Source organism: Solanum verrucosum, unplaced genomic scaffold, assembly GCF_900185275.1.
Source record: "Solanum verrucosum unplaced genomic scaffold, falcon-dt-bn FXZP01000139.1, whole genome shotgun sequence".
Classification (NCBI taxonomy): Eukaryota; Viridiplantae; Streptophyta; class Magnoliopsida; order Solanales; family Solanaceae; genus Solanum; species Solanum verrucosum.
In genome coordinates this window covers 261,814-333,902 of record NW_026020364.1, presented here as the reverse complement: position 1 = coordinate 333,902, position 72,089 = coordinate 261,814, and the positions used below count along the sequence as shown (strand labels likewise).

Genomic DNA, 72,089 nt, shown 5'->3' with positions numbered 1-72,089 from the left:
GGTATGTAACTAGCTCCACTCGCTCAACATCAACAACATGCATAACCTCAAATATCTTCTACAACTCCTCCACAAAGTTCTTCGGATCCTTAGTGACATTTGACCCAGTGAATTCCCATGGATTCATCCTCAAGAACTCACGTATCCTGGATGTATCAGCCACATCCTATCGAACTGCTTTTTGTTGACCAGCTTGATTGGCTACAACTTGACTCAATATTCGGATAGCATCCCGAAACTCAGCATTAGTGACCTCTCATTGGGGTTTGCATTTCTGGTGCATTGGGGACCCCTTGATCCTAGGGATCAAATTTCCTCTTGGAAGGATGACCTTAAATAGATCTTCGTAGAGGCACGATCCAAAAGATACGTACAAACATGAATTAGAAGAAACTTTTATAGAGTTTAACTCTATCACATGTAAAGAGTAGGAAGGAAGTGAGATGTTTCCTAAATGTTGTAGCCTCCTGATTATAGATGTGGCGCTCTTCACACTGATAACTAAGACTATACTGACACGATTTCATAGATACCCTAGGACTTTTGAACTCTGTGCTCTAATACCAAGTTTGTCAAGACTCGAGCCTACACCCTAGACTTGGCCGACACTTGAGAACTATTACTGGTCCCCCCAAGCAAACCTTTGGCTTGACTCCTTACTCATCATAAATGATAATTGTTTGAATTAGAAATACTCAAAAGAATGCAAGTGTTCAACTCAATGTCTTTAAAACATAAATAAGGGAAATGAAAGAAAGACTCCTCAAATACTAATGTCTATCTATGAAGCATCTAACAACTATGATGGAAGTCGGGAAAAGAGCCACGACATCCTAATACGATTGAAAGTAAATAGGAAACCCTCTGAAGCAAGGAGGCTCACCAAAGCAACTCAAGAATTACAAGTGGTATCAGCTGAGCGCCTGTTGATGACCCTTGTTACCTGTATCTACATCATGAAAGATGTAGGCCAAATGGCGTCAGTACAAGGAATGTACGAGAATGTAAGGGAAACTTTAATGCACAGATATAAGCTTGAACTGATAAAAAGGAAGAACATACTCACCTCATCTCAACTCAACTCAACTCAAGGATACTCAAAGATAATCAAACGCTGAAATACTCAAACTCAGTTTAATATAAAAGAAACAATGAAGATTCATTATAAAGAAAGCTTTTAAAATAGTAGATAATAAATCAATGTATTTAAAAATACAATAATAACTCGTTTACTCTTATTTGGGAGATTCTCTAACCGGCAACCATCACTATGATCTATGTCATGATACAACGTCTTGCTCACGCTGCCCGAATTGTCATATACCATGCAGGAGTATAAGAAATCCTCAACTAAGTGAAACCACTAATTTATGCTTAAAATCAATAAGGAATCATCTAAAAAGTATGATCATTTACCCAAGTTAGCATATATGGTTTATGAGGACTTTGAGTTGTCTAAACTCGTCCCTATATCGGTGCTCAATACTACTCCCAATAAAATAACTCATGCTCATATGTTTAAAAACATTTCCTCATCCTCAAACTTTGAGATTATTACTCACAAGGTTCTCTTAAAAGAGATTATGCTCAAAACTCCTCATGAACTCATTTGGAAATCAAAATTTCCTCTTGTTTTAAATATAAAACATTTAATCTTAGGAATACTTAGTTCCCTTATATTAATTTTGAAACCATGAACTCAACTCTCCTCATCCTCATGCTCAAGTACTCAAGTCTTAAAACAAATTTTAAAAGATTGTAAAAGATTCTCAAAGTGACTCAAAGAATTTACTCGAACTTTACTCTTAATCTTTTCTTGAATTTGAGATGTGAATTCAAGAGTTATTCGTTGTATTAATAGGATTTCTCAAAGATTGATGAAGGTTTTAAGTGTGTAAATCAAGAAGAGAACATAGGTGCGATTTGATGGAACTCTCACGGATATAAGGACGAATGGGTAGGGCGCACTAAGTGGCGCAGGGCACAAGCCCCAACACTTTAGAGCAGTAGTTGGGGACTACAGAGTGGTGCACCACGCCTGACCCCAAACTATTGGGAAGAAGTTCAGGCGCAGTGGTGGTGCGCAGCCCCACCCCCATGCCCAGATTATTGACGAATTATTCTTCTCAAGCCTAACTGGTCTAAATTGGAGTGATTTCCTTCAAACTCCATTGGGATTATAAACCCAACAGAATCACAATAAGAATCCACACAAAACCCACTAACAACAACACTCATTCGCAACACCCTCACCACAAGAACTCAACAAGACTCAATTGTTAAAGAATGAAGCTAAAACCTCAAAAATTCTCAAGAATTCAAATCAACCAACCTCATGAACGAAATTATGGATGAAAACCACATGATTTGTGTGAGGGTGAACAAACTTATCCCTATGAAAGCTTACATACCTCGAAGAACACTTGTTCTTGGTGAAATCTTGCTTTTCTTGAACGAACGCTTGAATCCTTTATCTTTTCTCTTCTGGAACACCGCTCAAAAATCCTATGCTTCTTTTGAAGGGCTAAAAACGATTCGTTTTAGACCCCTAAAAGGGTGAGAAAAACGTTTAGGCTAGGTGGGGGGGGGTAAGAAATAGACCAAAATACCCCTCCTTAATTCGGATAAATTTCCTTAACTAGACAGGCTGAATTCAAATGGGCATATATCCCACATCTGAACTTAAAATTTAGCAAAATCAGTGGCGTTGGAAAAAGGACTCAAAGATCTTTCATTTGATATCTTATGGGCCACCTAACTCATCTTGTACTGAAATTTACGGTCGTTTGAATTTGACCCAAAACTCACAATTGAAGACTAACTTGCACAAATCTCAAATTCGCTATTTCTAATTTAGTTTCTTTTTAAAATTAGCCCTTTCTAGGACCGATGTGTTACAATTTGCTAAGAGATTGTCTGGAAGCTAGTAAACAAGCAACTTATTCATGTATTAGACTCACATGGTTTTTAAAATTTCTATTGTTATCTTATTGAGTAATCCAATTCACAAAATTCTCAATTTCTCACCTGCATCCATGTGAAGGATCAGAAAATAACATTACTCCAAAGATAATAAATTATTTGCATAGAATATTTACTTGCATCTGATGAATATAAAATGTGTATTTCAATATAACTTAGTAAAGTTATTATATATTTTAGTTATTTTAAAGTTAAAAGATCGGTATTTAGATACACCACTATCAACCTTTTTTTGCATCATTGTTTCCTCCATAAAAAGTATGACTTTTTTTTAAGTTGCTTTGCATAGAGCAATCAATCTGTCATCTCCTCCTTTTTTGTGTAACTCACCTTATCTACAGATTTAGGACACTTTATTTATAGTTGAACTATTTCTCAAGTAGTATGTAATAAATTGGCTGACTTGGAAATTAATATTAATGCAATAATTGAATTTATTATCATAGGTGAATCTATGCATATCTGGACATAGTTATCATAGTCAAATCATGTGAAAACAAACAAATAGTGTCATATTAATTGAATGCAAACAATAAATATGGTGCTAGGATATTGATTTGTCATTATCTTCTTTTGATAATTTTTTTAATTTTATACTTATTCTAATGGTGGACAACAAAGATCTTTTTTTAACTTTCTCTTTATTGGAGATCGTGAGGAATTTTAATTACTTTGAATGAAAATGGACTGCAGGCAAGTTATGCACGATGTACTATTTGAATTAAAATTAGCCAATGAGCTATGATTTCTTTAATAGCATACCTCGACTTATAACTACATGGGTTATTATTTCCACTATCTTTATTCCAAACCCTCTCTTACTTGAAGCATTTATCTTCTTCTTTTTTATAGATAAAAAGATTTATTTAGCATATATAGAATATTTTGGATATTTTTTTAGCAAATAAAGAGGCTTTACAAATAAGATACCTAGGTAAAATATGAGGTTTTTGGTTAAAAACAATTTGGTCTAATACTTTTTTTTGTTTAAAACCAAGTGTTGCATCATTAATAATACAATAATTTAATACTTCTTCTATTTTAAAAAGAATGACCTAGTTTGACTTGGCACAGAGTTTAAAACAACATAGAGACTTCGATCTTGTGATCCTAAATTAAAGTTATGTCAAATGTACCAAAACGTCTTTTAATCTTTTGACCTTAAACAATTCATGTGGGAAACTGAAATTAAAGTGTTGCCAAAAAATAAAAGAGATCATTCTTTTTTAAACAAACTACAAAGGAAAATAGGGGATTCTTTTTTAAACGGCAGGAGTATATAAATAATATTACTTTCCATCTTTGATAAACCTTTTGACTAAAATAATAAAAGATAAGTAATTTCTTGGATATAAAAGAAAAAATGATCTTTTTAATGAAATAACAAATACTAAGTGACTTTCCTAATGTGAAAGAAAAACACATAGTGTTGTTGTCAAACATGCTATTGTATTTAATTGTTTATTAACATTCTCAATTTTTTTTTAAGAAGTCGAGATAATTCATTAGACTTACAAGCCGTTGTGTAATGGTCATCACATATATCATACCTCTAATCAATTTTAAAAGAAATTTCTGAAGTTGAAGGTTGCTGCAACCATCATCCATGTTCTCTCTCCTTTCCCTAAATTAAAAGTGAATGTCAAATGATCAGTGAAACACCTATTGATGATCCAGAACACATGTATTTTCATCATTATAAGATGCAGGTCGAATGACATCAGTACATTGAATGTACGAGCATGCAATCAGAAATGAAAGCATAGATAACTGACTGACAAGACCGGGAGAAATACTCACCTCAACTCAACTTCAAAACAAAAGCAATAACAGTAAATGCAATTTTTAAAGCTTTATAAAAAAAATATAAACTCAATGATGATGCACCACACTTATAATCATGAGGCTATGAAGCATATAGGAGTGGTTACTCTTTCTTCTCATTCCAAATTGTGCACAAGGTTAAGTCTTAGGAGCTATGGGATTGAGTTCACGTTTGTTATATTTGTGCAGAGATGCATGTGACTCGAAGAACAAAAATCAGCCATATGTTAGATGAAGTTGCAGGTGAGAGAACGAGTAGGGTGTGGCCAAATTGTCGTAACCAGGGATCAGATTGATAAAAATGAGACCGCCCAAATTGTCGTAACCAGGGATCAGATTGATAAAAATGAGACCGCCCAAATTGTCGTAACCAGGCTGGGCTGGAACGCTCTTCTCGCATATTTTATTGCGAGTAATGACCACTCATCACATCCCATTAAAACTTGCATCATGTTTTTTCAAAGCCCACAGCCTACATTATTTATTCAAGCCACCAACCCTACAACTCTCTTTATTCTCCAGTGTGGGATATTTACTTCCAAAGGCTTGTTTTTTTTTGGATAAAATATTAGATGGCTGTTGGTTCAGCATTTGGTAGCCCTCACCTTGCTAAAATTGTTGTAATTTTCTGTGAATGTTTGGTAGGGCTTTGGCCATTATTTCACTGAAGATTGAAAAAATGTATAGACAGATATGAATCTTGCTAAAATTTTTTGCAATATTGAAGATGATAATGGATACAAGAAAGGAAAATCAAACGACAACTTGATTCTTAATGAATGGTGCTGAAGAAGAAGATGACGATAGAGTATAGTACTGACGATGATGAGCAAAAGGAAGCCAAGAGAAGGGTGGACTTTCATGTCAATATTGTATATGTGAAGTTTATCAGATCATGACTGGAATAATGGAGTTGAGATTTTGCAAATGGTGATGTATGTTATGCTTGAAGGGTCAGATACTCAATATTGCGTTGTTACTGCTTCTACAGATACTAGACCCCCGGTTCCTCCTCCTATTGTGACAGATCAGGATATAAGAAATGCGGTACATCTCTTGACTGAGTTGGTGACTACACAAAGAGCGCAGAGGATGCGTGGTGGTGCTGAGAAGGCCGAGGAACCCGAGAGTTCTAGGATTCATGAGTTTCTTGCCTTGAACCCCGCAGAGTTTACAGGGATAGATCAAAGGGAAGACCCACAACATTTCATTGATTAGCTTGGCCGAATCTTTAGGGTTATGCATGCTACAGGGGTTTACACAGTAGAGTTTGCATCATTTTAGGCTTCGATACATAACTGTTCTATGGTACAAAGGATGGGAAAGATTCAGAGGAAGAAATTCACCTCCAGTTAGATGGACAGACTTCTCGGGTGCTTTCTTGGATAATTTCTTGCCACTTGAGATGCAAGAGTCTCGTGTTGACCAGTTCTTGGCTCTCCATCAAGGGGACATGACAGTTCTGGAGTACAGCCTGAAGTTTGACTCTTTGGCTAGGTATGCACCATCCTATGTAGGTACTGTACGAGCTAGGATTCATCGGTTTATAGCAAGGCTGGAACCTGAGTATGCAGGAGCTTGCACCATAGACACTATACAGGATAATATGGATCCTTCCCGCATTCACCCTCTTGCACAAAATTTAGAAGAGCTACATTGACAGAAGCAGGATAGAAGAACTGAAAAAGAACAACGTAAAAGGTTAAGACCAACATAATTTTTAAAGGGATCTAAGGGTGGCACTAGGCCAAGATATAAGGGGCGACCACCTAGGCCTCCACCGTTTCAGCTGCGGGATGATCAAGCTGATCTATACAACTCTCTAGGACGGGGGAGGGGAGAGTTTCAGGGAATCAGTATCTCAACAACAAAGGGATCAGGCGGGGCATAACCTACCATATTGTGGATATTGTCATAGAATACACCATGGTAGATGTCGGGAGAGTCTGGTGTCCTATTTTTCATGTTGACTAGAGGGCCACAAGATGAGGGACTATCCAACTCAGAGGCAGAGTGGTATGGCACATCCTACTGGTTCAGTGGCAGGGTCATCATCACCGGTTAGTTTCGATAGAGAAGGGATCACAGTCTTGTAGTGGTCAGGGTCGGGGCAGAGGTGGAGCAGTGATTTCAAGTGGGAGTCCGAATTGGATATTCGTGTTGACAAGTCAGCAAAATCTAGAGAATTCATCTAGAGGCGTACCAGGTATTTATTTTTATTGTTTGCTTGGTCATGCCTACGCCTTGGTAGGTCCAGGGTTGTTTCGATTAAGTTAGCTCGTCGGTTGCGAAGAAGTTGGGTAGAGAGTACAAGTGTTTGTTGTTCAGGGATTTTAGCCTCACTTGTGCTTTATATTTCACATTCAAGGACGAATGATCTTAAGGGGTAAGGCTATAACACCCCGAGTGTTTAAGGTTGTCCTTCTTCTTGTATCGAATTTTTACTAGCCTTAGTTCGAGAATTTTACAGTAACATCGGACGTGATTCGATAGTGTTGAACTTACCTATATAGTTTCATGGTTCTTAAATGTCTCAAATATTTATGGAAATAAATTTATGTATTAGTTACAATATATTTGCTTATGTATTTTTTTCATATAAATTTTGCAATTTATTAGTATTTATTTTAATAGAGATAGTAAGTCAAGTTATGTAAAAAATTAGTATTATATTAGATAGACCTTATTCAAAATAATTTCCCATTAATTGCAGTGTATGCAAAAGGTATATGTATTTTACCATGAATTTACGCAATACCTAAGTACATATACAATGGGATAAATATTAACTAATGACCCATATGTACACCTGTGACTTTCGGGAAAAAGTATCAGGTGAGTTATCACAAATTAATTAATTAAAATGGAAGTTATCCATTGCTTTTGTTGTTTTACGTTTTAAATGTAATTTGTGGGCCCACTGTTTTTTTTTTTTTTTTTTTCTCACTTTCTATAATAAAGGAGTTTTAAATTATTGAAAGCTCAGATAATCTGTAGGTTGGATGGATAAGGAATTAAGATTACAAAGAAGACACCCTCCTGCTATATATATATATATATATATATATATATTTGAGCTTGAATTGAAGGTATATTAAGGCTATTTTTTTCTTATTCTTTTTTTGGCATGATTCCATGGGATTTGTGATTTTCATAATCCAGCGTACTGTCGAAGAATCGAGCATACCATGCATATTTAAATAGCCTAGGTCAAATGGAAGACATGAAGATTATTTGAGTTTCAGTTTTAGGTGGTATCTCTATTACCCTTTTACATCAGCTACTTATGATTCTACTTTGTGCCTTACATTCCAGTACGTTTTTATTCGTATTGACTTTCCATTGCATGGGGGCGTTATTCTTTTGTTTCGTGCGAGCAGGTTCAGGCAGGGATTCTGATCAACCTGCCCGCTAAGATTTTGGTTCAGGTGTGAGTTGGTAAGCCCCATCTTATCCTAGGGCTATCAGAGGACATTTACTTTTGTTGTACAGTTTGGGTATAGTCGGGACCTTGTCCCTACAGTGCCTATGTCACTTGTAAACGCAATTGTGGACACAATATTCAGGGTTTTCTTTTGAAGTTTTCAGTCTCCAACCCATAGGCTTGGCATGTATATATATGTGTGTAAGTAGGTATGTCTTTAGTTGCGGCCTCATTGGCTAGCTAGTACATCTTTATTTTTGGCTTGTCTACCATTGTTTTTATGGTTTATTGTTATTCAGGTCATGACCTTCATTGTCCAGGCTTCACTTTTCAGAGGTTGTGATGACCGATCTTTTTGTCTCACAGTTTAGTTAGCTAGTATGTTCCAGTGGCTAGCTCGATCAAATAGGGTATCAGGCGTCAGTTACGCCCCCTATTTTGGGGCGTGACAATTTCTTTTTTTGGCATGATTCCACGGGATTTGTGATATGCCGAATCCAGCGTGTTATCAAAGAATCGATAATAAATTTCTAAATTATTTGTACTGTTGTTCTTGCTAAGAAGGAACTATATCCGGGTAATGTCTATTTCGTGTGAAGTATATAGTAGAACGAGGTCTGTATATTGTTGCGATAATCGAATTATAATGATTGTCAGGCTGATCATGGGTTATGGTTATGAATTATGATTATGAGGTACGGTATAGTAACTGAAAAGAATTTAAACTTGAGATACTTGTTGTGTTTCAGTGTAGAGGTTTGTTAATGATAAATTCACAAAAGACTTCTTGTTATTAAAATGGTACTCGCTCTGTTCCTAATCACTTGTCCACTTTTAAATTGACATACTTATTAAGAAAACAATAATTGATATAGTGAGTTTACCTTTTTACCCCTATTAATTATGAAGTGGATGAATTAAAAACTTAAGATTTTCAAGAAGTTCTACATTTTTCAAAGTAATAAATTGAGGGTATAATAGGGAAAATTTCTTTGTCATTTCTTGATTTGTCAAAATGGACAAGTAATTAGGGACAAGTAAAAAAGGAAAAACTGACAAGTAATTAGGGACAGAGGAAATATTATTTAATTACTGGAAAAGTTTTACCAGTAGCTACTACAAATTCAAATTTATATACTGCATGGTTAAAATTAGAGAGAAAATAGTACTACAAGTCATGATAAAGTGTGCGTTTAAAGAAACTAATGCCATTAACACTTTGTTGACCTTGATAACATGAACAGATCCAATCAAACGGCATAATATCTTTTTGTATACGTCTGGAGTTTCAGTTAGACGTACATTACTCATGATATTTCCATTTCTTACACCACATGCATGAGATCGGGGTGTTTGCCAACACAACATGTATTGGATCGGGGTGTTTGTCTACATCACATATATTGGATGAGGGCTTTTGCCTACACCACATGCATTGGATTGTGGTGTTCGCCTACACCACATCACATCGCATTGTGTTTCATATTGGTATGTACTATGGTTTGAATTATTGTGGTAATCTGAAAACAAAACATTTGGGGCTTGACATGTTATTAACGTTATTAAAACGTAAAATGAGTCAGGGAAGGTAGGCAAGCTACTAGTTCCTAGCATCTTAGGATTCTTTATTTCAATTCAATTATGTTGTTTTTGTTCATGTGTTGCCTTAAATATTCGATACATTATTTCGTACTAATGCCCAGAGCCTAGGGCACTGCAATCATGCCTGCAGGTATTGGTCGACAAGTAGACCAGGAGTTTTGCTAGTTGTTTGAAGTTCAACTTGGTTTGTAAGATCCACATCCTCCGGAGTTACCAGATTTTGGGATGCGTACATATACTATTGACGAGTACGTCGGGGCCCTGTCCCGATCCTTTGACTGCTATCCAACTCGTAGAGGCTTGTACATTGTTGTAACAAGTCGTGGATTTTGTAAGGCCTTAACGACCTAGCTATCAGATGTTTTTTTTTAAAAGTTTTAGGCGTTGTCAGCCTTGTCTATATATTGTCTGTTCAGTTTGCTTTTGTGTAGATTATAGCTTTAAGTGACCTTGTCGGTTGCTATATTATCCCTCTTACTTATATATTATGAATATTTTGTGTTGTTTCTGCCTTGATGGCCCTAGCTTGTCGTAGGTTGTGTTGTTTTGTTAGGATTTAGTTGGTCCACTCAGTCAAGGAAGGCACTAGGTGTCCGTCATGCCTCTCAACATTTGGTGTGTAGCATTAAGGTTGCAAATTTAATCCTAGATTAGATCTCCGGTTGATGCTTGAAAGAGATTGATTGAAGTGGGTAATTAGTCCAATGCAGGCAATCAAGGTTTGATGTCAATGATTTGCTTGAAAGAGAAGTTATGAGTCAGATCTATTTTACCCCAAATCTGCTTGAAAGAGAGATTCCGTAAGGTAGTGGGTTGAATCATAATTCACATAGTTGAGACCGAAAGGAGATTCTATGAATTGATACTATGAGATCGAAAGAAGTTTGGTGTAATTGAAGATGAACCAGCCTATCCATGACTGTTTAGTACTATTTAGCAACACAATTACCCCTATATGACAAAAATAATTGTCGGATGGTTCCTACAATGTGGACTTACAGTTTGTAGAACTTTCTACAATCCGTACTGGTCAACCGTGGAACCAACTGCAAAAACCCAAATTTTACGTTACTTCCCATGAGACCTTTCTACAATCCATCTAATTCTTATGGTTCGTAGACCCTATCTGTAGAACTCAACTTTTAATCCAAAATTTCACCAAGTTTGAAGCCTTTCTACACGAGCATCATAGGACCTGTAGAACCAACTATGACCCATCAGTTCCTTTTGTGGAAGTGAGATCCCTAACCATATCTCTAAATCCATCCTACGACTTCACTTTACGGCTCATGAAAATTCCTATGGTTCGTCCTGTCGAGTCGTGGGTTCAACATCAGAAACTTCAAATTCCAAAACTCAACTTAGCTTCCTATGATTGCCTTTTTGCGACCCACGTGACTTCTTATGGTCCATATGTTGAAGTGTGTGACCATCTTATCTAAAAGCTTAAGCTATTTGAGAGAGCACACTTTTATTATTTAATTATATTCTCAACACGCCCTCTTACGTGCGGGCCTAATTTTTTTTCATGGGCCAAGCACGTGGAATTTTTTTTTGATTTGGGTGGCAGTGAGATTCGATCTCACAACCTCTGCTTGCTCTGATACCATGTTGAATTAGATCTTAGGCCTAACTCACACCCCAAAAGCTAGCTCAAAGGGAGGAGGATTGCCCAAGCCTTATAAGGAGTCCATCCATCTCATTAACCACCGATGTGAGACTTTTGTCATTCTTTAACACCCCACCTCACGCCTAGTGCTTAGCATCTGGTGCGTGGGCAATTTTGATTTTGGGGGCCCCAACATCGGGTGAGACGGGCCCGCTCTGATACCTTGTTAAATTAAGTCTTATGCCTAACTCACCCCAAAAGCTAGCTCAAAAGGAGGAGGATTGCCCAAATCTTATAAGGAGTCCACCCATCTCATTAACTACCGTTGTGAGACTTTTGTCATCCTTTAACACCATAGATAGGACTCATAGTTCACTGCTTCAGAAATATTTTGTATCTTTTCTTTCCAAATCGGCTTTCTAATTTCCAAGGTTTTACAGAAGGGGACAGAATCCTGAGTAAAAAATGAAGGCTAAAAGAGTAAACAAGGTGGTAATCAACGATCCTCTGAATGCGAAAGGCTGATTCGAACGAGTTCACCAACTGAGGTTTAAACACCTAAAGCCTGAAGCAAAAGAAGGGCAAGCTAAGAGGCAATCAGTGAACTATCGAATCAGAAATGCGAGCCTGACTAATGTCACCGAACAGATCAAAACTGAAATTTTGGGAAAATTTTGGAGAAACTATAAATAGCCAAGGGAGTGAGAAAATGTATTGTATTTTGTATTAATAATTTATAATAGATTTTGAGACTTGAAATTGTATTCTTTTTACCCTCTGAGAAGTATTCTTTGTGTTTAAGGTTTTTGAACAGCCTTGTAATTGACATTTAATGGTTCTAATAAAAGTGGGTGTTGAATATTATTTCTTAATTTAATTTCAACTCTCTAATGACTGAAAACATAATTGGTAAACTTTCTTTTCCTTTTATGATGCTGAGATAAAACCCCAACTCTAGGGGAATGATTATGGGGTTGTGTGTTGATTTAATTTAGCAGGTCTTGTGTCTTGCTCTATTTTATTGATATCCCATGGATTTGGGTTTATTTAGCATAAATATAATTTATAGGTTTCAAACTTAATCCTAGTCTAGATCTTCTATTGATGATTGTAAGAGATTAATTGAAGTGGATAAATAACTTGATGTATGTAATTTAGGTTTGATTTCTATAGTTTGCTCGAAAAAAAATTGTGGTTCAATTCTATTTGACAAATCTACTCAAAAGAGAGATTGTAGTAAGGTATTGGGTTGATTTATGATTCACATAGATGATACCGAAACAAGATTCTATGATATGATGCTTTGAGATCGAAAGAAATAGTGTCATTGAAGATTACCAACCTATCCATTATTGTTTAGAATTATTGAGCAAGCACATGTACCTCTATTTGACATCGATACATATCCACACACCCCTAGATCGTCTCTTACTTGTTTGAATCCCCAATTTTAATTTAATTTTGATAATTGATACCAAAACCCTTTTCGTGAATTTGGTGGAATCATCCACCCACTTGTTCTAATTACTACAGTGAATTTGTTTGCACTCTTAATTTCCATGTACTATATCACTCCTTGTGAGATTCGACCTCGACTCTCTAGGTTGTTATTTTTATTGCTAATGACCGCCTACTCTTTTAATTGTTTTTGAGTGTAGTTTGAGCATTATCATAAATCTGTAATCCACCTCCGACACTTGACTGTCAAATTTGATATATACAAAACTCGTCATGATCAAAATGTCAAACAACACCTTAGGGTGATGTCAAACATGATAGCTCAACTCAAGAGTGTTAGCCATGTCCTTCTAGATGAGCAACAACTTCAGGCAGTGTTTCGATCTCTCCAATAATTAGGAACATTTGAAGCTTAACTTGAACCATAATGATAGTATCAAAATCTTTTCTAATGTTTCCCTCCATGTTGAATTTGAAGTTGAGCGACTTGGTGCTACTAAAGTTGCTTCTAATTCCTTCATGGCAGAGTCAAGTGGCAAAAAGTCTTCAAGCTTCAAGTGCAATAAGAATTGGAAAAGGAATGTCAAAGACAAAAAGACAAGAGAAGGACCCTCTAAGAAAAAGAAGAAGCCAACTTTCAAGAAGTGAAATAGTTTTTCAAGAATAGAGAAAAGAGCAAAATAAAGTGCTATAATTGCCAAGTGCTGGAGAGTTTTGCTCGTGGCTTTACTGAGCCAAAATAAGGTAGCATTTCTGAATACATCTCTAAGTGCTACATATGTTTCTAGCACTTTTTATTAACTGAATCTTACCCTATATGGATTGTAAACTCGGGATCCACCGACCACGTGAGTCGAGATCGAGAACCGTTTGTGAAATTTCATCGAGTTTCATCTAAATCAAGGTTGATCTATGTAGGAAATAATGCTAGACTAGAAGCCAAAGGGATTATCACTTTCAAAGTGGACTTGTGCGGTGACCATTCTTTTATGTTGCATGATGTCCTATATGCTCTAGATATTTGAAGAAACATAGTGGTTGTGTCTGTTCTTTTAGACAATGGTTTTGATTTGTTTTTTAGTTGTAATGGTGTTAGAATATTTTAGATGGTTTTGGACTTTAGTATGATCATTTTATCATTTTAGATTGTAATCCTTCAACTTATGACTATTATGTTGACCGTTGTATGATGACATGTTATTCAAGTAACAATGATATTGATGTTATTACTTGACATGCCAAATTAGGTCATATAGGGAAAGATCGAATGAATAGATTGACAAAGGAAGGACATTCAGGTTCTTTCACCAAATTTGATATGCATACGTGTGAAAATTATCTTGCTGGAAAGATTACACGTAAGCCATTTGGGAAGAATAAAAGAGTTGAGTTCCCGCTTCAACTAATTCATCCCAATATTTGTGGTATGATATATGTGAGGGCAAGGTTTGGTGCAACATATTTCATCACATTTAATGACAATTTCACGTGCTTTGATTATGTCTATTTGATTTCTTATAAAGTTGAAGAACTTGAGTGCTTTAAAAGATATATGAGTGAAGTTAAAAATTAATTAGATAAAAGCGTAAAAGTTTTAAGAACCGACAGATGACGTGAATATTTATCAAAACAATTTGAAAAATTATGTATTGAAAAGGGTATTATCAAGCAGTTAACTACTCCTTATACACCTTAACAAAATGGTGTAGTTGAAAGAAGGAATACAAGATTATTGGACATGATAAGATCAATGATGGCGCAACCAAATTTGCCTATCTCTTTTTTAGGAGCTGCATTATTGACTGCAGTGTATATATTGAACAAAGTGCCTTCAATATCAGTGCTTTCCACTCCTTATGAGCTTTGGACTTGTCGTAAGCCAAACCTAAATGATTTACGACTTTGGGGTTGTGCTGCATATATTAAGGATCGTTTTGGTTAGTTTGGTAAATAAGTTAAAAGGAAGGAAATGTATCTTTATAAGATACTCTAAACACTCCAAAGGATATGTGTTCATTGAAGAATTTGAAGATAGACATATTACTGAAATTGTATGACAAGATGTCCGACTTTTAGAAAATGTATTTCCCAAAAAGGGTGAAATAGATGAATGTAAACCTCTTTATGAAATATTAAATTCAGAAGATTAGATAATATCTTTGTACATAGTTGATAAATCAATTGATCAAGAGATAATTCTTGGTCCAAGTGAGAGTTTTGAATCCCAAAATCCTATAGAGGAATCTTAACTTCAATTACGTAAGAGTATAAGAAACAGGTGTATCAAAATGATCTTATGAGATTACATATTATGTTTTCTTGGTATCTCCTATAGACTTATATGAACCTAATTTTATGATAGAGACTTATCGAGCCCCAAAAAGGATAAATGGTTAAAAGCGAAGAAAAAAGAATTAGAATCCATGAAAACCAATAATGCTTGGGATCTAGTTGGCCTTCCTCAGGGACGTAGATCTAATGGGAACAAATGGATTCTCAAAGTTAAACGCAAATCGGATGGGTCATAGAAAGTGTAACACCCCATATCCAAGACAGACCATAATGCAGATTCCAGAAGTTGTAGGTGCCAACGACGGGCACCACCCACGGACCGTAGGTGGGGTCCGTAGATGGCCACTTGCAACCCATCCCCAGAAAGCCCAGAAAATTTGGCTATGGGTAGACCCACGCCCGGACCTACGGACCGTAGGTCTGACCACGGTCCGTGGTCCAGGGCCGCAGGTCGGACCCCAGGTTTCAACTCCCAAAACCCCGTCGATGGTTGACCAGGACGGACCGTGGGTCAGTCCACGAACCGTTGGTTAGTTTCATCGGTGGCCACGACAACTTTTAAGTCAAGGGTCGTTTGGTCTTTTCCATAAGCGTTGGACCCCTAAACTACGTCGTTTAACCCTAAACTACGTAGTTTTGGTAAGTTTTAGCCTAGTAACTTAATTAGAACTTACCCTAGGCATTCATTCTCCAAAAAATCATCAAGTTGAACGAAAAGATGGAGAAAGAGTTGACCAAACTCCTCTCCAAGAATGCAACAGGTTTTCATCAGTTTCAGCCCAAAATCGAAAGATTTTTCCATGGAATTTGTCACCAGGTATATGGGATTTCACTAATAGGTTCCTTTCACCCATTAGGTCCCTAGAATTCAGTCAGACTCTTGATTCTCTACATCATGTTTAGATCTAGAGTTTCTAGAAATTCAGAATATTGTTGTGATTCAGTTGGTAGACTAATCCAAATTTGATTATCATGTTTTTGAGGAATTGTTGCTTAGCTTCTTTTATGAAACTCAGAACCCTGGTTGTGTAGATTCATTTGGTTCATCAATTACACTTGCTAGGTCAGTTTATTCTTTTATACATGCCCCAGTTAAGAATGTTTAGTTATCAGCATATTAATGTTGCATTTTCAGTTAGCATGTCAGTATTTTGAGCTATTTAGTACTATAGATATTCAGTCATAATGTGTTAATTACATAATCAGTTGGGAGTAGGCTTAATATCGAGTGAACTAAGGGTCAGTCACCCACATAGTCCCAGAACTACGTGCCCCGTAGGTAAGTCCCTTCTGTGGGCATTTTACTTAGTGATCACGCTAGTCATGCCTCTATACCTTTGGCGAGGTATATTGGGTCCTCTCGATGGGGCGTATACATCGGACTCCACATTTAGCTCATGTAATTTTATGTCGGTTATTAGTACCTCATATAGACAGATTCTAGTGTAGTGACCAGGTTATCAGTTACAATTTAGTATTCAGTCTCAGTATGTTGTAAACTTGGTCACTACACTCAGTTCGTTAATATTCAACATGTTTAGCCTATTTAACATGTTCAGATTATATCATTCCTTTATCGCTTTGTTCAGTTATATATTTTATATGTTTTATTCAGCTTTATTCTATCCTACATGCTCAGTACCTTTCAAGTACTGACGCATACTCTGCGCTACATCTTCTCGTGATGTAGGTTTAGGTCCTCAGCATTCAGATCACGCATAGATCGGTTCCCGATCTCTAGTTCAGCAACATTAGTGGTGAGTCCTCACTGTTCGAGGATGAGTGACATGTTATCATTCCATTTTAGGTCTTTAGTTTTAGTTTTCAGTAGAGTTAGTTGGGGACATGTCTCCGCATCTCTAGTCAGTAGAGGCTTTTATTCAGACATAGTTTAGATTCAGTTTTAGTGTGAGTTTTATCTTTCAGTTATCGTTAAACTCATTTTCAGTTTTATATTCAGATCAGTATTGGGTATTACCCACTTTTAGTTATCACTATTTACGCTTCCGCATATTATATTTATTCAGTAATCTTTTATTATTCTTATTATATGTTAGCTCAGGGTTAACTTCGGGTCACTCGTGTCCTAGGTCCCGTGTTTTACGTCCAGGGGTAGCCTCGGGCGTGACAGAAAGACTCAAAGCATGATTGGTGGCAAAAGGTTTTACTCATGAATGTGGAATAGACTATGAGGAAACTTTTTAACCAATTGAGAAGTTTACCTACATTCGATTACTTTTAGCTACTGTTGCACGTTTAGATCTAGGATTAGACTAAATGGACAGGAAGACCACTTTTCTGAGGAAATTTACATATAACAACGAGTAGGTTTCGTTGTTAAAGAACAAAAAAACAAAGTTTGTAAATTGAAAAGATCAATTAATGGCCTAAAGCAATCTTCAAGGCACTGGTACTTGCGATTTCATAAGGAGGGGATTTCATTTGATTTATTCATGATCAATGAACACCATTGCATCTATGTGAAAAAGTCTAATGAAAAATTTGTAATTTTTTCTCTTTACGTAGATAATATTTTACAAGTTGGAAAAAATTTGGAGTATGTGAAAACTGTCAAGTCATGACTTTCAAAATCATTTGATATGAAAGATATGGTTGAAGCTGATTATATATTGGGTGTTAGGATCCAAAAAGATCGTTCCAAGAAATTTATGAGTTTAACTCAATAAGGATATATAAAGAAATATTGGAAAATTTTCGAATGAATATTTACAAATCCATGGATATTCCTGTAGCAATGGGTGAAACTTTAAGCCTTGAAATGTGTCCAAAGATTGAAAAAGAAAAGGAAGACATGTCCTGAGTTCCATATTCTAGTGTTGCCGAGAGTTTGATATTTATTATGATGCATACTCGCAAGACATTTGTTATGCCGTAGTCTGGTTAGCAGGTACCAATCCAATCCTGGAAGAGTTCATTGGAAAGTAGTAAAGAGAATATTCTGATACTCGAAAGAAAATGCAGATCATTCACTATGTTATAGTGGATTTGATTTATTCATAAGAGGTTATACAAATGTTGATTGGGCTGGTGACCGGTGTGATATAAAATCAACCACCGGTCATGCTTTCTTATTTATTGGTGGTGCTATTTAATGGAAAAGTAAGAAACAAACTTGCACAACTCTTTTAACGAGCGAATCTGATTCATGTTTAAAGAGATTCTTTAAGAATTTGAATATTGCAAAGAATTCTTGTCACGACCCGAGTCTACACCCTGGAAGCGACACTGCGTACTCGACCCCGAAGGGGTCTTATACAAGCCTCATAGCATTCATAAAATAAGATACTTAGAAATAGTGTGGAATTTAAAACTTTTCGTTTATAAATCCAACAATCGAAAACATTCATTTAAAAGCAAGTGGAAGTCTATCGTCTCACATGGCCATCTAAACAACATACTTGAAACAAAATAGGGTCACAACCCTTTACAATCAAAATCTTAACAATAGTCTATTACATGAAAAGAAAGGAAACATCAACTACTTGCCCTCAATCTATGAGGACATACCAAAAGTCTTGGGGAACTCAATTCCAAGCTTCACTAGAGAAAACCACTCAAATGCCGAAACCTACACTTGTAGTAAACATGAAGAAGAATGGGTTAGCACAATTAAGTACTAAGTATGATAGCCATGCAAAAACATTCTTGAATGGATATTTTATTTGAAAGTCATGATATATGCCATTTTGGTAAAACTTCATGAACATAAGCATAAGAGGGATAATACAAGACATAATCAACATACAAGTCCTTTAACCACATTAGAACATAATCACATATAAACCATTACGTTCACATTAAGCCTTCACCTCAAGTAACCTTCAAGATATACTTTGTGCAATGTATGGATAGCGTTCCATACCACCATCCACACTAAAATATCACCTTAAGGTCACCAACAGTGACCTCACCATTCAACCTTTCCATCGTTGCACAATACTCATACATAAGAGACATAAACATTACATAAGTCATATCAACACATAAAGACCATCACCTAGGGAAACTCTAAGTCATACTTGTGCAATGAATAACTAGCATCCCATACTACTACTCACACTAAGTACTGATGGAAGCCAACATAGACAAGGCACATTCATAGTCATTTAGTCATGACAAAGAAGTAACTCATAATACAGTCCAAATATAGCATGCATCATCTCATTCAAGCATATAAGTCAACATTCTTCATTAGCTTCATTTCATTAAAAGCACTTTCACTCATTAGACATTAAGCCAACATTCTCATTATCATCATCATAAGAGCACATTCATTACCCTTAACATTATAAAGGAACACACCACAACCTCTCTCAAAGCCTACTTGTGCAATGCATAGATGGCGTCCCATACCACCACCCACACTAAGTAGTACATTCTTAAGAAGCCATAGTTCATAACATTCTTTGTGGGGGTAAGCCTTAGCCGACATAGACCATGTGAGCAATTCATGGAATCCCGGTGTCACCCTCACCGGATAAGGGATTCCTTGCCTAAGGTAGGACCACTATTTTATAGCTTAGGTGGATCCACTAGCTAAACCTATGTAGGCACAAGTTATGGGATAGGTAGATTGCTAAAAGAGACCCCGCCTCAACTCACAGATGAGCATCCATCTCAAAAGGTTGCTACTAGATACCCCGCCTCAACTCACAGATGAGCATCCATCTCAAAAGGTTACTACTAGATACCCCGCCTCAACTCACGGATGGGCATCCACCCTAATTCATATCCACTCGCTGCTTAGCATTATTTCCCACATAGTACTTAACATTCATTACATTAGTTCATTATGGGATAAGAGATTTTTACTAGTTACCCCACCTCAACTCATGGATGAGTATCCATCTCAAACCCAACATTCATTAAAATGGGATGGGGATTGTTACTAGATACTCTGCCTCAACTCCCGGATGAGCATCCATCCCATCCCAACATTCATTCATTGGAAAGCTCATAGATTCAAAGATGAGAATAGCCTTTCACCTAAGAATCCCATATTGTGAGAAAGTCCTTTCACAACATGTTGTTATCATTCATTAGAGTACAATTGAGAATAGCCTTTCAATAAGTACTTCATCATTAACATATTCATAGAACTTCATTCATTATTCATTCATGAGTGTGTGAGAGTATGAGAATAACCTTTCACATATAACTTCATCATTCATAAGTGTTAATTGAGAACTAACATTCAATCATAACACACTTACATTCTAAACATGATCATTGTACACTCATTGAAATCACACACATATACTTTACATCATGATCACAAATAGATCCTTCATATATAGAGGTACAAGGAAGATATGCATCAATTCAATACACAATATACATAGTAAGTAAACACCTCCACCTTCGAAGTGGATCAATAGATCAAGCACAATTCTACTTCAATATGTAATTTGATCATAACTTGCCCTTCAAGGCTAAGAACCATCCCTAAATCCAAGATACTACAATAGAATAGGAAATTAACATAATTCAATGTAAACATCAACAATTCAGCATACTACACAATCAATCAACTCCCAATCACAAATCACAATTTAGGAAATTGGGGGAAAACATGGGTTCTAAGAAGAAATCATCTTAATTCATCTTTAAATCCACAATTCATTCATACATCAATGCAATAAATCCTTTGGAAATCATTTAGAATCGAACCCATGTATAGATTGAAAACTAGGGTTTTTGGGTAAACTTTGAAGACTTGGAATCAACTTTGAAATCGGCTCTTTGAAAGCAACTAAGTCAATGATGAAGACCACCATACCTTTAATGGAAGAAATCCACGAAAGTTCTTTGAAAACCTTGAAGATTTGACCTTGGAAGCTTGAAGTCTTCACCTCTAATGGAGGTTTCTAGAGAAAAAACTTTTGGATTGGAGGGGAGGGGAGGTTTTGATTTGGAATTTTGAAAATAATGAGGTCTAAATGTGTTTTAATACTTTTAAAACCTTTAAAATACCATAAATAATTAATTAAAACCGTCCCCCAACCAAATAATATTACAAATTCACCCTCCACTAGGCCGAGATATTTGACAGTAACACAGGTGCAAACCAGGCCCGCCAAACCACAGACCATGGTCTGGACCACGCCACTGTCTTGGTCAAGCATGGTTTGGGGCTGTGGCTTGACAAAGTGGCCCTTGACCTAGGGATCAAGTCCACGAGTCGTGGCTTGATCTACAGGGGGTGGTCCCCCATTCGTAAGTCATGTGGTCCTGGGAAGTTTTGGTTTTCCTTGGGGTCTTGGGGGTTAGGCTTTGGGTCCTCCTCAAGTATCCCTAGGGTGCTCCTTGGGGAGTCGTACCTTGACGTTTAACCCCTAAACCCCTCGACCATAGCTTGGTACAACATACAACAAAATGAAACCCCACAACAACTCCAAGACACACTAGTTAGGCTCTAGTTTCACTTATTCATTTTATGGGTCGTTACAATTCTAAGGGTCCGATGATTTTATATTGTGACAGTGAAGCGACTATCACATACATGAAGGATCCGAAGTATCATAGCATGACCAAACATATTGACATCAAGTTTAACTTTGTGATAGACATAGAAGTAAGTGGAGAGGTAAATTTACAATACCTTCTTACTCATGAAATTACAGCCAATCCTTTTACAAAGGCGATATCTGGAGACTTGTTTGAGGAACAAGTTAACGGTCTAGGTTTGTGTGGGATATTATAATATTTATGTATTGTGAAACAACTTGGTTGTTGTAATTTTTCATCAATATAAGACTACTGAATTTATATTCATATCTCATATGAATGTGATAATGTTTTAGAAATAAAGAGTGTTGGAAAAGTCTCGAGATTGGCTCTCTCTCACACGAGCAATCACCTCTTAAGCCAGAGAATGTCAAGAGATGATTTTCACTACCATGTTATGATTTGTTTTATAAACTAGACAAGAGTCTCTCTAAGTAAATGTGTTTTAGGATTACTAAAGAGAGAAACTGGGGTTAAACATCTAGAGGTGTTTCTACCAAGGTATGTTGGATAATCGAAATAATGAGACACATGCACCAGTATAAGGTGAGAAAATCGTAGCACGTGTTTCATACCACTTGTGTCAAGCATCAAAGTGTTAATGAAAGAATGGTTCCCTGCTTTTTCATATTGTATGTGACCCCGCAAAGTTGAATTAACTTTTCATTGGAATACCATTTGACCTTTAACTGTTTCTTGAAGTTTCTATCAGTGTTGCTACTTTAGTATGTTACTAATAGCCATGAGTTATTCGGCAATGAAGTGAATGTCTAGGAAAACAGTTAATTTGGAATAGATAGAAGATGATTAAAATGAATAATTTTACATAAGCTGACTATTACACTTGAGTGTATTTAAAGTTAAACATGCACTCGAGTTCATCTCTTTAAGAGGATGAGGGATCAAATAAGTAAATATTGAAGTAGTAAATGAAGTATGGGAATTGTGAGCGATAGTATTCTCATTTAAGTAGTGAATTATTTTCACATTTGATTGGATTCCTATGTGGGGCTTGTAAAACCTTAATGTTAAGTTCTTGATGCTCACATGTCGCACAAACTATTAGTTGTATGAATTGTTTGTCTAGTTGATGTCGTATTGACTTGGGTCTTTTCCACCATGTGCATAGTGGGAGATACAAGATTTGGGTCGTGGTTCACCCATGTGGACCGACCCAACCACACTCGATCCAAAAATTTGTCTGAGAAGAGATAAGGACTAATTATCTCTTATTTGAAAAAGAGGGGGGGGGGACAATTATCATGCTGGTAAACTTTCCAATCTACTCATCAATTTTGCTCTATATATCTAACACAACCACTCAACATTCTAACAACCTGAATCGCCAAAAAATATTTAAGAAGTGTCTTTTCTATAAGACTAATGAGAAGTTACATACGATAGCTAACTTCAGTTGAAGCTATAACTAAGTAAACACAATATAAAAGTTCTTTCAATGCATAAAGATATCACACAAAGTAAATGGTTTCCAAGTCTTCATTCTAACCCCTAGCAATAGCACCAAATTGTGCTTTGTTGGTAATATGCTTGCCATAGCTAATATAATAGTTTCAGGAATTTTCCACATACACCTTATTCTGAACAAACATCATTTAATATTTCCATATTTTTCCACGTACGCCTTCAAACAAAAATTACCTGTTAAATCAGGGAAAAACAAAATTCACATGGACAAACAAACTTCTTATGCCTCACCTCAACGATGTTAGTATGTTTTGGGAGAGATAAATCAAAATACTCTTCGGCTGATTCAGCCGTATTAGGAATCTGATTTGGATGCAAAGAGTTTTCAACTTTATCAACTGTCTTGTTTACTACCTTTTTGTAAGCGTCCTTACTTATGAGACCTTCATTCCAAGTTGGCCTTAATAGTTCTTTAACAAATTCCACAAGAGCAACATGAAATTTCTTCAAAACAGTTGACTCTTTGTTCACACATTTGTTGCCAATATCAATTTCATTTCCAGATGAAATCCTCTCAGATTCTAAATGCTTGCTTCTTTTGAAGAGGTATTCATGTTTTCTTGATGAGCAACTATCGTATCATCACTAGGCAAATCTTTCTCAGGCAATATATCACAATGACTAGACATTTGAACTTTATTGGTTCCTGTTGAAGCTGGATCAACATTTGTCTGCATATGCTTGATTAATACAGAGAAGGATCCATCTCCTACATTACTTTGATCAATACTATCACAAATACCATCATACAAAATACTTTTAGGATATCCAATAATTTGACTAAGCAAGAATGATGGTTTAAAAGGAATATATAGCTCCCAATCATCAGTAGTTGTGTAATCAAATGAGTATCGCGTGTCCTGTGATAGATCATTATTCCAAGAATATCCGGTTATGGAAGAAGGAAATGTTGGAGACTTAGAGGTGTATCCCAATTGGGAATTCGTATGGAGGCTATCCTCGCCACCTCTCAATCTTAGATTTTCTCCTGAATGTGACGAACCATCCAGTAGTGACTTCTGTTCCAAACCTATAGAGAACAAGGAAGGCATAAGGCACGTCATCCCAATACGCTAACAAATATATAGTTGAAGGTTACCTTTGTCGTGTGGAACTTTTCTTGTCTCTTGGCTAGTGACATGCTGCTTTGTGTGAAGAAATCTACAGGAGTTCCTTTTGATGCACCAACCGCGGGAAAAAAATTTACACCTCATTGCTAATCCATCCATTGAATCAACAAAACTTCTTTTCCTTGTCTTGAGAACATCCAACCTAGAAAGACTAGATACTATCAAACTTGGTTCCTTGTCAGATAGTATTAAAAAAAACCAACCTTGGTGATGTTTTCTTTAAATCACCAATAGCCTCCTTGCCAAAAAAATGAGTCAATTTTTCAGTATCTAGTTGTCGACCAGAAGGCCGGATTCTTTCAAATCCAGAATCTTGGATATTAGAATCTATAAATGCATCTCTGTGAGTCTATAGAATACCATATGATACGGGGTAATAGTTTAGCTACAAGTTTTTTCTTCCAGTAGAAAGGCCTGATTAAAAGTGTTGTCGAAGCGAATTTCGTTAAAAGACTTCAAGCTAACAAGTACTGTAACCTAGAGAAAAATGAAGAGTGATTTCCATTCATCTTACCTGAAGGTGACCTCATCAATAGTTCACTTAAACAAAAAAGTCCTATCATATTCCTCAATGACCAAAGAACCCATGGGTCAAATGAGCAGTATCTTCTTCTCTTTTTTTATCAAAGTTTAATGGTGAATTACGTCCTTAAATGTAGCAGGCATCAACTATAGTATACCAAAGATGTTCAGTGCCATCCACCATAAGACAGTACCGCAACTAACTTGTGACAGGCAGTGCTCTAACTCTTGTCAACATTTACATATTAAGCACTAGTAACATAGTTATCTGCATTTACCCGTGTGCTTAGAATACCTCCTTACTGCCAATCATATGAACAAATAAACCTCCCTTGGCTCACTAGAAATCTAAACTAACATGTATCATCTCTTTTAAGGTAATCTGTGGAACTAGAAATTCACCATAAACAATCCCTCTATTGAGTCAAGAATGATTTTGAAGATTGACAAAGAAGCATCTGATAGAATACGTGCATCTACTATCATTCAATGGACCAGGTCCCTTGACTCAGTAAGAACAGTAATGAAGAGTAAACAATAAAGAGAACACAACACTAGCAATTTACGTGGAAACCTCCTTACTCAAGGGAGTAAGACCACGACCTGTCCCACATGATTTTCAACTATTTCCACTAATCTCTTCAAGCAAAAGTGAAACACTATTACAGCCAACGTGAGAAGAAGTTATTAATCTCACAACTAAGTAATAACTCTATTACTTATTGAGCCTAAGCAGATACCACACTGCCCACTAAGCTATCACCACTAGACAACTTAGAATTCAACTAAGTAGTTACCACACTGCCCACTAAATCAACTAACTCCTAAATGACTTAGAATTTGACTAAGTAGCAAACAGTGTTGCCCACTAAATCAGTTAGCCTAAACTGATTTAGACTTTTACAAACAAAGACAAAATCAGAATCCTTTATAGATTAGAAACATATTTACAATGTAAGTACGGAAGATATGATCCTAAGACAACTAGACAACTTCCAGCTCTATCAGGTCCTTGTTGCTCTTGAGGATAATACTTCTTGAGTGTTAGCCTTTGCAAAAGTTTTTGAGAGTTTTCAAGTTGCAAAAACTAAGGTTGTGTCTATTGTACAATAATCTTTTTATGAAGAATAGACGCAACCTTCAAGGCCACGCCATTGGCCGAGGTTTCTGCCACAGTTGGAGACTGTGCACCAACCAATTTTACTTTTTACAGCGTGGCATTTGTGTGTACATTGACACAAGGATCAGGTCCCTTTACAATGTCCCGTGGTTTGTCAAAATCATCAAAACTGCGAATAACATTTTCCCCTTTTTTGATGATGTCAAACTTCACATGAATGCATGCCTTCATTTTCATTCCCCATGTCTGCTGGCTCTTTCTCTTTTAAGCAACCACCTGTCATACCCCTATCAACCTACCTTCCCAAACTTAAGCAACCCAAACAGAAGATTCCCTCTTTTGGCATCATAAAAAAGAAATGAAGTAAACCAGCATAACAAGTAAGTTTTCCAAGTAAGATCATAGCCAGGGGCAACACAAACATGGTGAGAAAAACAAGGTTAGACAAGGATTAGTCATAACAAAAGAGGAATCAACTTCATTGCACAAAAATTAGCAAGCAATACATTAAATTTAAATTGAAATTGAGAACTCCAGACAGTGTCCCCATAAGAGAAAGACACATGAAGAGACTGAGAGTGACTATGTGGAGGGAGGCGGGTGGGAAAGGGACCTAATGACAAGAGTAAGCCTAACATTTGCTTCATCATTATCTTTGATCAATTTTTCCTGTAGAGCAGCATTCTGACCCAGAAGCGTATTATTCTTCATCCTTAGCTCATTGATTTCTGCAGTACCAGGTTCCTCAGACTGCATTTTGAGTAGTTGAGCCTTCAATAAGGCAATCTCTGCATCTTTGTTGCTCACAAGCACAATCATCTCCTCGAGTTCGTGCTTCAACTGATCTTGTTCCATTACCAACTAAGACATCTTGCTCAGTGGTCCTACCTTTCCTTTAATGCACTCACATTCCACCAAAGTAGTCAGAGAGAAAGATTGCTTAGCAGTGCCTACATTAACTATTCCACGGGAATGTTCAGATGTTGGAACACTTTGGTTAAGAGGTAGCCATAACCCATGCCATGTTTACCCTTGTGTTTAATCATTGATTTATACATATCCTCCATCATTAGGGCTAGAAGGTCTAGGGGTTCAAATTTGCAGAGTGATTCCATGATGAACAGATCTGTTGCAGAAGCTATTGTCCACTTTTCTGTTCGAGGAAGAAGCATCTTGTTGACAAATTCAAATAACATTTGGTACTCACCTTTCATGAGCTTTTTTTGAACCCCCGCATGGCGCATGTCAGGTAGTTTGGAGAATTCTTTCACAAACTCCTTGGTGCAAGACTTTCCCACTACGGACCTGATCCCCTCTCTAGGTACCTCTAATATTTGTCCCAGCATCTCCTCATGCAGATGGAGATGTTAGTTACCCACCCAGGTGTTTAGACTTCCATCTTCTGGAAAGTCCACATTATAGTAGAATTCTCAAACTTGTTCTTCATGTAGGACAGGGGATTTGATCATGAAAAGGTGAGTCCATGATTGAATTTCCACCAATTCATCCAGTGAGTGCATTCCTGGCTTCATAAGGATTTTTGGGTCAAACACTCTTCCTCCAAGCACCTTCTGTAAGCACAATTTTTCAACAATCAACTGCTTGCTGACTTCCTTTTCATCCTTCTTTTTTCTGATACCAAGTCCCTGTTCAGAAGTTTTTAGAGGAACAGGGGATGTGTCCAGTTTTCTCTTTGATGATTCTCTCTTCTTTTGCGTATCCTTCCCTCTTTTCTTGGGTGTAGAGTCACCCTTCTTGACTGAGGAAGTTCTAGGTTTCAACTTACTTTCCTTTCTTCCATTTTTCTCTTTTCCCTTTTGTGTGACAGCCTGGGGAATATCTGCATCGACAACCTCATCCTCAGAGATTTCATTGGAGACATCCACCACATTATCAGTCGGCAGTGTAAGTCCCCCTTCTCCAGATCTCCTTTTCCTTCTATTTTCTGTTGTGGTTACTTCACTTGATATCATTGCATGCCCCATAAGTTTTTGAGAGATTGCTCTGGTAGAGGGCCTTCTTTTTGGGGTTTCTTCTGTAACCTTTTCCTTTCCCTTGGTGGTGACAGGAACCATCCTCCTTTGCATGGACCACTTGAGAGAGACATTGTCCTCATCAGTGTCACTAGAATCAGTAGATGGATGGATACCAACCTCAGGAGTTTGGTCAAAGACCGGTTCTGTATCTCCAAGAAGCCCCTCTAAAATCCCACCACCTTCTGTATTTGCAAAGCTACTTCGTTCTTCATTATTACACCTTCTCTCATCATCGCCAGACTTTCGATGACAATGCTTTCACTGGCAGCAAGAATGTTGGACTTAGAGGATTTACTGTGGTGAAGATCACCCTCAAACAAGTGGTCGGATAAAATGGTTGAGTAGGGACCAGGTTAATGTGAGGGTACTTGGTTATTGAGGTCAAAAGGAGATTGGGGTTAAGAGGACTGGCTTCTGCAATGTTGACCGGAGCGATGGTCGACATCTTCGATGGAGAGGGTACATCAGATGATGTATAGAAAGCCACTGGATCTATTTCGTTCAAAGAGTCTAGCATTTATTTGGAAGAGGAAGGGGATTGAGACATGTTGGAGAGAGAGATGAGGGAGGTCCTTTTAAGAAGAGAGAAAGATTTGGGGATTTTTGCAGAGAGCTTAGAAAGAGAGAGAGAGAGAGTTTGAAATGTGAAAGAAAAATGAGAGAAGGGAAAATGTATAAAAAGAAATGAAACGTTGTGTTAGGTCTCTGAGTAGACGCGTCGCTTGGACTTAAAGCGATGGGACAATGGTCAGAATGGCCGATGACTGAAACATGGAGAGATCGACGATCTCATTTAATAGTTTAAACAAAATGTAGAAAATGCTAACCTTTGGAAAGGACCAGGTCCCATTTTGCAGGTGACGTTTGATTCCTGAATGGTTTTGACCACTCTTTGTTACTGTGATTTTCCATGAGTGTATACCTACAGGAGGTACCTAGTTGATCTTACTTTAACAAAGCATTACAAGTAATGAGGATACCTGCCCTCCTGATCATAGCCAAAGGAATATAAGATGCTCTTGGATAGGGTTAGGTCAGTGCATGTTCATCATTTCCAGCTTCAGCCAGTTACTCTCAAATTGATCCTTACTGAGGGCCTTGGTGAAATTGTCTGCAATTTGATCTTCAGTTCTGCAGTACTGCATGCTGATGTTCTCTTTTTCAACATTGTCCCTCAAGATGTGATGCCTGACATCAATGTGCTTTGTTCTCTTGTGCTGAATTGGAATTTTTCCCATGTTGACTGCACTGGTATTGTCACACACGAGAGGAATGGTATGGATGTGTACTCCAAAATCCTCCAGTTGTTGCTTGATCCATAGTGGTTGTGCACAACAAGATGCATCAGCTACATATTCAGCTCCAGCCGTGGATAGAGCCACTAAATTTTGTTTCTTGGTTCCCCAAGAGATGAGTGAGGACCCAGGAAGTGTGCCATTTCGGAAGTGCTCTTCCTGTCCACCTGATACCCTGCAAAATCAGCATCTGCATACCCTACCAGATCAAAGGAGTCCCTTGCTGGATAGAAGCGGATGAGGTCTTGGTTGCTTTTAAATATGATTCCTTGGGGCATGCTTGAAATCTTGCACACATTCCTACACTAAAGACGATGTTAGGTCTACTTATTGTTAGATACAATAGTGAGCCAATGATACCTCTGTACATGGTTTGATTCACCAAGGGGTCAGCCTCCTCTCCTCCCATTTTTGAGTTTGTACCCATGAGAGTGTCAATAGGCTTGGAGTCAACCATATGAAACTTGTTTAGCAGCTCCTTTTTGTACTTCTCTTGGAAAATTGAGGTGCCACTTGAGGTTTACTTGATCTGCAGCCCTAAGAAAAAGTTCAGCTCTCCCATCATGCTTATCTTGAATTCATTCCCCATTAGAGTAGCAAATTCTTCACACATATATTCAGAGGTAGCTCCAAAAATGATATCATCCACATACACCTAGATGATGAGCAGTTCTTGTTCCCTTTTCTTCAAAAACAAGGTGTTGTCTATCTTGCCCCTTTTGAACCCATTCTTCAGGAAGAATTTCGACAGCCTTTCATACCAAGCTCTAGGAGCTTGTTTCAAACCATAAAAGGCTTCGCTAAGTTTAAACACATGGTTTGGGTAGTCAGCGTCCTCAAAGCCAAGTGGATGTTTCGCATACACTTTTTCCTTCAGATCTCCATTTAAGAAGGCACTTTTGACGTCTATTTGGAAGAGCTTGAATCCAATGAAGGCTGTAAAAGCTATGAGGATTCTGATAGCCTCAATTCTAGTAATAGGAGCGCAAGTTTCATCCTAATCGATGTCTTCCTCTTGATTATAAACTTGAACGACCAGTCTAGAATCGTTCCTCTTGATAGCTCTATTTTCATCAAGCTTATTTCTCAACACCCACTTGGTTCGTATAATGGCTCTGTCTGCAGGTCTAGGGACCAGGTACCACACTTGGCTTCGCTCAAACTAATATAGTTCCTCTTGCATTGAATTGAACCGATCATCATCTTTCAAGGCCTCCTTCATATTTTTAGGCTCAATGGTTGATATGAACGCTGAAAATGTAACCAAATTTCTAGCTTTGGATCTGGGTTTACATTCCAGAATTCAATGGAGAAATGAGATTGTCAAGGGGATGAGATGATTTATGCGTCCACCCTGATTTAGCTTAGGGGTTGAGGTTGATCTGTCTGTTCTTTTTCATCTTCTGAATGATCATTCTCAAGGTGAGGAGATTCCTCCTGATCTGCATTGTTGAATGGACCAGGTCCCTTGGTGAACTTGTCAGCTTCATTAATTTTCCCTTATGGACTAAGGCCAGAACCATTAGATTCTTGACTTTCTTCGGCTTATGGGCCGTTAACTTCATCTCTTTGAATTCTAAATAGCTCCTCAAGATCATCATCATCCTTCAACTCCTAGTTGTTCAAATCAACAGTTTCATCAAAAATCACGTGAACACTTTCCTCATGCATAGTGTTCTTTTATTGATGACTCTGTAAGCTTTGCTTGAAGATGAGTACCCTAAAAAAACACCTTCATCACTTCTGGGGTCAAACTTTCCCAGATCATCCTTGCCATTGTTCAGCACAAAACACTTGCAACCAAAAGCCCTTAAATAATTTAACTTGGGTTTTTTGTTGTTGAGCAGCTCATATGGTGTTTTGTTCAGTAGAGACCTGATCAAGCACCTGTTAGTCACGTAACATGAAATGTTAACTGCTTCAGCCCAAAATTTTTGAGGAAGATTTAACTCGATGAACATGGTTCTGGCAACATCTATCGGAGTTCTATTCTTTCTTTCAACGACACCATTTTGTGGAGGTGTTTTGGGTGCCAAGAAGTTGTGATAAATACCGTTGTCCGCACAGAAGATGTCAAGCTTTGCATTCTCAAACTCAGTTCCATGGTCGGACCTGATCCTTGCAATCTTGCAGTTAAGCTTAGTTTGAATCATTTTGAAGAATATCATCAGGTCCTCAGCTGTCTCGCATTTTGACTTGAGAAACATAGTCCAAGTTTATCTTGAGTAGTCATCCATAATCACCAGGATGTACTTCTTTTCGCCTCGACTTTGGATTTTCACAGGCCCACGCAAATCCATATGAATCAACTTGAGAGCTCTTGATGAGCTTACTTGCTTCTTTGGTTTGAACGAGGATCTGGTTTGTTTCCCTTTGACGCATGTATCACACACTTTGTTGTCACTAAACTTCAGTTTTGGCAAGCCACAAACCAGGTCTGTAGAGTCAAGTTTGTTCAATAAAGAAGAGATCACATGACCTAGCCTCCTATGCTATAAGTCGACATTTTCACTTTGAGCACTGAGGAATGTCAGATCGTGTCCATGAGCCATTTTCAGGTCTGCCACATACATTATTTTCCGCCTTCTAGCCGTCAGGATCACCTTCTTTGTAGAAAAGCTGGTAACAATGCATTTGTTTGTTAAACTTGACCTCATTTCCCTTTTCACATATCTGGGAAACGCTAAGAAGACTGTATTTTAACCCACTTACATAGTAAACATTTTCAATATAGTGTTCAAGTGATTTCCCAATCCTGCCAACTCCAAGAATATACCCCTTCTTTCCATCGCCAAAAGAGACACCTCCACCTTGAAGTGCCTCGAGTGAAAGGATGTTTTCGGTCTTCCCAGTCATGTGCTTGGAGCATCCACTATCCATAAACTAGCACTGACTGCTACTTCCTTCACTCCCCTGCAACAAAGATCAGTTGTAAGACTTGGGAACCCATTTTAATCTGAGTTCCCAATAACCTGATAAGGGCATAACAAGAATGTTTCTTGCCCAATTAGGAAAATTAGTCCTTTTTCTGCTTGAGGACTTAGGAATAGGAGCAGGTTCGCTTTTATGTGTTATTTTCTGTCTAGAGTAGACTGAAAATTTTTCTTGTGACGCTTTCCAAGCAGGGCAGTCCCTTTTTAGATGACCATTACGACCACAATGAAGACATAATAGATTATCTTACACAGACACATATTTACTATGGGGATTGTAAGGAGGACTAATGTTCAAGCTACCTAATCCCTTCCTATTGTAGTTGCTTTGACTGGTAGTGTTGGAAAGAAGCTTGGTTGAGCTTGTCCATTTTAGAGAATTTTTTAGTTCTTCTTTGAGACGGACCAGGTCCCTCTCCATTTGTTCATTCCTTTCAAGAGCTAGAGCAAGTCTGGTCTCAACATTATTCAGACTAACTTCTAGTTTTATTTGCAAGATGGTGGCCTCTTGATAAATGCTTATGTTCCTAGATGTTTTGATGATCTCCTCACAAGTGCAGGGACTTGGTCCTCTGCAGAGTATGAATACTCGTCCACTGGTCAAGGTGCTGAACAGTTGTAAAAGTTGTCCGTGTTAGAAAGTTTGTGAAGTTGCAGAGTACTTCACCAATCAGAAGCGATGAAGTTGTTTGTATGATGGGTAATAATTCTTCATGGTATATATCAAACAACAAACAACGATATTCATCATTAATTCAAAAGGGAGATATACTTCAAGCTTCAAAATAGTAAGGGACCTGAAAGAAGTGCTTCCATTGCTTTTTGTACCAGCTGTAATTTTATTTGCTTTTAATAGTTCTTATATTGTAGGATTCATTTCACTTGTGAAAGAAACATTTCAAACTTGTGTGAATCATTGTAAGAACTAGGTTAAGGGTAACTTAGTTTCTTACTTTAAAGTCTATATTAATTGGTTAGGATTAGTATAGTGGGAAGTATTGTATCTGCTATGGCTCAGCTAACTGATAAGAGGTATTGCTTAGTGTGGAGATTAGTAGGCTAAACTCATTTTGTAAACTGACTTTTAATCTTGCTTGAAGAAGAATAGTGGAAGAAATTTGAAAAGTCCTGTTGAGAGGTTTTACTCCTTTGAGCGAGGAAGTTTCCACGTAAAATTTATTGTCAATCTTTACTTTCGGTACTTGTTCTTTACTTATTATTACTGTTACTACTGTGTTGAGGACCTGGTCTAATGTACATAGGTGGATGCATACATCCCAACAAGTGGTATCAGAGCTTCACTTTTAAGTTTGGTTAACACCAAGAAAAGAAAAGATCCTAAAGGAATGGCTACTCCACCCAATATCGAGGAAGGACAATCTTCTACCACGCCACCTCATTTCAATGGCCAGTACTATGGATGGTGGAAGAATCGAATGCATGACTACATCAATGCTGAGGACACTAAGTTGTGGGACATTATTCTTGATGGACCTTATATTCCTATAAAGGACGTGAAAGATGGAGAGCTCACCACTACTATTGTCAAAACCAGAAAGGAGTACAACGAAGCAGATAGGAAGAAGATATAAAAGAACTACAAAGCAAAATAGATTCTGGTGTATGGCATTGGAGTTGATGAATACAACAAAATCTCTGTGTGTGAGACTGCCAAGGAAATTTGGGACTGTCTTCAAACTGCTCATGAAGGAACTAAGTGAGTGAAAGAATCTAAAGTTGACATGCTCACCACTTAGTATGAGAACTTCGTTATGAAAGAGGGTGAAACCATTTTTGAGATGAACTGAAGATTCACCTCTATCACTAACGAGCTCAGGTGCCTGGGTGAGCCAATCCCTGTTAGCAAGCAGGTTCACAAAATTCTTAAGGTGCTTCCTAAATCTTGGGAAATCAAGATGGATGCCATGACAAAAGCTAAAGATCTGATGACTCTTCCTATGGATGAACTGATTGGGAATCTTCAACCCTACGAGCTAAACAAGAAACAGGGAACAACAGTGAAAGAAGGAAAGAAGGAGAAGTCCATTGCCTTGAGAACTTCTCAAACTGAGGTGACTGAGGAGGAGGATGAGATGGCGTATGTCACTAGAAGATTTGACAAGATCATAAAGAAGCATGGAGGCTTCCAAAAGAAAACCCCTGCTAACAGAACTGCTACTGCAAATGATCTTTTCCATAAATGTGGCAAGCCTGGTCAATTCATGAGGGACTACCCCAGTCAAAAGCAGGAAACTTATGACACCAGACCTCGCAAGAGGGACCTGGTCCCAGACAAGGCTCAGAGGAAGGCTCATGCTGATCATTTAGTGAGAAAAGCCTTTGCTATATGGGGAGATGATTCAAGTGAGTCAAAAGAAGATGTAGAAATCCATGAGGATATTTCAATGATGGCCATTGAAGATGATGAAAGTGTTTTCAACTCCATTTTCTCCTTGATGGCTAAATCTGATGATGAAGAAGATCCAGATGAGGTAACTCTTTTTTATCTTAAGGATGATCTAGATACTTTTCCTGTTGAAAAATTGAGGAAACTTGCTGCCCTGCTTATTGATTATGTTGATGAACGAACCACTGAAAACTTAATGTTAAATGAAAAATTAAGTTTGTGTGAGGATGATCAGCTCTCATGTCTCAAGTTTCTGAAATGAGTGTAAGGATAACTACACTAGAAACTAGAAACATAACTCCTGAGGAGGATCCTGACACTTCAGTGGGTGGAAAGAGAAAGCTTAGCATCTTTGAGGAAGAATTAGAAGAAAAGCTTAAAATTTCTGAGTCTAAGCTAGTTGTTTCTCTTGAAACTAATTCCCAACCGAGAAAGGATTTGAGTAGCGTCAAGTAGGAGCTAAACCACTCTCTAAAGTGGACTGATTCCTCTAAGATACTTTATAACCTATCTAATCAGAGTTTCAATGGAAAGAAAGGGTTAGGATGAAGACTAATAGAACCTCCCTATAATCCTCATAGCAAATATGTGTCTATATTTGACAATCTGTTGTGCCCTCAATGTGGGCGTAATGGTCATCTAAAAGGAAAGTGTGAGACTCTGAGTAAAGCAAAAGAAAAGCATGTGAAATTTGTCAGTTATGAAAACAATGATAAAAGGGAACACAAAGGACCTGGTCCCCATTATCGTTTCAGTAAGAACACTTTCCCCCTGGACAGGAAGGTTTCTTATCAAGCCTGTTGATAGTTATTGGGAACTCCGTTTGAAGTGGGTGTCTAAATCTAACAAGTAATTCTTATGCAGAAGAGAGGAAGGAGTCAGTGCTGGTACATGGACAATAGATGCTCAAGGCACATGACTGGAGATACTTTAAACTTCCTCTCTTTGAATGCACACCATGGTGGTGGTGTGTCGTTTGGTGGCGGAAAGAAGGGTTCTATTCTTGGTATTAGTAGAATAGAGAGATCTGCTGATAATTTTATATACAATGTACACTATGTGGAGGGTCTAAAATACAAAGGAAATGAAGTCAAGTTAATGACTGACATATGTTTGGTTACAAACTTCATTACCAAAAGGGTTGTCATGTCTGCTACAAGAGTAAAAAATATGTATGTTGCTGATCTGGACTCTATTAAGGAAGATGCTTTGTCCTGTCTAAGTGCTCAAACTGATGATGCAGATATATGGCATTGCCGACTGGGTCATGTGAGTACTTTTTTGTTGAACAAACTTGTTACAGGGGTCTTGGTCCGTGGATTGCCAAAACTGAAGTTTTCAAATAATAAAGTCTATGATGCCTGTGCTAAAGGGAAACAAACTAAGTCATCATTCGAAGCTAAGAAGGGAGTCAGTACAACGAGACCTCTGGAGCTGCTCCACATGGACTTATGTGGACCTATCAGAATTCAAAGCAGAGGAGGTAAGAAATATATTCTTGTCATTATTGATGATTTTTCAAGGTTTACTTGGAACGTGTTCTTGCGGACGATAGCTAGTATCAGATCTGATCATGGTACAGAGTTTGAGAACTCTTAACTTGAAGGGTTTTGTGCAGAAAATAGAATCAACCACAACTTCTCAGCACCAAAAACTCCTCAGCAAAATGGAGTTGTTTAAAGAAAGAACAGAACTATGGTGGAGATTTCTAGAGCTATGTTGATTTATTTAGGACTTGCAATGAATTTTTGGGCTGAAGCAGTTAATACTGCATGTTATGTGACAAATAGGTGTCTTATCAAATCTGTCATCAAAAAAACACCTTATGAGCTGTTAAATGACAAAAAACCTTCAAATGCACATCTTAAACCATTTGGGTGCAAATGTTTTGTGTTGAATAATGGAAAGAATAAATTAGGCAAGTTTGATGCTAGGAGTGATGAGGGTGTATTTGTTGGGTGCTCATCTACAAGCAATGCGTATAGGGTGTTTAACAAAAGATCTCTTTGTATTGAATAAAGCATGCACATCAAGTTTGATCAATCTGGTACAAGGAATGAGAACAATGAGGACTACGAGTTCGAGGAGCTGACGAACAAACAACAGGTTGATCAGGGTACAAAAGAGAAGGATGCAAAACACTCAGGAGCACCTGGTCCCTCAGGTTCATCACAGGAAACATTGTCTTAAAATCTCGAAGAAGATAAAGCTGATTCTGATGCTGACAGAGAAGAAATGATTACCAGAAAGTCCGGATGGAAGCATCAATCTTCGCATTCACGGGACAATCTCATCTCTCCACTAGACTCAGGAATTTAAATTGGATCTAAATCAAGAACTCTAGTTGCATAGTCATCATTCATATCATCCACTGAACCCAAGAACATCAAAGAAGCTTTGCATGATGTAGATTGGGTAACTTCAATGCAGGAGGAACTTTATCAGTTTGAGAGAAGCAAGGTGTGGTACCTGGTGCCCAGACCGAACGACAGAACTATTATTGGGACCATATGGGTCTTCAGAAACAAACTTGATGAGCATGGAACCATTACTAGAAATAAATCAAGGCTTGTGGTGCAAGGTTACAACTAAGAAGAAGGGATTGATTATGATGAGAGCTTTTCTCCTGTAGCTAGAATGGAAGCCATTAGAATCTTGATAACATTTGCTGCTCACATGGAGTTCAAGCTGTTTCAAATGAATGTCAAGAGTGCCTTCTTGAATGGGAATTTGAAGGAAGAAGTATATGTTAAGCAGCCTCCAGGCTTTGAAAATGCAGACGTGCCCAATCATGTGCTGAAACTGGATAAAGCTTTGTATGGGTTAAAGCAAGCTCCCAGAGCTTGGTATGAACACCTGTCAAAGTTTCTGCTAGCCAATGGGTTCAAGAGAGGTAAAATTGATAATACCCTGTTCTTAAAATCTAGAGGTAAGGAAATGTTGATTGTGCAGCTATATGTGGATGATAGCATATTTGGAGCTACCTCAGACTCACTGTGCAAAGAGTGTACTAGCTTGATGGGTAGTGAGTTTGAAATGAGCATGATGGGGGAGGTCAATATCTTTCTAGGCTTGCATATCAAACAATCCTCTCAAGGCACCTCAATATCTCAAGAGAAGTACATCAAAGAGCTGCTCAAGAAATTCAATCTTCTTGAGGCAAATGGGCTGGATATTCCCATGAGTACAAGTATTAAACTTGATAGAGATGACAATGGTGTGGAGGTCAATCAGACCATGTACAGGGGAATAATTGGGTCACTTCTGTACCTCACTGCAAGCAGGCCAGACATAGTGTTCAGTGTTGGGATGTGTGCAAGATTTCAAGCAGCACCAAATAAATATGATCTAAAGGCAGCTAAACGTATCTTGAGATACTTGAAGGGAACTCAGGACCTGGTCCTCTTCTATCCTACTGGTGACTCGTTTGATCTTATTGGTTATGTTGATGTTGATTATGCAGGTTTTTTGGTTGATCAAAAAAGCACATCAGGCATGGCACACTTTCTGGGATCATCACTGATTTCATGGGGAACCAAGAAGCAGAACTCTGTGGCATTGTCCACTGCAGAGGTAGAGTGACCTGAAGTGCGTGAATTCTTCTACAAAATGGAACTTCTGAAAGACGGTGGAATCACTTTTATTGTCAGGGATGTTAAAATATATTTGGACGAGGAAACACTATGGATCATCCTAGGAGTGCCTGTGACAGGGATTCAAATAATTGAAGGATGTAAACCATTTGGTTAATTCACAAAGCTTGCTACAAAACAAGAAGATGTTAAGCGTGCAGGGCTCCCTAAGAAGTTTATCTAAGGGGAATATCAGTTGTTGTTTGAGTTCATTAACAAAGTGTTGGTGCCTAGGACTAAGAGGAAAACAGTGGCATCTGTTGCCAATCTCTTTCTCATTGAAAAGCTTGATGAGCTTGAAGAAATCAACCTCTCTACAATTATTCTGGAGCATATGCATAGAGTAATGACATGGAAGAAGGCCAAGCATGGTATTCCGTATGGGTATCTGCTGAACTTTGTGTTCAATAATTTCGAAGTTCCTTTGGGAAAGGGGGTACCTGGTACCACCAAGTAGATGTTCACTTCTTCTACCCTACTGGAATATGAGTGCATTGAGGGACAGGCTTAGGGTAAATCTCAAGTGGTAGATATTTTAGAGCAGCATGCTACTCTTAAAAGGGAGGTGAATGATCTCAGCAAGTTTCTGAATGACAAGGAGGTTGAGATTGCTAGACTCAAGTCTGAACTGCAGAAGGCTGTCTCAAGGGGACCTGGTACCAGTGAGGATCAAAAGCAGGTGCTCCAAGAGTTAAGAGATGAAAATGTGATGCTGTTAAATACAAATGCCTCACTTAGTGAGGAAATTAAGTCCCTAAACAAGCAACTTCTTCAGGCACATTAGAGTGCCAATGAGAGCATGATGTTGTTGATGCGTACCTTTAATTCCTCTCTCCCTCCGTCCTAAATGTATCTTAGTTGTCCTGAGTTTCTCCTCTCTTTATTCCTGTAACCCAAAATCTTGTGGCTTTATGTTTTGACTATTTATAGTGGTCAGTCTATGTGATATAATGGTCTTTCCATTTTCTGCCCTATTCATGTGTGCATTTATCGTATCGTTTTTCTTTCATACGCATGTTCTGTGTGGCCCCTGGCCCTGAATTCTTAATTGCATTATGTTTTAACTTGGATATGTTTACTGCTTCACCTTTTCAATGATGTTAAAAGGGGGAAGTTCTGTTGCAATTCATTCAGGGATTAAGGGGAAACTGATTAAGACGGAACGTTTTGTTGCTAAACGTTCGGGGAATAAGGGGGAACTGATTAAGGGGGAACACCGGTTATTGAATGAATGTTTGTTCACTAACGTGAGGAGTTATGTAGGTTGTTTGTCATCATCAAAAAGGGGGAAATTGATAAGTCCTTATGTTCCTAGATGTTTTGATGATCTCCTCACAAGTGCAGGAACCTGGTCCTCTGCGGAGTATGAATACTCATTCAGTGGTCAAAGTGCTGCATAACTATAAAAGTTGTCCGCGTCAGAAAGTTGGTGAAGTTGCAGAGTACTTCACCAATTAGAAGCGACAAAGTTGTTTGTATGATGGGTAATAATTCTTCATGGTATATATCAAACAACAAACAACCATATTCATCAATCATTCAAAAGAGAGATACTTTCAAGCTTCAAAATAGTAAGGGACCTGATAGAAGTGCTTCTATTGCTTTCTGTACCAGCTGTAATTTTGTTTGCTTGTAATATTTCTTATATGGTAGGATTCGCTTCACTTGTGAAAGAAACGTTTTAAACTGGTGTGAATCATTGTAAGAACTAGGTTAAGGGTAACTTAGTTTCTTACTCCAAAGTCTATATTAATCGGTTAGGATTAGTATAGTGGGCAGTGTTGTCTCTGCTCTGGCTCAGCTAAGTGATAGGAGGTATTGCTTAGTGTGGAGATTAGCAGGCTAATCTCATTTTGTAAACTGGCTTTCACTTTTGCTTGGGAAGATTAGTGGAAGTAGTTTGAAAAGTCATATTGAGAATAGGTCGTGGTTTTGTTCCCTTTAGCAAGGAGGTTTCCACGTAAAGTTGAATATCAATCTTTAGTTTCAGTATTTGTTCTTTACTATTTATTACTCTAACTGTGTTGAGGACCTAGTCCCATATACATAGATGGACGCATACATTCCAACACCTCTCCTTTTCATTTGCCGGATTTCTCATTCATAATACCCAATTGTTCCTTAAGTTCTAGATTTTCAATATCTAGAACAGTCAATTGTTCCTCAATAACAGACATATGGATAGTCAGAGCTGTCTTTTCTTCACTAAACTTATCGAGACTATTGTTCATAGAGTCCTTTTCAGCAGTTAACTTTATAACAGAATCAATCAGGACATCAGCTACATTTCTCAACATTCTAACAAAGTAAGTATTCAAGTTTTGTTTAAGGTCAAGAAGTGTTACCTTTTGTTTGTCTTCCTCGCTATCAGATTTGGCCATAAGAGCGAACAAGCCATCAAACACATTCTCATCATCTTTAACAACCATCATGGATGCATCATCTGGACATTCTGATTCTTCTGACTCACTTGATGAATCACCCCACACAATCAAAGCTTTGTTAACCACATATTCAACTGCAGGTTTTCTTGCATTCTTTTCAGGTACTAGGTCCCTCCTTCTATCATTTTTACCTCCGGATCTTTGATGCTCTCTGGTTTCAGCTTTGAGCATCAAACAATCTCTTATGAAGTATCCCACCTTTCCACAACTGTGACACAAGTCACTTGTATTCGCAGCATGGGAAGGGTTCCCTCCTTTTCAAAAGCCTCCATGCTTTCTCACAATTTTTTGAAATCTCTTGCTGAGATAAGCCATGTCTTCCTCTTCACTGGAGACGTCACTTTGAGAGATTTTTAGAGCTAGGGACCTATCTTTCTTTACCTCCTTCCTTGAAGGGTCTTGGTTTCTATTCATTTCACGAGTCTGAATATTACCAATCAGAGTGTCCATCGTTAGAACCTTCAGGTCCTTTGCCTTAGTAATGGCATCCACTTTGCTTGCCCATGACGTGGGAAGTACTCGAAGAATCTTCCTGACCTGCTTACTAGAATGAATAGGTTCTCCCAAACATCGTAGCTCGTTGGTTATGGAGGAGAATCTCGTATACATTTCGTGAATAGTTTCCCTCTCCTTCATTGTGAAGTTCTCATATTTGGTGGTCAACATATCCACCTTTGATTCCTTCACCTGCTCTGTGCCTTCGTGAGCTGTTCTCAGACAATCCCAGATTTCTTTTGCCGATTCACACGCATAGATATAGTTGTATTCATCAGCACCTATTCCACACACTAGCAACTTCTTAGCTCTGTAGCTTTTCTCGATCTTCTTTCTGTCCGCCTCGTTGTACTATTGGCAAGTGTTTGGAACGACCTTTGTAATTTCGCCATCTTTTACTTCAGTTGTAGGGATGAAGGGTCCATCCAGTACTATATCCCACAACTCGCTGTCTTCAGCCATTAGACAGTCGTGCATACTTTTTCTCCACCAGCTATAGAACTGGACATTGAAACGAGGTGGTCTTGTTGATGATTGTCCTTCTTCTAGGTTCAGTGGAGCAACCATTCTTTTACAGGAATCTCTCTTTTGGTGTTAACCAGCTTGAGAGCACCCGCTCTGATACTAATTGATAGAATACGTGCATCCACTATCACTCAACGGACCAGGTCCCTTGACTCAGCAAGAATTGTAATGAAGAGTAAACAATAAAGAGAACACAACACAAGAAGTTTACGTGGAAACCTCCTTGCTCAAGGGAGTAAAACCAGGACCTGTCTGACAGAATTTTCAACTGTTTCCACTAATATCTTCAAGCAAAAGTGAAACAAAGTTACAACCAACGTGAGAAGTAGTTATTAATCTCACAACTAGGTAATAACTCTATTACTTACTGAGCCTAAGCAGATACCACACTGCCCACTAAGCTATCACCACTAGACAACTTAGAATTCAACTAAGAAGTGACAACACTTTCCACTAAATCAACTAACTCCTAAATGACTTAGAATTTGACTAAGTAGCAAACAGTGTTGCCCACTAAATCAGTTAGCCTAAACTGATTTAGACTTTTACAAACAAACATAAAATCAGAATCCTTTATAGATTAGAAGCATATTTACAATGTAAGTACGGAAGATATGATCCTAAGACAACTAGAGAACATCCAGCTCTATCAGGTCCCTGTTGCTCTTGAGGATGATACTTCTTTAGTGTTAGACTTTGCAAGAGTTCTTGAGAGTTTTCAAGTTGCAAAGACTAAGGTTGTGTCTATTGGACATAATATTTTTATGTTAATAGATGTTACCTTCGAGGCCATGCCATTGGCTGAGGTTTCTGCCACAGTCCGAGATTGTTCACCAACCAATTGTACTTTTTACAACCTGGCATTTGTGTATACACTGACACAGAGATCAGATCCCTTTACAAGGTCCCGTGGTTTGTCAAATCATCAAAACTGCAAATAACCGCATCGATCACCTACGAGGAACAAGTTCTTCAAACTAGTTTTACTAAACAAAGAAGTTTTCCATTTAAGAATAATAATCCTAAAAGCATTGAATGATGTGGTCTGATTTGTGCAATAACCGTATTGTGTAATGATTCTGAATTCTACAAGGAAGGGGAAGCATGTATAATGTATAACCAAACTTTTCGTATGATTCCAAGTCATACAAGAAGTAGGAGGCACTACAAAGTTATTTGAGTTAAAGTCAAAGAAGGGAAGATATTTGGCCCTATAAATAGGGTAGGGTGTTCTATAAAGAAACCCGCGTACTTACATATAGAGAGATACCAGCAGAACACAATTACGTGTTGAGAGAGTTCTTGATTGACAATTTTAGTTGTTGCGAAGAACACAACGGAAGAGTTTATTCTATTTTGTTTGGGTCTTTTGTTAAGTTGTCATTTTTAGTTACATAGAATTGTCTAGTGTAGTTTTGATCTTTTGGTTGGGGAACTTGAAGACTTTGGGGAACATAAGCCGTGGGGGTTTTTGTTGAGTTAAGATATTAGAGTTTATAATTTCTTAGGTTATATAAGGTTGTAATCTTTTGTAGTTTGAAGTTGTGAATTAATAATTATTAAGCCAAATATTACTGAAGTACTGTTTGAAGTTAATACCGAACTTTGAACTACAAATAAAGAAACTAGCCGCTCATATGTGTTCCTTAGAAGAATTAAGGAGTGCGTAAGTCCAACACCCCCTTCCCTTCCCTGAGTGCCTTTTTCCAACTGTGCGAAGATTTGTTTACAAAAAAAAAGTCATCAAGGTTCGGAATCTTTCTCACCCAATCTTGTGTCTCTTTCTCAACTTCAAATCCCAATAAGGAACTTGCTGTTCATATGTGTTCCTTAGAAGAATTAAGGAGTGCATAAGTCCAACACTCCCTTCCATTCCCTGAGTGCCCTCTTCCAACTATGCGAAGATTTGTTTACAAAGAAAAAGCCATCATGGTTCAAAATCTTTCTCACCCAATATTGTGGCTCTTTCTCAACTTCAAATCCCAATGAATACTTAATTTTATGTCCTGTCATGTAACCTGATCAGTCATCATATCCTTTTGGGCAAAATATTTTCAAAAGTGCGTAAATAAATTCTCACAACATCATCATCACACTACCTATCTTCCCAGAATCTGAACTATTTCACTGTCAACTTAAAATTGATCCCATTGCTAAACTTCATATCTCTCATGATATATCCCCACAATCACATAATCAGCGTAGTTCTAGGCCCCCCCTCCCCACTTCTTGCTATCTTCTACTTATATCCAATATTTGAACCCCATGATTCATCGTATGTGTTGGGAATATTAATTCAAAGATGGAGTAGGAATCGTTAATTGATTAGGATTTGTTATTTATGGTATTTTCTTATATATGTTTAATTAGGATTTGTTAGTTAGAGTGGTTCCTAGTCCTAGTTTAATTTGGTTTTTATTTTTATAAATAGGTATGTTACTTGTTATTTTCAAGATACAGAAAATACTGAATACACAAAAATATACAAAAGATACAAGAGTTTATAAATAAAATATTTTCCTTCAAATTGATATCAAAGCTTTTACGATCCTAATAGAAGATCATAAAAATTCTAATGTCGGTGAGCGGTTATGACCCATATATGCCGCCCATCTTGCCAATAATCATGTTCACAAAGGCTAGACGAATGATATATAAATGAAAAACATGCAAAGAACAAAGACTTACAAAACTATTGTAGATTTAAAAAAGTACAACCAAACACAAGAAAGTAAAAAAAAAAAAGAGTTGATGGGAAGAGCACCAACTAGAGTTAGCGACAGAGTAGTCCAACAACAAAAAAAAAAGAAAAAAAAGAAAAAAAGAAAACGAGTTGGTGGAAAGGACATCAACGAGAGTTGGAGAGAGTGCTCCAATACAAAAAAACACAAAAAGAAAAGGAGTTGATGGGAAGGGCATCAACGAGAGTTGGAGAGAGAGTGCTCCAACACCATAAAAACAACAAAAAAAAAATGTGTTGGTGGGAAGGACATCATCCTTGGAAGTTTGATAGAAGTGCTCCAACACAACCAAGATAAAAAATGTCATGGGTTGGAGAGAAAGTGCTCCAACACAACCGAGTTAGAAAATATTGTGAGTTGGAGAGAAAGTGCTCCAATACTTGAAAGTTGGAGATAAGTGCTCCAACACAATAAAGAAAAACATATCGTGAGTTGGAGAGAAAGTGTTTTGACACAACCAAGAAAAATAAATAAATGAAAATTGAAGAGAACTACTCCAACATTGAAGAGAAGTTCTCCAATACAACAACAATGACAAGAAATAATTTGAAGATTGAAGAAAAGTGGTTTTCAATACAACAAAAATGACAAAAAGAAAGAGGCTAGAGTATACAACTTTAAATTACGGGGGGATGTTAGAAATAATAATTCAAAGTTGGAGTAGGATTCCTAAATTGATTAGGATTTGCTATTTATCGTATTTACTTGTTTATGCTTAATTAGGATTTGTTAGTTAAAGTAATTCCTAGTCCAAGTTTAATTTTGTTTTTACTTTTTTATAAATAGGAATGTTACTAGTTATTTTCAAGATACAAAATACACAGAAATATACAAAATATGCAAGAGTTTATAAATAAAATACTTTTCCTTCTGCATGTAACTTTTTTGTTCCATTTTTGAATCTTACAACAGTTCCTTTATAGCCTCTTCAACTATTTGATATCATTAGTATGCGTTCATGAGACCTGAACTACACAAGTGCTATTTACAGTGCTCTAGATCAATACATTCTTGCCTCGTTTTCATTAGTAACTCTTTTGTTACCCTGTGATCTTCTCAAGATTTCCAATCACCGAATTCCCGACAACATATTTCCTCCTATGATTCTCCTAGTGGTAACCCTAGATAAGTTATCAAGGCCCTCCTATGATGCTCATTGTGGTAACCCTAAATAAGTCATCGAGGTGTCTTAAATTTTTGCAATTAAGCACTTCTGCTAATTGAAATATCACCTCCACATTCGGGATGATCTTACACTTCTTTAATTAAGTTGATCCTTTGTCTTTAGAGTGCTTTGATCCATAGAATCTCATGCTTGAAATACAATCACCACACAAAATGTAACACCTCAAAAATCCAACAAAGACTCAACAAGGGAGAAAAATGAACCACAGAGGGGTCTGGGGGTCGTGAATAGGACCACGGCACGTCACCCTCATCGTGGTTCACACCCAACAATAATGTGGATGACCATGGACCCCTACACGGGCCATGGAATTGCACATGGGCCATAAGGTTGGCAGTGGGAACAAACCAGAACAACCCAAGGCCCTATGAGGAACCACATACCACTAAACAGTCCATCAAACCCCACAAAAATGACCCAATCTTCTGTGAGGAACCACGGTTGCCTGTACTACCCGCGGTGCTTCACGCGATCCGTGAATGGGCCCGTGAAAGAAGTCTGTCAACTTTTAAGTCAGGGTTTTTTTGATCTTTTACTTTATGAGTTAGGCACTTAAACTACGTCATTTAAGGCATAAACGACATTGTTTTACTCAAACTAAGTCTAATAATCTATTCAGTAACAACTTAGAACCCTCATTCTCCTAAAATCATCCAACTTAGAAAAAATAAGAAGAGAAAGAGGCACCAATTTTTCCCAATAACGAAAAGAGGTGTTCTTCGAAGTTTAGCCCCAAAATCAAAATGATTTCTCCATAGTTTATTTCACTAGGTATGTGGGATGTCACTAGTGGGTCCTTCCACCCATTAAGTCCTTACAATTCAGTGAGTTCTTTGATTTCTCATAAACTATTCAGACATGGGGTTTCTAGATTTTGATGATTTATTTTGATTTTAGTTGTTATAGTTCCCATGATGTAAATAACATGATTCTTGGTAATTTAGTGTAATTTTAATGTATAGAATTCAAAACCCTAGATTTTATAAACTATCAACTCATGATTTATACTTACTAGGCAGATCAGCCAAAAAATCATGCTTCAGAACTCGAATGCCATATTTTTCAGTATATTTATGTTGTATTTTTAGATAGCATGTCAGTATTTTGAGCTACTTAGTATCTCAGTTGCATTTTAGCTATATACATATTCAGTTGGGAGTACACTTAACATCACGTTGGAATAGGGTTTGACATACCCTCACAGTCCCAGAACTACATGCCCACGTAGGTTTAGAAGTCCTCTTTGTAGGGCATCAATTTTAGTCATCACACCACCGTCATCCCTCAATACCCCTGCCAAGGTATATTGGGTTCTTTTAGTGGGGCGTATATATCGGACTCCACATTTAGCTTACGTGGTGTATGGCGGTTAATAATAGGTTCCACAATCATACTCTTATTGCATTGACCATGCTATTAAAATTTACTTTAGTATTCAGTTCAACAGGTTATCTGCATGATTAGTACGTGGTCCTTGCATCTGGCTCAGTTTTAAGTAATACTTCAGTACAACCTATTACCTCATTCTATATCCTACATGCTCAGTACATTCAAAGTACTGACACATACTTTTGCGCTACATCGTTTTATGATGTAGGTTCAGGCACTCAACATCTAGATCACACTTAGTTCCATTCCCAGTCAGAGTTAAGCAACTTCAGTGGCGAGTCCTCATACTTCAAGGACAATAGACATATTTTACTTTCCAATCTTTACTTTCAGTTTTTAGTCCTGTTAGAGTTAGCTGGGGGCATGTTGCAACAACTCAACTTAGTTAGAGGCTTTTCAGACATTGTAGTAGATTCAACTCGAGTTGTTAAGTGTTATTTTAGTCATCACTTGATTTTTATTACATTTTATATATTCAGACTACTTGGGTTTTTCCCTTTTTCCAGATGTCCACTTTTTCTAGCCTAGACATAGTATGTGATTTAATTAGTTATATTTCACTATGTTTGTTACATGCCAGACTCAGGGTTAGCTTGGGGTCACTCGTGGTCTTAGGTCCCGTGTTATGTCTAGTGGGTAACCTCGTGGCGTGATAAACTTGGTGTCAGAGCATCAGGTTTAAAAGTCCTAGGGTGTCTGAAAGCCACACTAAGTAAAGTCTCTTGCATTAGTGTGAAGTGCGCCACACTTATGAGAGGGAGGCTACTAGGTGTTCTAAGAAAAAAATCACTTCTTTTGCTATTCTTATCGTAATTCTCCTTTCTAATGTGTCGTTATGTGTTTCAGATCATGCTCCTCGCAGAGAATGCTAACGAAGTTCCTCTAGTCCCGAAGCATGAGGTTACGAATATAGAGTTTCGTAAGGCGATTGAGCTTTTGGCTCAGATCGGAGCCAACCAGAACAATTAGCACGCCCCAGTTCCTACAAATACCATTGGTGGATCAATTGCAGCTAGGGTTAGAGACTTTGTTCGTACAAATCCGCTATAGTTTTAGGGTCAAAGGTTGGTGAGGACCCATAAAACTTCATTGATGAGCTTAAGAAGATTCTTGTAGTAATGCAAGTGACTGGTGCTGAGAGTGTTGAACTAGGATCCTGTGAACTCAAGGATGTGACTCATATGTGGTTCACATAGTGAAATGAAAACAAGAGAGAGAACTCAACTCATATGATGTGGGACTGATTTAATAAGAGCTTTTATGGACAAGTTCTTCCCGAGAGAGTTGAGAGAGTCTAAGGCCCAGGAATTCATGGACTTGAAGAAGGGTTCAATCTAAGTCTATGAATACGGACTGAAGTTCACCAGCTCTCAAGTATGCTCCACATATGGTTGCTGATTTGAGAGCACAAATTAGCAAATTCTTGTTTGAAATATCCGATTTGATAAAGACCGAGTGCAGGAATGCTATGTTGTTAGGGGATATGGATATCTCTAGATTAATGGCTCGGTAGGTTGAGGGAGATAAGCTTAAGGAAATGGCTAAGGACAACAAAAAGGCTAGAACATGAAATTATAAATACACCTTTGTTCACAATTTCAGCAGAGGTGTACAACCCCAGCACCTTCATCATCTAGCACTCTGTTCCCCAGGTTTCGATAGCATTAATAAGCTAGGGCATCAGAATCTACGTCTCAGGGGAGTGCCTCAGGTAACTGGACTTTTCCAACTTTTCCAAAGTGTAGTAACAACCATCCTGGTGAGTGTCTTGCTCGCAAATAGGGGTGCTTTGGGTGTGGTCTATCTGGTCACAGATTGAAGGATTTCCCTTCTTCCAAGAAAGGATAGGGAGGTAACAAGGATCATTCTACAACTTCAGTAGCGCCAGCACGTCGCCCCATTAAACAGGGTGCCTCGTTTGGTATAGGTGGTGGTCAGCACCAAAATAAGTTGTCTACTCTTTAGGCTCGCCAAGACCAGGAATATTCTCATGATGTGGTCACTAGTATGCTACAAGTCTTCCATTTAGATGTATATGCATTGTTAGATCCAGGGGCTACACTTTCTTTTGAAACTCCCTATATAGAAGTAAACTTCGGTGTAGTCCAGAAAATCTCTTAGGACCCTTCTCAGTCTTTACTCCAGTGGGTGACTCAATTATAGCTAGACGTGTATATAGAAATTTGCCCAACCACAATTTCCTAGAAAGTTACCTCAACGGACCTTATAGAGTTAGAAATGGTAGATTGCAGTGTCATTTAAGGCATGGATCAGTTATATTCCCTTTATGCCTCAGTCGATTGTAGGACTAGGATTGTTCAGTTTCAGTTTCCAAGAGAGCCAGTCTTAGAGAGGAAGGGTAGTAACTCAGTGCCGATAGGTCGATTTATCTCTTACCTTAAGACCAGTAAAATGATTTCCAAAGGCTATATCTATAACCTTGTTTGGTTTGAGGATTCAAACTCTGAAATCCAACTCTTAAGTCAGTCCTAGTGGTGAATGATTTTCCAGAAGATCTTCCTAGATTTCCTATGAAAAAGGGAAATCGACTTCGGAATAGATCTCCTTCAAGATACCCATCCTATTTATGTTCCTCCTTACATAATGGATCCAGATGACCTGAAGTAATTGAAAGAATAGTTGAAAGACCTTCTAGATAAGGGCTTCATCATACCTAACATCTCTTTATGGGGTGCTTTAGTGTTTTTCGTGCGAAAGAAAGAAGATTTTCTAAGGATTTTCATTGACTATCGTCAGTTGAACAATGTCACAATAAATAATAAGTATCGCATCCCCAGGATTGACGACTTGTTCAGCCAACTTCAGGGTGCTAGTTGCTTCTCTAGGATAGACCTCAGATCTGAGTATCATCGGCCTAGAGTTAAAAAGAGTGATATCCCAAAGACAGCCTTCAAGACTCGGTATAGTCACTATGAATTTGTAGTTATGCCTTTTCGACTAACGAATGCTCCTGCAGCTTTCATGAACTTAATGAAAAGGGTGTTCAAACAGTATTTGGACTTGTTCTCCATTATTTTTATTGATGAATACTCATTTATTCTTGGATAGAGAAAGATCATGCGACCTATCTGAGAGTAGTTCTGCAAATCCTCAAAGATAGCTAGTTCTTCTCTAAGCCAACAAATGTGAATTTTGGTTACAGTCCGTCGCTTTCCTTGGTCATGTGGTATCCAGCAAAGGGATCCTAATGGATTCTTAAAAAATTGAGGCAGTGAAACACTATCCATACCCACCTCGTTGACTAATATCAGAAGTTTCTTGGGTTTAGTCGGTTACTACCGGAGGCCTGTGGAAGGATTTTTATCCATAGCTTCCCACATTGACCAAGTTGACTCAGAAGAAGGTCAAGTTTACATGGTCAAACGAGTGTGAGAAAATCTTCTCAAAACTGAAGACCAGGTTGACTACAACTCCTTTTTTGACTGCACCAGATGGATCAGACGGTTATGTGGTTTATTGTGTTGCATCCAGGGTCAACCTAGGTTGTGTGTTCATTCAGCAAAGTAAGGTCATACTTTATGCTTATAGAAATCTTAAGGTCCATGAGAAGAACTACCTGACTCATGACCTCGAGCTTGCAGCTGTAGTGTTTTCCCTAAAGATTTGGAGATACTACTTGTATAATGTTCATTTTGATGTGTTCAGAGATCATAAGAGCCTCCAGTATGTGTTCACCCAAAAAGAGTTGAATCTTTGTTAGAGGAGATGGATTGAATTCCTCAAAGACTATGACATGAATGTGCTCTATCATCTGGGTGAGGACAATGTACTGGTTGACACCCTCAGCAGACTATCCATAGGTAGTATAACACATGTTGAGGAAGAGAAGAAAGAATTTGCCAAAGATGTTGACCGGCTTGCTTGCTTAGGAGTTTTCTTTATAGACATGTCAGATGGTAGTGTGGTAGTTAAGAATGGGTAAGAATCTTCATTAGTAGTAGAGGTTAAGGAAAAACAGGATAGTGATCCTATATTACTTCAGTTGAAAGGTGTAGTTCATTAGCAAAGAGTTGAGGTTTTCTCCCAAGTGGGAGATAGTGTGCTTCGTTACCAGGGTCGGTTATGTGTTCCTAATGTGGGTGAGTAACAGAAGCAAATACTTACAGAAGCCCATAATTCCAAGTATTCTATTCATCGGGGTGCCACTAAGATGTATCGTGATCTATGGGAAATATTTTGGTTGAACGCCATGAAGAGAGACATCATAGATTTTATGGCAAAGTGTCCTAACTGTCTACATGTTATAGTAAGAACATTAGAATCTAGGAGGTGTGACTCAAGACATTAGCATTCCTACATGGAAGTAGGAGGCGATAAACATGGACTTCATTACGGGTTTACCTCATACTCGTAGACAACATAACTTTATTGGGTGATAGTGAACAGTCACTAAGTCAGCTCACTTCTTGGCTGTCAAGACTACAGATTCAACGGAGGATTACGCCTGAATTTACATCAGCGAGATAGCCAGGTTTCATGAGGTTCCCTTGTCTATCATCTCAAATAGGGTTCCTCACTTTACATCTCATTTCTGGAAGTTGTTTCAGAAAGGTCTTGGTAGTTAGGTAAATCTCAGTATAGATTTCATCCATAGATGAATAGTCAGGCAGAGTGTACCATTTAAACCTTAGAGGACATTTTGAGGGTTTGCGTGATCGATTTCAAGGGTAATTGGGATGATTACCTACCTCTCATAGAGTTTTCTTATAATAACGACATCCATTCTAGTATTCAGATTGCCCCTTATGAGGCAGTGTATGGGTGTAGATGCATATCTTCAGTTGGTTGGTTTGAAGTAGGTGAAGTAGCATTGATTGGGCTAGATTCGGTTCATGAGGATGTGGGTAAAGTTAGGCTCATCAGAGATAGACTAAAGACATCTCAGAGTCGTCAGAAGTCCTATGCAAATGTAAGGAGAAGGGACTTGGAGTTTGAAATTGATGATTGGATTTTTTTAAAAGTGTCACCCATGAAAGGGGTGATGAGATTTGGCAAGAAAGAGAAACTCAGTCTCAGGTAAGTAGGCCCTTACAGAATCCTAAGAAAGGTTGATAAAGGGGCTTATGATTTAGAGTTGCCAACAAAATACGCAGTGGTTCATCAAGTCTTTCACATTTCTTTGTTAAAAAAGTATGTGGGGGATCCGACATCGATAGTACCTTTAGAGACTGTTGATGTAAAGGATAGACTCACCTATGAAGAGGTTCCAGTTGAAATTCTCGACCTTGTAGGTTGAGAAATAAGGAAGTCGTTTCAGTAAAGGTTTTATACAGGAGCCAGCCCATAGAGGGAAGACTTCAAAAGCAGAAGAAGCCATGATAGAAAGTATCCTCATCTCTTTCCTTTCGATTCAGTTTGAGCTTAAGGTAATAGTTCATCTCGATTCTTTCAGCTTATTGTTATGTAATTCAATATTCGTATCATTTTCGCCTAGTTATCCTTGCATTTCAGCATATTTGCCTGTTAATAGAACTCAGTTTGGTTAGATATCAGCTTCTCGTACTCAGTTGGTAGGGATTTCAAATCTTTCCTCCAGAATCAACTTGTTTAGTCTTCATACGAGTACGAATGATCCCAAGGGGGAGATATTGTAACACTTCATAAGTCCAACTAAGACTGAACAAGGGGGAAAATGGTGGACCACAGAGGGGTCCACGAGCCATGAATAGGACCACGATCTGTCACCCTTATTGTGGTTCACACCCAACAAGAATGTGGAGGACAACATACCCCTACACGGGCCGTGGAACTCTACACGGGCTGTGGAACTTCATTCGAGCCGTCAGTTGGCCGTGAGAACAAACTAGAACCACCTAAGGCCCTGTGAAGAACCATATACCACTAGACGGTCTGCGGAACCCTACACGAGCCATTAAGTGGTTCGTTGAAAATGAACCAATACCAGCCCAGTTTCTGTGAGGAACCACAGTTGCCCATATAGTCCATGGTGCTTCATACGGTCCGTGAATGGGCCCGTGAAAGAGGTCTGTCAACTTTTAAGTCAGGGTTATTTTGGTCTTTTCCCCTATGAGTTAGGCACTTAACCTATGTTGTTTGATGCCTAAACTACGTTGTTTTACTCAAACAAAGCCTAATAATCTAGTCAGAAACAACCTAGAACCCTCCTTCTCCTAAAATCATCCGAGAAAGAGGCACTAGATACTCCTAAGAATGAACAGAGGTGTTTTTCATAGTTCAGCCCCAAAATCCAAAAGAATTCTCCGTAATTTTCTTCACCAGGTATGTGGGATTTCACTAGTGGGTTCCTTCCACCAGCTAGGTCCCTAAAATTTAGTCAGCTCTTCGATTTCTCTTAAACTGTTCAGACCAATGAGTTCCTAATTTTGATGATTTATTGTGATTTTAGTTGTTATAGTTCCCATGGTCTAAATAGCATGATTCGTGGTTTTTAGTGTAATTTTCATGTATGGAATTTATAATCCTAGCTTGTATCAACTATCAACTCATGAATTATTCTTCTAGGTAGATCAACCAGAAAATCATGCTTCAAAACTCAAATGCCATATATTTCAGTATATTTATGTTGCATTTTCAGATAGCATGTCAGCATTTTGAGCTACTTAGTATCTTCGTTTCATTTTAGCTATACACATATTCAATTGGGAGTAGATTTAGCACCGAGTTGGACTAGAGTGCAGTGTACCCTTATAGTCCCAGAACTATGTGCCAATATAGGTTCAGAAGCCCCCTCTGTTGAGCATCAATTTTAGTGATCACGCCACAATCATGCCTCTATACCCATAGCAAGGTATATTGAGTCCTCTCGATGGGGCATATTCATCATACTCCATGTTTAGCTCACGTGGTGTATGTCGGTTTATAATAGCTCTCATAGTCATATTCTTATTGCCTTGACCATGTTATTAACATTTACTTCAGTATTTAATTCAGCATGTTATCTTCATGATTAGTACTTAGTCCTTGCATTTAGTTCAGTTTTCAGTTATACTTCAGTACAACCTTTTGCCATGCTTAGTCTATATTGCCAGTATTATATTTTTCTTTTTATATCACACATCTTAGCATATCTATATCCCGCATGCTTAGTACATCCAAAGTACTTACACATACTTTTGCACTACATCATTTTATGATGTAGGTTCAGGTTCTCAACATTAAGATCATGCTTAGTTCGATTCCCCCGTCCGAGTTCAAGAGCTTCAGTGGTAAGTCTTTATACTTCGAGGACAATAGACATGCTTTACTTTCCAGTCTTTTCTTTCAGTTTTTAGTCCTGCTAGAGTTAACTGGGGGAATGTCCCACCAACTCTACTCAGATAGAGGCTTTTCAGACATAGTAGTAGATTCAGCTCGAGTTGTTAAGTGTTGTTTCAGTCATCACTGAATTTTTATTATATATTTTATATATTCAGACTACTTGGGTTTTCCTCTTTCCAGATGTCCACCATTTTCAGCTTCCACATAGTATGTGTTTACTTAGTTATATTACAGTATGCTTGTTACATGCCAAACTCAGGGTTAGCTTGGGGTCACTCGTGGTCCTAAGTCTCGTGTTACGTCTAGGGGGTAGCCTCGGGGCGTGACACAAAACATAAAGTAATTGCTTGCATACAACTTGTGTGATACTTATTTTTTCTTCACAAGATTGACATATGGAAAGTTTGGATGTTGGGTGGAAAGGGTATTCACCTTCACCAAATGATGTCATCTTAATAATCAACGCTGAATAGATTTATGACAGAGTTATGTTTCACTCACACTAGTTCAAGGAATGAGAGTAAAAATTTTAAATTGAAAAAAACATTAGCCTTTAGTAATCTAAATTCATCAATAAAAAAATCACAATCTCGGTCCTAAAGCATGATTTTTTTTATGTCAAATACCAAATTGTGGAATAGAGAACTTTTAAGTAAGGTGCACATGATCCATCCTTATGTAGAGGACATAATGAATTCAACAAAAGACATTACACGGTTGATATTGCTCAAAAAATAATTAGAGAAGACTAAAGGTACTTCAAACTAATCTAATGGAAGAGTGTCCTGAAAACCGCCAAAATATTTAGCAAATAGATTATGAAACTTGAAACATCATCACTGCACGACATAGAGGTGGATTCATAGGCATCTATACCGTAAAATCAATTTATGGATAAATTATATTGCCTATGAAGGTATAGCCACTAATACATACTTTAGAGGAGGGTAATAGAACTAGGGCCTAGTGGAGAACAAGATTGCTTGTGAATGAAATACTACCAACAAAATTGATTGTTGGTGCATCAAAAGATTTTAAAGTGGAGAAGTAAAAGAAGCTTTTGATAGGTTTTTTTTAAGCATATAACATACATGATGGTTGAAGATGAAAAATATTCTAGAAGAATATTTTATTGGGTCAAAGTTCTCAAAAATATGATAACCCACTAAAAATGGTTTTGAATAAGTGGTGTCAACTTCTCACAACAGTTTTGTGGAGGGAAGAAAGATTATGGATGCATCTTTGGTGGCAAATGAAGTGGTTTGTTCCAGAAAGAAGTCAAGGTGGAGGCTCAAACAAGGAAAGGATTATGATGGATACCTAGGCACCTAGAGATGAGGAAAGACATAGTAATCAATGAAAAGTTTTTGGGAGTTGAATGTTAGCATAGATCTGGAGATTTCCGGATAATGCAACCTTAAGTTGGACCTTGAGAAAGCTTATGATCATGTGAATTGGGATTTCTTGAATTCCATTTGGGTTTTGGAGATAAGTGGAGGAGATGGATTGCATTTCCACGGCCAAATTCTTTGTGTTGTTGAATGGAAGTCCGTGCGGTTTCTTTTGGATGCTCAATGGTTTGATACAAGGGGATCTTTTGTCTGCTATGTTATATATCTTGGTGAAGATTTGAGCAAGATTATTGATGGGGTCAGTGGAGGTTGGCTATTGAAGGGCTTTGATTCTTCTATGAGAGGGCCTAAAAGTGTGACAGTTACATACTTTTCATTTGCAGATGACATATTGGTCTTTTGTGATGCAAATGTATCCCACATAGAGTTAGATCATTAATACATTCTTATTTTTTTCCTATGTTATATCTGGCCTTATGATTAATCTAAGGAAAATGTGAGATCACACAGGTGTAGTTGTGGATAATATTTTGAGAAGATGGTAGAGGTATTAACTTGTTAAGTGGGTACTCTACATGCTACATATTTGGGTTTACCTTTGAGTAAAGATCTAGCATTGTGTAATCCAATGATTGCGAGAGTTAATAAGAGACTATATGGTTTACAAAAGATGTAGAACTCTTTCTAGCATTCCTACATATTTTAGACCTCTTTTTTTGCGGGGGGGGGGGGGGTGGGGGTGGTAAAGGTACTAAAAGTTTGGAAAGACTTTGGTGAAACTTTTTATGGGATACAACAGATGGAATTAGGAAGTTTAATTTAGTGAACTTGAGAGAATTACACCTCCAAAGGAGTGAGGAAGACTGAGAGTGAATGATCTAAAGTTATTTATTTCAAACTTTTCTAAGGAAGTGGATAGGCAGATTTGGGGTAGAGGAAAATACTTTTTGGAGGAGGGGTAGGTGATAGATTATATGTATGGGGTCATGAGTATACATCTTCTTCCGGGTATGGAGGTGGCATAGTATCACGAAGGTATGATAAGACTTTAGTGTACATATTTCATTTAAGGTCGAAGATGGAAGCAAAATTATTCTTGGGAACATAAGTTTTGTAGGTAGAATAAGTTGAAGGAAGCCTTTTCTGATATGTGTGTGTGTATATATATATATATATATTATATCATGCTTCCTCTCAAAGAGAACTCAAAAAGAGATGACAATCAAACTAATTGAAGTTCTCGTGAAGGGGTCATTTACTAGGATTTATTATGAAGAAACTTCTAGGACTGGGAGATGGAGAAATTTTTTTATGGTTGAACACACCAACAACATATTAGACATATGGAGCTATCTGGGGAGCAAGCATAGTTTATGTACTATCATATCTTTTTATATGAATTTTCTTGTGAGAGAAGAATATTCCTTCCATCACGACCCCATTTGAAATTATAGAAATGAGAAAGATGTGTTTCTTTGTGTAGTTGGCGGCAAGAGGCATGATCTTCACATCAAAATATTTAAGGAAAATGAGGTTTACCTATGTTAGCTGATGCTTTATGTGCATGACTGAGGGTGGACATGTCTATCATCTATTTTTCCATTGTACACTGGCTAATAGGCTATGGAGGGTGGCCCTTAACTTGTTTAAGATGCAATGGGTAATGTCAGACACAATTAAAAAGGCTTTGAAAAGTTGGACTCACATAAGAAGGAAGAAGGGAAAAGAGGCACGAACATTAGCAACTATGTGATTATTTAGAAAGAGAGAAATAGAATGGCTTATGAAGAAGTGGAGAAAATGTTTTTAAAATTGCAAAGTAGTTTTCTCTCTAGTTTTCTTTTTCTGTAATTTTGAGGTCCCTATCTTTATAAAAGATTGCACCTTTTTTATTGAGAATCATATTGTGGTGTAGGTTCTTTTATATAACTTGTATACAAGGTTCCCTCACTTGTTAATAAAATGATTTACCTTACCAAAAGGAGAAACAAATGATAGTACGTTGTCATGTGATGAAGAGAGTAGATGGAGTGATTTGTCTGAAAAATTGACAGCATGCTTAAAATCCACTTGGTAGCATGCTTCTTGAGTCCATTAAGAAAATAGGAATGGGTAAAGATTGTTCTAAGTCCATTGTTCAGGAAAGCGAGAGCTTTATCTCTTTAAGTTATATGAGCTAGTTAAGCATCGAAGGTTTGAAGAAATAGAAGTGAAGAGAAGGGACACTTCGAAGGCAGAAGCACAGGAAGAAAGACTTAGTGTTTTATAAGTTTTTAGGGAAATTCTAGAATGGGTTGGGTTATATGTCTAGGCTTGGTTGAATTTTTCTAGTAGCAAAGACATAAAGGAATCCATAAGTCTTTTCACAATCAAATTAGAATGAGTAAATTCTGGTATCGACCTTGATGCGAGCTTGACGTTAAAGATATGTTGCAAATATGGACTTTTTGGTAGGTTTCCGAGTCTCTAATTCCATGCAGGCGAGTAGAGTGGGCATTACACCGCTATAGTGGAACATCTGTGCAAGATATATAGTGAGGGGAGCCACTATGGTGATGCTAATATAGCATGTCGGGCCGATATAGTGGGGTAAGTCAGGGTCCTATGCAAAAAACATCAAAGACTTTTATTTTCTTCAACTTCGTTCTTGGGAGAAGGGAAGACAATTTAGGGCAGTTCCAAGTTGTTTTTCCTCCAACTTATTTGGTAAAGGCAAGTTCATTTTCCCCCTATCTTTTAATTTGATTCTTAAGCCTTATAATCTAAGGTATTATCCTTGGGGTAGGGTTTTGACTTTAATTAATAGTGGGAAACACCCTTGTTGGGTAGAATGATCATGAATTAGCCTAGGGCTTATGATTTGGTTATAATCTATATATTGATAGGCCATTATTGATTGAGTGTTGTATTTTTCATTATTGTTTAGACTAAGTACAAGACAAAGCACTTTAGAAAAAAAGGAAAAGCTCAATTCTTTAGTTTTTTAAAGACTTGATTCGAGGTAGATCATGGTTGTGTATTTTCCAAGTTATGTATGTATGCAGGTCTACTTCTAAGGGAGGAATATTAAATGACATCATGTTGATAATATCATGCAATGGACCTGTTTATTTTACTTGTTTATCCAAGTATGATTGTTCATTGTGATTGTGATTGTCCATGATGTTCTGATCGCTAGTTGGATCAGGTAGCATGCCAATATAGGAATACTAATGGTTGGCTCCGGTACCACACCTTATACGAACACTAAAATTAGTTGGTTTAGGTACCACACTGATCCACTAAAAAAATATGTGTGGGTTCCATGATAGGACAATGTATGTGCATTTGTGACCATGTGGGACATTATTTATGCATTGGTGGATTTAGGATATTGTTATTGGGAATCTGTATTGTATTGTGACTATTGGTATGTGTATGTGTTAGCCTGTTTTACTATTTTGTAGTTGTTCACGTACATTTATATTTTGGAATTGACTGTATGATACTACTAGTATACTCTGGTTGTGTATTGATACTGCAATTGCTCTTTTCTTGTTGAGTATAGGTCATATTCAGGCAACTGATATGAGACCTCAGTTGAGAGATGCGTGACCATTTGAATTCATGGGTGAGCTACTCTTTTGGGCTACCATGGATTCTTCTCCATTTTTTTGTCCATATTTTTGGACATAGAAACTTAGAGTATTAAATTTATGCTTCTAGCTTCCCCATTATTGACTATTTAGAGTTTGGTACTATGACATCAAATTCTAGGAGTTGTTTTCTGCAACATATATTTTTAATAGGTTGAGTTTATGAGAACTCAATCCTTCAATTATTTTTAACTACTTTTCAGTTTTTCTAATTCTTTATTTGTCTTCTTCCTATAGGTTTGATGGGTATTATTGGGCTAGTAACTGATTCTCCCAGCAAAGGATAGTGTGAGTGCCACACACAATGGTCTGGATCGTGACAATATTGACAAAGAAGGTGATACTTGTCCACAAAATTTTCTTTCTTTCTTTGAATGCTCCAATAGTTGATTCTTTATAATATGTTTGATTGTGATCTTGAAATTAATATTGATCTTTCATGTTAAGAAACCTGGAATGAAGTTATTTTTGTGTGACGTCTTTTTTTACTATTTATATACGTGTCAAGAAACCTTGAATGAAGTTATTTTTGTGTGACATCTTTTTTTACTATTTATATACATTTGAAGATACTCATGCTTGTGTTGAGAGTGCATCTTATGTTGATAGGAGTTAAAATGGTGTAAAAGGTTGTTTTCTTTACCCAAATTGGATATTCTTTCCTTTCGACTCTACTGACACCTTAGAAGTGTGTGACTTGATCATCGTATCACCTTGAAAGTAACTTTATCTAAATAGAGGATCACTTGTACTTTATGTTTCCTGAAACCATATGATATTGCCTACTTGGTATTTTGACATTACTGAAACCTTTTTTTTATATTTGTGATTGTGTTCGGACCAGCGTGCACACACTTTGACTAATTCCACAAGATATTTATCACCTCTCACCAGCAATAGGTACCTAACAACTCTGTCCCAACATGGCTAGAATAGATAGAAAGAAATCACTTAGTTTTGAACCTAAGATCTTAGGTTCTAAATCTATTTCATCGACCACTAGGTAACACACTTGGGTGCACACATTGTACTTTTAGGAAATCCTTTTTTGATGGTCGTTGGAAGAGCCAAGTAACTTGTGCTTCATGTGAGGATTTGATCTTCAAGAGTGTACTTCATGCTTGGTTATATCACAAGTTTGTTAGTCTCTAGCCTTTTGTCTTTTCTGAATTCTTTTGAGTGATTTTGTGTGTGCAATTAAATTTTCAAAACCTAAAAACCTAAAAGTACATTACAACATTTAATGTTTAGATATACTTTGGGAACACAATTCCATGTGTGAAAGCTATATATTATATATGGTTTGATTTTAAAGTTTTTGGTGCACCTACTTATAAAAAAAGAAACTAAAATTTTAAAATTTGAACCATTGCTAGATTCCTGGCTCTGTTATTGAACACAAGTATGTATGCCTAAGAAGGCTAAGCCTTATTTTTTTGATAAGAGAGATTATTGTGGTGAGGGCTAAAGACATTGTTGCTAGGCAATATGAAATGACCCAAAAGGTTCTTAAAAATGTGCTTCGGAAGTTACCGGAAACTTGTTTAGCTATATCAAAAAAATATGTTTCGTTTTTCGAAAATACGACTTCATATTCTTGTTTAGGGGGTCAAATTGAGTGAAAAATGGGTCTAACCCAAATTTTAGAGCAACCGTATCAAAATCCGAAATTTCCAAGTGAAGCCTTTTTCGAGGGTCTACTTTGGAGGGTCATATCTCCTAGAACACAAATAATTGGGTGGCCCATAACATATCCATGGAAAGCCCTTGGAGTTAGCTACCTAACGCACTTAGTTTCACCTCATTCGGAGTTCGGACGAAGAAGTTATGCCCATTTTTGTAAAATCTGTCCGGCAGGAAATGCAATTTCCAGTGAGCGTTTTTACTGTTCACCCGCCTCATTTTTTTTCTAAGTGTTGGACCATTTTTCCAAAGGGCATATGTTATTTCCTATATACCATTAGTTTAATTCTCATCTCTAAAACATTTCCCAAAACACCTCTCCCATACTTAGACACAATTTCTCTCAAGTTCTCTCAAGAATCCTAATCCAAAACCTTCCTCAAGATTGAAGAGACTCTTGCTCCAAGTTCCAAGCTTCCATTGAAGACACTCTCAAGACCTTCATAAGAACTCAAGGTATGTGGTGTTGAACTCATGGGTCCTTCCACCCATAGTGCCTAGACTCTATTCTACTCACTAATTCATGGTTTAAGTTAAGATTCATAAATTAATCTTGTTCTTTGTAATAATTTCCTGCACATTGAATTTTAAACATGAAAAGTGATTGTTTTGAGCATGTTGTGACTCTAGAACTTGAATCTAAATTTGGAATGGATGTGGAGATTTTCATGTGGTATTGTGGGTGTTAAAAGGTGTTGTTGTAGGTTGTTCACTGGTTTGGCTGCATAATTACTACCCTATTTTCCATGCTCTTTGATTCCATTGCATGCCTTCAAGGTGTTTGACAAAATGTCCAACTATGGATAATTAATGAATCGATGCTTTAAAGCTTGAGTTATGAGATGTATGGCAATCCAGAGATGTGTTGATGACAAACTAAGCTTGTGTATATGTTCATTCCATACGTGAGATTGCATTAGAGCCTAATGGGAATTTCCTATATAAAGTGTTGCATGACCATGCCCGGTCCGGGGGAAAAGAACCGGACAACCATGTGAGAGGTTTATATCTCACCACCTAGGATGCTTGGGGTGTGACCAACATCAACCATGTGAGAGGTTTATATCTCACCACCTAGGATGCTTGGGGTGTGACCAACATCAACCATGTGAGGGGTTTATACCTTGCCACCAGGGTGTCCGGGTGTGAACGACATCCCCCATCCTAAGTTGGGGTTATAGATTGGTTGGATCATGTATACACATATGATATCTACTATTAGTATAGATTTACTTAAACATGTTTTGACTTCACTTTGATCATGCATCCTCATATTGTTATTCATAATGCCTATGAAACTATTTCTTGTATTTCGATTGTGTCCTTGTCTATTGTTGTGTTGCACCCCGCATACTTAGTACATTCCAAGTACTAACACATATTTTGCCTACATGATGTCACCATGTAGGGACCGGAGCTACTCTTGATCCTTCTCTCCATTCACGTGGCTAGTACGGTGCTTATCCGAGTTTGTTGGTGAGTCCTCAATGATTTGAGGGCTATGTTATGTTTCCTACTTCTATGTTTTGAGACTTTAGCTTGCAATTGTATTTTGACTATGAGGGGAGCCGGTAGTATGTCATGGCCCCCGTCCTATCTATGTATGTAGAGGTGTGCGTTGGACAAGTATTTTGTAAATGAGCTTGACTCTTGTTCTATGATGTCATTTTGAAATGGTTTGCCCTTAGTCCCTATTTCCCGTTAATTAATGTTGATTGTACTTCCGCAACCGATGAAGTGTGATGACAAGTTTGAGAGGCTTGTTTGGGGTTCCTTCGGGTTCCTCATTCGCCATGTCACGTCTAGGCCCTAGGCTTGGGTCGTGACACAATATTGATTGGACAATCCTCTTAAAGGTATCTTTATAGAATTGATGCTTGTTTTGGTTCTTTAATTGAAGGTTTTAGATTTTTATAGCTATTATTGTCAATTGATTTCTTTACTTGTGTATTTCTTCTATCCTTTACTTTGTTGTTTCTAAGTTAATGTGTCCTTCCTATCATGAATTACATTAATGTATCTCATAGAATTAGTCAGAATGTACAAGTTGATTCGAAAGTCGCCCTTATAAAATCATGATTACAAAGGTAGCACATGTGTGCCCTTTATGTTTTTAGTTTGTAATTCTTCACACTAAACTTGTGAGATACTAAATAAAAAATAAAGGGAAAAATACTAGCTTAATAACAATACTCATACTTAGGTTTTCCTTTTAGAAACACGGAGAAATAGTCTACGAAATCTAAGCATTACTAGTGTGAGTTTCTTCTCCCATTTTTATAGCACATTTAATGATGCTACACATATGATATTTGGTTAAGATAGTAGAAAAAAGAATTAATAATTGCTTTTCTTCTTACAAATTAAACTTATAGTTTTGGCAGGATAAACAAAGTTATATAAGCAAAACAAAACAACAATATATACATACAATAAAAAATAGCAAAAGAAAAAACTAGATACCCAAAGTACTTACCTTTTTGGTCATCTACATTGGAGAGTTAATAACACAATGTACTAACGTTTTTGATCATCTATATTCATTGAAATTGATCCTTCACTTTCTACTCCTTTTTCTAATGAAACATCAAGCAAGCAATGAACAAATAGACAATTAAAAAGAGCAACAAAGTAGATACCCAAGTGTTATTTCAAACTAACAATTATAACAAAAAATTAATTAATAAATAGCAACATAGTAAATACCCAAGAGTGATTCTTAACTATTAACGACTAACACAATTAAATAAAATAGCAAGAAATTAAATATTCATGTGTTATGTTAAAACTAAAAAGGACTAACAACTTAGAAAACTATTCCTCACAAACAAGATTGAAAAAATTAAAAATTTACATAGTCAATTAATTAAGATACTAACATAAAGAATTAACCTCTTTGATTCATCTACAATCGCTAAAATTATACCTTTTTCTCTTCTTCTTCTACCAAGAAAAAAAGTTTCTTGTTATTGTTGTTGTGACAAAATGGATTTAGGGATTGTGATTATGGGAAAAAGATATTTTCACAAGTATATATAATATGATTTTTAACTGTAATGTAATAAATTTTGTTTACTACAAAGTGAAAATGAATAATAAGTTTAGCTAAAATCCAATATAGTGGTCTTTAGGCTATGAATTGACTATACATTTTGAATTCAAAATTGTGATTTTTGATGGCTTTTTATGGAAATGTATTTAACTTGAGAAAAAAAAGAAATTCTATGAGTGGAAGTTGTAAAAATTAGTTGGAACTTTGAAAATATTCGAAGAATAGATTTTGAAATCTGAACAAATTCCATGGCCAAATAGATATTTAAATATAAATAAAAAAAATTACATATAAGAAAGGATTTTCCCACAAATATTTAAGATTTTTTAGAACACTCATTTAATATTTTTTTCCACAAAGGAAAAGGAGTAATAAGTTTAGCTAAAAACCAATACAAAGATCTTTTAAGCTTCAATTTGATAATAGTTTTGAATTTTAAATACTAATGTTATTAGGTTAAGTGAGAATCGTCATGGGTAAAATGTTTCCTTCTTATGCGAAATGGATATCACAATCCGATTCTTCAACTCATGATGGAACCTACTATAACCCATGGTAGGTAAGTCAACCCGTACTCAGAATGACAAGTAATGAGTATAAGGGTAGAGCAAACAAAATTAGCACTAGACAATAAAATAAAATAAAAAGGAAAGCACAAAAATATCTATATACAAGAGAATCCCTCCCAAAACATGGAATTCATGCGTACAGAGTTGTCTAATAAGAAAATACAAGTTCCAAAAGTGGACCACAACAAGCCGTTTCATAAGGCAAAATACTATGTAAACATATATATATAGAAGAAGACAGGATGATCTAGGAAGCCAAGTGCTCACCCACATCTCCAATCTCAAAAAATTTTGAACATGGCACAAACAATCACCGCCGGTACCAGGTACTAAGACTTGCATCATAAAACAAATGCACAATTTAGTATGCATACCAAAACAAAGGCACCTAATAGGCATCATAGACCGACTCGGTAAGTGCTAGACAATTGGCATTTTTTCCAGCTTATTATTTTTGCTGGTTTTTACTTATTTCAGTTTAGTGCTTTCTATTTTCTAGCTAGACTTAGTCAACTTTAGTTGCTCAACTTTTTGAAGTTAGTGGCTTTCTTTATGGCTGTTAGTGGCCCTTTTCATGGTTGTTAGTGGCACATGTTCTTATTTAGTTTTAACATCCACTTTGTAAGTGGCTACTAGATAAGAAATGGTTAGGTTTTTTTTTGTGTAAATTCAAATCTTCTGCATATTAATACCTAGCTAGAATTTCGTAAGTTCACTCTACTTTTATTCTTCAAGTCAGTTTCTTGAGGATTTTTGTTCCAACAGTGGCATCAGAGCCTCTAATTGATCTTACAAGACCAAAAAGTTTTAACCTACAACACAAATGACATCTAACAACCTACCTTTAAATCCACCATTCACTTTCACCGGTGAAAATTACCAAATTTGGTCTGTGAAGATGCAACCTTTTATGGAAGCCTATGAACTTTGGGAAACTGTGAAGGAAGATAAACCATTTGCTGCTCTACCAGCAAATCCTACCTTTGCTCAAATCAAATCCAACAATGAAGAGAAGGCAAAGAAATCTAAAGCCAAGTCGCTTATGCCATTATGCTGTGGTAGATTCTGTGTTTTACAGAATCATGACTTGCAAAACAACAAAATAGGCTTGGGATAGGTTGAAAGAACAATATCAAGGTAGCGATAGAACACGTCAAATGCAAGTGTTGAACCTGAAAAGAGAGTTCGAGTGCTTGAATATGCAGGAGGATGAAACAATCAGTATGTATGCTGATCAAATCTCCTTAATTGTTAATAACATTAGACTTCTTGGTGAAAAATTTACAGACAAACAAATTGTGAATAAAGTTCTTGTGACTCTTCCTGAGAGGTTTGAATATAAGGTTTCCTCTCTTGAAGAATCCAAGGACCTGGGCAAACTTTCATCAGGTGAAGTAATGAGTGCTCTTCAAGCACAAGAGCAAAAGAGGACTATGAGATGGGACAAGTTCTATGAAGGAGCTTTCTCTGTACAAAATCAAATATTTGGTAAGGGAAAGCAACATGTCAACCAAAAGAATAAGGGCAAGAATGATGGAGGAAACAATAGTGGAGATGTGACGCAGAAGTTCCCTCCGTGCAAACATTGTAAAAAAAACTACACATTTGGAGAAGTACTGTTGATGGAAAATTGATTCTATATGTGGCAACGGTAAGCAGACGGGGCACATATCCAAGGTATGCAAATCAAGAGAAAAGGTCTCTGGTGCTTTGCAAGCACAAGTAGCAGAAGCTGCAGATGCACATGAGGAGCAACTCTTTGCAGTTTCATACTTTTCAATCAATGAATCCTCTAATTCATGGCTTCTTTATAGTGGTTGCACACATCACTTGTGCAATGATGCTGAAATGTTCACATTTCTCGATGATACTTACAAATCTAAATAAAAGTGGGAAACGGTGAGGCAGTAGAAGTCAAAGGCAGAGGTACAGTGTCTATCTCAATAATATCAGGTATCAAAACTATTCCTAATGTTTTGTGCACACCTGATATGAGTCAAAATTTGTTGAGTATTGGACAAATGCTTGAAAATAATTATTCTCTGCATTTTAAGAATCATGAATGTGTTGTTTCTGATCCTTCTGAAGTAGAATTATTTTATGTCAAGATGAGCAACAGAATGTTTTCAGTTGGTTGGGAGAAAATAACTGAACAGGCTTACACTATTACTTCACAAAAATGTACAAACCTATGGCACAAAAGGTTTGGTCACTTCAATCTGAGAAGCATCGCAGAGATAAAAAAGAAGGAGCTAGTGGAAAATATGCCTGAATTTCTTTCTAATGCTCAAGTTTGTGAAACTTGCCAACAGGGAAAGCAAACAAAATTGCCATTTCAAGAAACTCAAGTATGGAGAGCTAACCAGAAACTTCAGCTCATTCAAACAGATATTTGCGGCCCAATGAAAACAGATTTATTGAGTGGTAACAAATATTTTCTCCTATTTATTGATGACTACACCAGAATGTGTTGGGTTTATTTCATTAGACTGAATAGTGAAGTCTTTGATGTTTATAAACTATTTAAAGCTTTAGTATAAGTTCAATGTAATCTTAGTATTAAAGCTTTAAGGTCTGACAATAGAGGAGAATATACTTCTTCTTAGTTTGTGGAGTTTTGTAATATGTCACGACCCAAGCCTAGGGCCTAGACGTGACCGGCGAATGGGGAACCCGAAGGAACCCCAAACAAGCCTCATAGCGTATCATTACACATCCTTGGTCGCGAAAGCAATTAAAATGACCATAAGCGATAAGCATAATCAAGGGGGAAATCGGGACTAAGGGAGCAAGAGGAAAAAAAAAAGGAATGATACATAAATACAATAGATGAGTCAAGCTCAAGCACAATACACAACTTGTCCAACACCACCTCTAAACATGGGTACTTAGCGGGGGCCAAGACAAACTACCGGGCTCACCCTCATAGTCAAAACATAACTAAAAAGGAAAAGTCTTATACATAGCAAAAGATCATAAGCAACGTCCCCGAAATGGAGGACTCACCAATAACCTCGATAGAAAATCGTATTAGCCACGCGGAGAAGGATGGTCAAGCGGTGCTCCGGTCCCTACATGGTGACATCATGTAGGCATAGAGTATGCATTAGTACGTTTGAATGTACTAAGTATATGGGATGCAATGCAATGCAACAATAGATGGACATCATAGGCAAAATGCATAATCATACCCAATAGATAGCATATTAATGATATGATATGTATAATGATGCTTACATAAAAATCATATTTAGTGGGACGTAGTACATGTGTGGCGAGTGACCATCAATATAGTATTTCCAAGGCTTACCACCCCCTTGGAGAGGCGAAAGAGGTACAAACCCCTCAATGTGGTTACCCGGGCCTACTACCCCCCGTACTAGGCAACCAAGGTACCAACCCCTCGATACGGTTACCCGGGCCTACAACCCCCCGAGCTAGGCTTGGTTGACTCACAACACTTATATAGAGAAAATCATATACATGTATTCATTTCATCATCATTTCAATGATTATATGACCATCCGACTCATAGGACGTACATTGGACCTTCCATTTCCTAAGAATTCTATAAATGGACATTTTATCAAACACATGGTGGGCTATTGTTCATGTAAATAATATCATGTATTTCAAGAGTACTAAGTTCAACCAATTTCAAAATCCATATAAATCAGCCCACCAACAACATACATATATATAAATCAACCTTCATAATTTGATCATGGAAGCATGAAAACCATAAACATCAAATAATAATTCCATTTCATGATAATATACAAAATAGACCATAATAGGGTGTGTAGTAGTAATTCCATGCTTCAAGAGTTCATAAATAACCATAAGGACCCATAAACTTGAAGTAAAAATAGAGGATAAATGGTTGGACTTGTGGAAAGGAAAGTTTCCACAGTCAAACCCACATACCTCAACTTTGGAGAATCCTTGATGAAGATTGGAATGGAGAATTGAAGCTTGAGATTGAGTCTTCAATCCGAAATTAGAGCTTGAGATGTTTGAATTTGGTTGAAGATCTTGATGGAATTTTGGAGAGGGCTTAGAGAGTGTTTTTGAGTGTTTTGAAGTTAGAAAAAATATATGACTAAGTATGGGACATATCCCCTTTTTATCAAAAAAAACGCCCCAACACTTAGCCTAAAAAATGAGGCTTTAAAAAAAAACAGCTTACTGGAAATTGCAAATCTGTACAGACAGGTTTTACAAAAATGGTCATAACTCCCTCATCCTAACTCGGAATGAGGTGAAACCAAGTGCGTTGGAAAGCTAACTCAAAGGGATTTAATTTAATAGGTAGTGGACCTTCCAGTTCCTTGTGTGCTAAGAGATATGCATCTTTAAAGTTGACCCTCCAAATCGCATTTTTTGCGATTTTCGAATTTTGATACGGTTGCTCTAAAATTCGGGTTAGACCTATTTCCCACTCAATTTGACCCCCTAAATAAGAATATGAAGTCGAATTTCCGAAATCATGCACGGATTTTGAGATATATGGAAATTACAATTATAGGTGTTTCTGAAGCACATTTTCAGGCATTTTTGGGCATTTTTGGGGTCGTTTCATAATAGCACAGGTATTGAACGCCAATTGACATTACCATACACTCCACAACAAAATGGTATTTCTGAAAGGAAGAACAGGACAGTAATGGAGATGGCCAGATGTCTTTTGCTCGAAAGAAAGATCCCAAATCATTTTTGGGCGGAGGCAGTCAATACCTCTGAATATTTGCTGAACAGATTGCCTACTAAGGCCTTGCAGGACATGACTCCATATGAAGCTTGGTGTGGGAACAAACCATCAGTACACCATCTCAAAATCTTTGGGTGTATATGTTATTATCGTGTTCCAGAAACAAAGAGGAATAAGCTGGACAACAAGGCTCATAAGGGCATATTTATGAGCTATAGTTCATCCAAAGGTTACAGGATTTTCTGTTTGAAATCAGAAAAACTAATTCTGAGCCGAGAAGTGAAGTTTGATAAAGCAGCTGGTTGGGATTGGAAAAATCAGAAGACCTCTTATTCTGATTTATTTTCAAAAGATCAACCTCAACTTTCACAAGATGAACTAGTGGATGATGTACCAGTGAGTGGAACTCGAACCTTAAAAGATGTCTATCAGCGGTGCAACTTAGTTAACTCTGAACCAACAAGCTATGATGAAGCACAAAACTCTTAGGCATGGCAGAGAGCTATGAAAGATGAACTAGACATGATCGAGATGAACGGAACCTGGAAGCTTGTTGACAAACCTACAGATTGCAAAGTGATTGGTGTAAAGTTGATTTTCAAGACAAAACTCAATCCTGATGGAACAATTTGCAAACATAATGCTAGATTGGTGGTGAAGGTATACGCACAACAATATTGTGTGGATTACCAGGAAACATTTTCTCCTGTAGCAAAGTATGACACAATAAAGCTTATTCTTGCATTTGCATCTCATAGTTCCTGGCAGATTCATCAACTTGATGTCAAGTCGGCATTTTTGAATTGTTTGCTTGCTGAAGAGATCTATGTAGAACAACCTGATGGTTTCTCTATTCCTGGAAAAGAGGATCAACTTTATCTCTTAATGAAGGCCTTGTATGGCCTAAAACAAGCCTCAAGGACATGCTATGAGAGGATGGACAATCATCTCATCCAACTTGGATTTAGTAGAAGTCAAAATAAAGCTACTTTGTATGTGAAAGTCACTGCAGGTGAGTCCTTAATTGTCTCAATTTATGTGGATGACATGCTTGTGACAGGAAGCAAAATTGAACTAATCCAAAGGTTCGATGATGAAATGGAGAAAATCTTTGAAATGACTGATCTTGGAGTCATAAAGTACTTCCTTGGCATGGAAGTGTTGCAGTCCAGTGATGGAATTTTCATATGCTAGCAGAAATACATTTCGGATATTCTAAACAGGTTCAAAATGCAAGATTGCAAACTTGTGAGTACTCTAATCTCTACTGGTGTGAAGCTTGGCAAATATGAGGATTCCAAAAAAGTGGATGATAGTATGTATAGAAGCTTAAGTGGCAGTCTTCTATATCTAACCGTAAGTAAACCTGACATTCTATTTGTTGTAAGTTTGCTCTCTAGGTTCATGCATTCACCTAGAGACACACATTTCACAGCGGCTAAAAGATTGTTAATGTATATTAAAGAAACCGGCAAGTTTGGAACTCTTTTCCCAACATCTACCGAAGTAAGTATGAACCTGGTCGGGTACTCTAATAATGATTAGGGTGGTGGAGTTAATGATTCCAGAAGCACCTCTGGATATGTGTTCTGTTTGGGGACAAGTTGTTTTAGTTGGATCTCTAGGAAACAAGAAATTACAGCTCAATCAACATCAGAAGCTGAGTACATAGCTGATGTATTTGCTGTGAATCAAGCTATATGGCTAAGGAAGATGTTGAAGGACTTTGGACATGAACAAACATAAGCTACCAAGATCATGTGTGACAACAGTTCAGCAGTTTCAATCTCAAAAAATCTAGTATTTCATGGTCAAACTAAGCACATTAAGATCAAGTTTCATTTTATTAGAGAAGTCCAACAATCTAATGAAGTGTTGCTTGTTCATTGTTCATCTGAGAACTAGCTAGCTGACATTTTCACTAAGTTATTGCCAAAGGAAAGGTTTGAAGATCTGAGGCAAGGAATTGGTGTTTGCCACAAAAATGCCAAGGAGGAGTGTTAGACAATTGGCATTTTATCCAGCTTATTATTTTTACTGTTTTTTACTTATTTCAGTTTAATGCTTCCTATTTTCTAGCTAGACTTAGACAACTTTAGTTGCTCAACTTTCTGAAGGCCTTCTTTATGGCTATTAGTGGCCCCTTTCATGGCTATTAGTGGCACTTGTTCATATTTAGTTTTAACATCCACTTTGTAAGTGGCTACTAGATAGGAAATGATTAGGTTTTTTCTTGTATAAATTCAGATCTTCTGCAAATTAATACATAGCTGAAATTTCATAAGTGCATTATATTTTTATTCTTCAAGTCAGTTTCTTGAGTATTTTTGTTCTAACAGTAAGAAGGGTAAAGGTAATAAGAAAATATAGAATCTAGACACAAACAAAGGTTAAAATAGATATGAAAGTAAGCACACGTGCATACCGAAAGTAAATCTAAGTACAACTAACTAAACCTGATTGGACCCCATAAGCCCAGAGGGTACACTTATGAAGGCAGAGAGAGACAAAGCGAAAGATGGGCTCCCACCCGAAGGAACCATAAAATCCAGTCAATTCCAAGCTCAGCTAGCAAGATTGACAAACAATCTAGGCCGCACAACTAGCCAGTGCACTCCCAACTCAGCTAGCAAGAGTTACCCAAAGGTCTTTCGACTCCGAAGTGGATCTCATATATCATGGCCGCCCAACCATTTAGTCCACTCCCAGGGACGTCAGCTGCCCATCTAGTAAGAGTGACCCGGGGGCGTGTCGTCTCCGAAGAGGAT

At 37.4% G+C, this 72,089-nt stretch overlaps 1 protein-coding gene and 1 non-coding gene across 2 annotated transcripts; both read right to left on the bottom strand.

Annotated features, from left to right (window-relative positions):
* Positions 1–5,134: 5,134 nt before the first annotated feature.
* On the bottom strand, positions 5,135–5,241 carry LOC125837834 (small nucleolar RNA Z279/snoR105/snoR108). The gene has a single exon (XR_007443541.1). It is a non-coding gene; the product is annotated as a small nucleolar RNA Z279/snoR105/snoR108 (small nucleolar RNA).
* A 35,119-nt stretch (positions 5,242–40,360) lies between these two features.
* On the bottom strand, positions 40,361–41,785 carry LOC125837822 (uncharacterized). Its single transcript, XM_049516894.1, has 3 exons — positions 41,618–41,785; positions 41,006–41,569; positions 40,361–40,921 (listed from the first exon to the last, which is right to left on the bottom strand). Exons 1-3 carry the CDS (start codon positions 41,783–41,785, stop codon positions 40,361–40,363), a joined length of 1,293 nt encoding a protein of 430 aa, XP_049372851.1.
* Positions 41,786–72,089: the final 30,304 nt, after the last annotated feature.

What these genes read in the sequence shown, in the direction of transcription:
- LOC125837822 (XM_049516894.1), bottom strand. Translation starts at nt 41,785, where the DNA reads ATGGTTGCTCCACTGAACCTAGAAGAAGGACAATCATCAACAAGACCA. An exon ending in CCTTCATCCCTACAACTGAA is followed by an intron (nt 41,570 to 41,617) that starts GTAAAAGATGGC and finishes ACTTGCCAATAG; the next exon opens with TACAACGAGGCGGACAGAAA. An exon ending in GCAAGAGATTTCAAAAAATT is followed by an intron (nt 40,922 to 41,005) that starts GTGAGAAAGCAT and finishes AGTTGTGGAAAG; the next exon opens with GTGGGATACTTCATAAGAGA.